Source organism: Gossypium arboreum, chromosome 2, assembly GCF_025698485.1.
Source record: "Gossypium arboreum isolate Shixiya-1 chromosome 2, ASM2569848v2, whole genome shotgun sequence".
Taxonomy (NCBI): Eukaryota; Viridiplantae; Streptophyta; class Magnoliopsida; order Malvales; family Malvaceae; genus Gossypium; species Gossypium arboreum.
This window is the reverse complement of record NC_069071.1, coordinates 63,660,056-63,732,144: the sequence shown is the minus strand read 5'-3', so window position 1 is coordinate 63,732,144 and position 72,089 is coordinate 63,660,056. Positions and strand designations below refer to the sequence as shown.

Below are 72,089 nucleotides of genomic sequence, written 5' to 3'. Positions count from 1 at the left end.
GTTGGTAAAATGGCCGTTTTAGTATCGAGGTAAGTTCATATGTATAATAACCATTAATTTATGCATGTTTCAATGTAAAATTGATATATTTATTATAATTTTCGAGGTGTTGAAAGTATATAAGTTGCTATGGTAATAATACAACAATAATGCCGTAATTTATATTTGAAAGTTAAATTTAGTGAATTAATTGAATTATGTTAAAGTAAATGATTATGGTGCCAAGTTTATGAATTGATTTAAAAATATGTCTATGGTACATGAAGTGCATTGAATTATCATACATAAATGTGATTTATGATTATGGATATTATGGGAAATTGTAAGTTCATATGATTTTTAATAAGGCAATGTGCTATTGCCTTGATATTAAATGAGATGTAAGTTTATATGTAAGTAATACATCAATATTACTTGTATTATAATATTTTATAATAATATTGGAAATATGTTTGTGGATAATTACTTGATTGGTGAAATTGTTGAAAAAGAGAGAGAAATCCCGGTTGAACCTTCGGAAAGATTGGATGATACAGATAGTATGTAGCTAGGTCACATGTATGGTGCTAAGTGCACATCATGTGTACAAGAGAGTTACAAGACATTATGATGTAGCTAGGTCGCATGGGTGATACTATGTGTACACCATGTAGACAAGAGAGCTATGGGATATATGTAGTTAGGTCGCATGCATGGTTCCAGGTGAAGGACACCATGTAGACAAGAGAGGTACGAGATAAATTGGTTAGGTCACATGGGTGATACTGAGTGTTCACCATGTGTACAAGAGAGCCGAACTATATGATGGGTGGAGCTATGAGCTGAAACCACCAAGTATCAAGGATTGATCCGAAGTGTTCTACGGGAGACTCTCTATGTATTACTTTGTGAGTTTTGTGATGAATAAGTGCAGGAACTTGGTTATGAGAATGAAGTGTTCATTAAGTGACCAGGATGTGGTAAGGTTTTAAACAAGTAAGTTATACATGAGGATGATTTTATGGTGATCTTGTGATCATGGGCCTATACTTGTGATGTATGAAATGTGGTGAAAATTATTTGTGATATGTATGTTAAAATGAGGTTATTACAAAGAAAGTGTGAAAGAGTGAATTAGCAATAAAACTGTTTTGGACAGTAGCAGTGATGTAAATTTGAAAAATCACCAAAACTAGTAGAAATTGAATCAGAGACAGAATGAGTATCAAATTAAATATCAATGAGTCTATTTTCATATAAAAGAAACAGAGCAAGAAAAGGAGTTCTATATCTTGAGATATTTATGTTTTCGTGAGACTGGTTCAGAATGATTACGTGATACCCTGTTCTGATTTTGGAAAATCACAAATATTTGGCGAAAAATAATTAGAGGGTCAAAATTATATTTTTAAAATCCTTAATGAGTCTATTTTCAGGATAAATCAACAAGAACATTATCCAAGTTCTGTACTATGATATAATTAATTTTTAGTGAAGAGAGGTCAGAACTGTCAGAAAGTGAAACAGGGGAAATTTTAATGAATAAAATGTACTAATTCGCTAAACCAAAAATTATGAAAATTTTATGGTGGAAAGATATGTGAGTCTAGTTTCAGGGTAAATTTACGGATCTTAATTTGGAGCTCTTTAGCTCAAATTATATAGAAGTAAGTGACTATGAGTCGTGTGGACAGTTTGATGTTAGCATTTATTAGTAAATTGTGACATCGTACTCACAAGAATGCTATATACATTAAGGATGTGGAATGGAGAGGAGGAGGGGGAAAATAAATATATGTGGAATACATGGAAACTATGGTATATGAAATATTGATATAATGAAATAAATGATATGTGTTTATAAGAAAACAGAAAGAGAATGATATGTATCATGACATGTATATATATATATATATATGACTAGTCTCAATGTAATGCTTGTTGGGTATGGAGTTGAATTGAAATGTTTCAGAGCAAACATGTTATTATTCGTGATCTGAATAGTGGTATTTTATAAAGATATGATCTAGTTTTAAATATGAATGCTTGATGATTAAGTGAAGATATTTGGTAAGATAATAATCTTGGTATAAATGTATAAGTGGTACTATAATAAACAAGGTAAAATGAGTATGAGAGACACATGTATGATGACATACAAATGCTATGTTTGTGGTTTAATTGAAAATATTTAATCATTAAATGAATACCATGTTATATGCTTTTGATTTTGTATAAGTGTGTAAGAGATTAAGGTTGACCAAAGCTTGGAAAATAGCCTAGGTATATTCCACACAGGCAGAGCCACAACCATGTGTCTCAGCCGTGTATGGAACACGACTTTGGGACACGAGTCATGAAATTTCCAAGATTTTCGTAAGTTCTCGGTTTAGTCCTGATCCCTGTCTAAAGTATGTTTTGGGCTTCGTAGACTCAAATAAGGGACTATGTGTAAGTAAATGAACGTTTTGAAATATGAATGAAATTTTATGGCCCGTATTTTAGTTTAATGTTTGTATGTTTGTCTGTAATGCCTCGTACCTTATCCTGGCCTCGTGTACCAGTAAGGGGTGTTACATTTAGTGGTATCAGCGCAGGTTTAGTCAATTCTCGAACTAACATAGCAAGTGTGAGAGTTTAGTTATACACGCCACAAATATGTGGTAGTGTGATGTCTCTCGACACTAATGAGGACCATTTTGTTTGAAATGAAGTATTCTCCAACCGAGCTACATCTGACCATTTGATAGTAATATTGAAGTATTTGAATAAATTGTAGCTATGATGTGTTAAACTCGGGATGGTATGAATAAGAATTCGTGATATATGTATATGTGATAATATGTGAGATGAAAGTTTATATAGTGATATATTTATTCATATTTGTTTGGCCTACATATGCTGTTGCATGCTTGACTAAATTAATTAGTAAATGTGATGATTAAAGTTATTCAAAATTCATAGAATGTATGAGTGAGTGCACTTGTTTGAAATGTGATAAATCGAAATTTTATGTAAGACAAATATGAATAATAAATTGTTTGAAGTGGATAGTATGATTATAATGACATATGTGGATAATGAAAAAAATGTGTCATATAGATATATGTCAAAATCGAGTTAGAGACTGTACGACCTCACCCCCTTACCGATGAGGTGTATATAACGGAAATTCGTGAGAATCATGTTGACTAAGTTCCTAAGTGTGGAATCAAAGAGTTCAATGATAAAATAATTATAGATATGACCAGAGACTGAGAATGGTTGACAAGTGAAGGACAGAGTTAGAGAAATATCAGAGTTGACTGAGTTATCTTGGTATTCAAATTGATGACAGAGTGTTTCTGAAAGTATCGTCTTGAAAACAATTAGTTAGTAATGCTGTAATTTATGAGAAAGATACTAAACCTCACTCCGGTGAGCTTTTCAAGGACGAAAATCTCTAAAGGGGGAGAGTTGTAATAGCCCAAAATTGGGTCTAGTTGGAACAGAGGTTTCGAGACCACAAAATCCAAAACAGAAATAATTACTTTATGATTATTTTGAGGTCTATGATATGATTTCATGATTGTGTGAAAATTTCATGAAGACATTCTATGCATAAAGTGCTCAATTTGAAGTTAGGGACTAAATTGAATAAGTTGTAAAGCTTGCATTCTAGAAGTTTCTAGTATGAAATTGCTTTGAAATATTAATTAGTAGGCCTTAAATAGCAATTTGACCAATTTCTAAGTGATGGACAAAAATTGGACATGGATGGAATTTTTGAAAGTTTAGTAAGGAAGGGCATTTTGGTCATTTGGTAATTAAAAGAAATAAAAAGGGAAAATAAAGCCAAAATTGACCCATCTTTTTCATGGAGGCCGAAATTAGCATGGTGAAAGCCATGGCTAGGGTTTTCAAGCTTTCCAAGCTCAATAGTAAGTCCGTTCTAACCCCGTTTTTCAAGTTCTTTACGTTTTTGGAATCCCGGTAATTTGATTAAGCTTATTCTAGCAATAATTTAAGCTAGGGTTCATATTTGGAAATACCCATAAGTGAAATGTGTTTATTTTGACGTTTTATGATATAATATGAGGTTTTAAATTATGTTAGACAACTTGTGCTACTCGGTTTTGTGTGAAAACGAGTAAAAGGGCTTAATCGGTAAAAATACCTAATAGTCATAAGTATATGTTAGAGTAAAAATTTGATGTTGCCATAGAAGAGAAAAGTGATCAGCATGTCATAAAACATAAGAATAAGGGATGAATTTTAATTCCCGAGCCTAGGGTCAAAAGTGTAAATATGCAAAAGTTTAGGGTCAAAATTGTAATTTTTAAAAAGTTTGAATTAACGACTTTTTTGAATATTAAATTAATTAAATAAGTAAAATATGATGTTTTAGATCCTGGAAAATGAGATTTGAACCTAGAATTAGAGAAAAATCGAAAATTGAGAAAGTTGGTAAAATGGCCGTTTTAGTATCGAGGTAAGTTCATATGTATAATAAGCATTAATTTATGCGTGTTTCAATGTAAAATTGATATATTTATTATAATTTTCGAGGTGTTGAAAGTATGTTAGTTGGTATGGTAACTGTAACACCCCAAACCCGGCCTAGACGTTATGACCGGATCTGATGCGCCACATCGAAGCGTTCAAATCATTCCGTATTACTTAGTTTGGAAAAAAATTTAGTTTGGTGTTGTAAAAGACACTTTTAAAAGTAGGTTAAAGTGAACGGAAGCTGTGCACCAGGTAGGAAACCAGGAAGAAAAGGAGGTGAGTCCGTCGGACTGCTTAAGTACCAAGCTCCCTTCGGATCCAATCCTAGACATGCATACCGCCATTGCCACACTCTAACATCTCGTATGTTTTGGAAAAAACCGTTTGGTTGTGTCTCATTTTAAGAAAATGATTAAGGTTGAAAAATGTTTGCTTAAAATATTTATTCTCTTGGAAAACATTTACTTTGCGGAAACTTTGTGCGTCATCGTGATCTTTTAAAAACAAGTAGTTTTTATAAAACGAACCCTAGTGCTAACCAGTTTAATAATCCCCAAAATAAAATTAATAAAAAGAGCGGCCTTATTACAACTTTGAGCACAATAAAAATAATCCAAATTAAATGCTAAACTTATTTAAAATCGGCAATCAAGCTTCATGGCCACTCTGAATCCCTTGACTCCAAGTCTACCAACTAGGGCTCACCGCAAGGATGGAAGAGGAAGGGTGAGTTCGGGAAAACTCAGTGTATCTGAGAAACCCATCCAAAGCCCAAATCAGCTCGAGCCCATTGGACCTAAGCCCTATACAGATAACAGTCCACAGTAGGACAAAGCCCTTTTCAGAATACAGTAGCAAGGCCTTAGCCCTTTTTAACATAACAGTATGGCCCATAGGCCCAGTTCAGTAACATATGTAACAATATCAGTAATGAATGCAAGCCCAACCGGGAGACTACTCAACCCACCAACCGCCACGATCCCGTACCACACCCTACACTCCATGTGGGGAATATCTCAACCCACCCAGCCCTACACTCCACAGTTGCAGCAACGCTGCTCAATTATCAGTCAGTTGAGGCAAAGCCTCTAGTACGTGGATGAACCACATTCAGTACTTCCTCCATCAATACCCCAATCCCATGCAACAGATATTAATAAATGCATATCATGTAAAATACAGTATTAATCAATCATGCAATCTAGCCAATATGAACCCTAGGGGTATTTCGGCAATTATGCTCTTTAGGGGTAATTTCGTACTTACGCAACTATACACGTTATTCCAGTAATTCTTAACAATCTTATACAATTTGATTCTCCCATCTAACTAACATGCTACTTTGCCCATATTTTACCCATATTGGTCCGTAAGCCCATTGGGCCCAGTTTTGGCCCATCGAGGCCTCTTTTTCCGAAATACGCTAAAATGTCACACGAACTTACTTACCACTTTGCGGTGCTAGATCTAACAATTACTCTATGTCTTAAGAGCATTCAGATACTCACAAGCCTATGAAATGCCGAAATTTGACATTTAAACTTTTGCCGAATTGAACTAAGGAAGGGGGTTCGGTACACACACATTCATGACGATCGCTCTTGAGATCTCTTTCGATACCCTACAATTGATTAGCACAGTGTTTATTTACAAACTATAATCACTAAATTCCAAAACTTACTCACCCATGATCGAACCATGTCCCTAAAAGCCTTTGAAACCTTACCTTTTTGCCAAAATCGATAGCTAGCTCCGAATCCGATTGCTCCAATGATTCACGCTTTTGATCCAACGCTTAAGAAGACTCTAATCACTGAGAGAAAACAACCGTTAAAAACCCTTAGAGCCACATGCCCAAATCGACAGCCTCCCTAATTTTAGGGACTTCGGCTTTTCTTAACTTTGCAAAATAAGAACAGATCTGAGATGATAAGTACTTACCCCTTACTCCTACTTAATTTCCACACAATCCGGTGCAGATTTATCTATCAAACGGCGGTAGAACTCGATTCCCAATGTCTTGAAGTTTCGGCTATAAGCCCCCAAATCTATGGTTTTTCGGCTTTTGTGTGATGAAGAAGATGATAATGTGGGGCTATAACCTTGAAGTAGAATTGCTGTCAGGTATCTAGGATTAAGATAATTGTAAATTAATAAAAACAAAAGAACATAGGAGAACCTGGCTTTGAAGAAATCGGCACAAGCAGTGATCACAGGATTTCGGCTTTTATGGATTTCGCAAAAGTATTGATGAATAGCAGGTATGATGAATAATTTTGAAGTAGAAAAAATAGAAGAAGAAGAATAGGGGAGGTGGTAGTTTCGGCTAGAGAGGAAAAAGAGAGGAAAAGGAAAACCCTTGGGTGCAAAAGCAGAAGAAAACAGCACCACTCAATACCCTAAGTGCCGAAATACTAACCTCATAACCCCCTGCCGATTTTTCCCTCTTCAATTCCCATAATTCGGCCAACTCTTAGCCTCATCCAAATCCCTTAAATCTCTCCCCTTATCCCTCCTTAATCCAAGCATTTAAACTGATCCAACTCTCCTCTAGCAGAATCCACCTGAAGTCCAACACTTACCCCTCCTGCACTTAAAAAATAAATGCCTCTATTTGCCAACACAGGGAATCTATCCCTTGCCTTCCCAAAGCTCCACACGCCACTTTTCTAGGAGCCTAGTGGCGTCACCCTTGCCACTTAACCAAGGCTCTTTTTGTGATGCAATTTCTCCAACAATATTCTTAAGGCCTACCTACTACACCCAGGGTTTGATCTACCTTAAATTTTTACTAGAGTCCAGGTTTGAACCCAAGACTTCTCCAACACTTCTCAACACACTTACCACTAAAACAAGCCTTCATTAACAAAATTTACATGCACAACAAAATATTAAAAGCTGCCTTCAACCGCTCCCATGCTCAAGGCCCAAAACTTCTAGGCCCAAATCCAGGGTGTTACAGTAACAATACAACAATAATGCTGTAATTTATATTTGAAAGTTAAATTTAGTGAATTAATTGAATTATGTTAAAGTAAATGATTATGGTGCCAAGTTTATGAATTGATTTAAAAATATGTCTATGGTACATGAAGTGCATTGAATTATCATACATGAATGTGATTTCTATGATTATGGATATTATAGGAAATTGTAAGTTCATATGATTTTTAATAAGGCAATGTGCTATTGCCTTGATATTAAATGAGATGTAAGTTTATATGTAAGTAATACATCAATATTACTTGTATTATAATATTTTATAATAATATTGGAAATATGTTTGTGGATAATTACTTGATTGGTGAAATTGTTGGAAAAGAGAGAGAAATCCCGGTTGAACCTTCGGAAAGATTGGATGATGCAGATAGTATGTAGCTAGGTCACATGTATGGTGCTAAGTGCACATCATGTGTACAAGAGAGTTACAAGACATTATGATGTAGCTAGGTCGCATGGGTGATACTATGTGTACACCATGTAGACAAGAGAGCTATGGGATATATATAGCTAGGTCGCATGCGTGGTTCCAGGTGAAGGACACCATGTAGACAAGAGAGCTACGAGATAAATTGGCTAGGTCACATGGGTGGTACTGGGTGTTCACCATGTGTACAAGAGAGCCGAACTATATGATGGGTGGAGCTATGAGCTGAAACCACCAAGTATCGAGGATTGATCCGAAGTGTTCTACGGGAGACTCTCTATGTACTCCTTTGTGAGTTTTGTGATGAATAAGTGCAGGAACTTGGTTATGAGAATGAAGTGTTCATTAAGTGACCAGGATGTGGTAAGGTTTTAAACAAGTAAGTTATACATGAGGATGATTTTATGGTGATCTTATGATCATGGTCCTATACTTGTGATGTATGAAATGCGGTGAAAATGATTTGTGATATGTATGTTAAAATGAGGTTATTACAAAGAAAGTGTGAAAGAGTGAATTAGCAATAAAATTGTTTTTGACAGTAGCAATGACGTAAATTTGAAAAATCACCAAAACTAGTAGAAATTGAATCAGAGACTGAATAAGAGATCAAATTAAATATTAATGAGTCTATTTTCATATAAAAGAAACAAAGCAAGAAAAGGAGTTCTATATTTTGAGATATTTATGTTTTCGTGAGACTGGTTCAGAATGATTATGTGATCCCCTATTCTGACTTTGGAAAATCACAAACATTTGGAGAAAAATAATTAGAGGCTCAAACTTATATTTTTAAAATCCTTAATGAGTCTATTTTCAGGATAAATCAACAAGAACATTATCCAAGTTCTGTACTATGATATAATTAATTTTTAGTGAAGAGATGTCAGAACTGTTAGAAAGTGAAACAGAGGAAATTTTAATGAATAAACTGAACTAATTGGCTAAACCAAAAATTATGAAAATTTTATGGTGGAGGTAAATTTACAGATCTTAATTTGGAGCTCTGTAGCTCGAATTATAAATAAGTAAGTGACTATGAGTCGTGTGGACAGTTTGATGTTCGCATTTATTAGTAAATTGTGAAATCGTACTCACAAGAATGCTATATACATTAAGGATGTGGAATGGAGAGGAGGAGGAGGAAAATAAATATATGTGGAATACATGGAAACTATGGTATATGAAATATTGATATAATGAAATAAATGATATGTGTTTATAAGAAAACAGAAAGAGAATGATATGTATCATGACATGTATATATATATATATATATATATATATATGACTAGTCTCAATGTAATGCTTGTTGGGTATGGAGTTGAATTGAAATTGTTTCAGGCAAACATGTTATTTTTCGCATCTGAGTAGTTGTATTTTATAAAGATATGATCTAGTTTTAAATATGAATGCTTGATGATTAAGCTGAAGATATTTGGTAAGATAATAATCTTGGTATAAATGTATAAGTGGTACTATAATAAACAAGGTAAAATGAGTATGAGAGACACATGTATGATGATATACAAATGCTATGTTTGTGTTTTAATTGAGAATATTTAATCATTAAATGAATACCATGTTATATGCTTTTGATTTTTGCATAAGTGTGTAAGAGATTAAGGTTGACCAAAGCTTGGAAAATAGCCTAGGTATATTCCACACAGGCAGAAACACGACCATGTGTCTCAGCCGTGTATGGAACACGACTTTGGGACACGGGTCATGAAATTTCCAAGATTTTCGTAAGTTCTCGGTTTAGTCCCGAACCCTTTCTAAAGTATGTTTTGGGCTTCGTAGACTCAAATAAGGGACTATGTGTAAGTAAATGAACGTTTTGAAATATGAATGAAATTTAATGGCCCATATTTTTGTTTAATGTTTGTATGTTTGTCCGTAACGCCTCGTACCTTATCTCGGCCTCGGGTACGGGTATGGGGTGTTACATTTATTAGTATCAGAGCAGGTTTAGTCGATTCTCGGACTAACATAGCAAGTGTGAGAGTTTAGTTATACATGCTGCAAATATGTGGTAGTGTGATGTCTCCCGACACTAATGAGGACCATTTTGTTTGAAATGAAGTATTCTCCAACCGAGCTACATCTGACCATTTGATAGTAATATTGAAGTATTTGAATAAAGTGTAGCTATGATGTGTTAAACTCGGGATGGTATGAATAAGAATTCGTGATATATGTATATGTGATAATATGTGAGATGAAAGTTTATATAGTGATATATTTATTCATATTTGTTTGGCCTACATATGCTGTTGCATGCTTGACTAAATTAATTAGTAAATGTGATGACTAAAGTTATTCAAAATTCATAGAATGTATGAGTGAGTGCACTTGTTTGAAATGTGATAAATCAAAATTTTATGTAAGACAGATATGAATAATAAATTGTTTGAAGTGGATAGTATGATTATAATGACATATGTGGATAATGAAAAAAATGTGTCATATAGATATATGTCAGAATCGAGTTAGACTGACGACCTCACCCCTTTACCGATGAAGTGTATATAACGGAAATTCATGAGAATCATCTTGACTAAGTTCTTAAGTGTGGAATCAAAGAGTTCAGTGATAAAATAATTATAGATATGACCAGAGACTGAGAATGGTTGACAAGTGAAGGACAGAGTTAGAGAAATATCAGAGTTGACTGAGTTATCTTGGTATTCAAATTGATGACAGAGTGTTTCTGAAAGTATCGTCTTGAAAACAATTAGTTAGTAATGTTGTAAATTATGAGAAAGATACTAAACCTCACTCCGGTAAGATTTTCGAGGACGAAAATCTCTAAAGGGGGGAGAGTTGTAATAGCCCAAAATTGGGTCTAGTTGGAACAGAGGTTTCGAGACCACAAAATCCAAGACAGAAATAATTACTTTATGATTATTTTGAGGTCTATGATATGATTTCATGATTGTGTGAAAATTTCATGAAGACATTCTATGCATAAAGTGCTCAATTTGAAGTTAGGGACTAAATTGAATAAGTTGCAAAACTTGCATTCTAGAAGTTTCTAGTATGAAATTGCTTTGAAATATTAATTAGGAGGTCTTAAATAGCAATTTGACCAATTTCTAAGTGATGGACAAATATTGGACAAGGATGGAATTTTTGAATGTTTAGTAAGGAAGGGCATTTTGGTCATTTGGTAATTAAAAGAAATAAAAAGGGAAAATAAAGCCGAAATTGACTCATCTTTTTCATGGAGGCCGAAATTAGCATGGTGAAACCATGGCTAGGGTTTTCAAGCTTTCCAAGCTTTCCAAGCTCAATAGTAAGTCCGTTCTAACCCCGTTTTTCAAGTTCTTTACGTTTTTGGAATCCCGGTAATTTGATTAAGCTTATTCTAGCAATAATTTAAGCTAGGGTTCATATTTGGAAAAATAAGCATAGGTGAAATGTGTTTATTTTGATGTTTTATGATAGAATATGAGGTTTTAAATTATGTTAGACAACTTGTGCTACTCGGTTTTGTGTGAAAACGAGTAAAAGGGCTTAATCGGTAAAAATACCTAATAGTCATAAGTATATGTTAGAGTGAAAATTTGATGTTGCCATAGAAGAGAAAAGTGATCAGCATGTCATAAAACATAAGAATAAGGGATGAATTTTAATTCCCGAGCCTAGGGTCAAAAGTGAAATATGCAAAAGTTTAGGGGCAAAATTATAATTTTGAAAAAGTTTGAATTAAGGACTTTTTTGAATATTAAATTAATTAAATAAGTAAAATATGATGTTTTAGATCCCGGAAAACGAGATTTGAACCTAGAATGAGGGAAAATCGAAAATTGAGAAAGTTGGTAAAATGGCCGTTTTAGTATCGAGGTAAGTTCATAAAATGGCCGTTTTAGTATCGAGGTAAGTTCATATGTATAATAAGCATTAATTTATGCATGTTTCAATGTAAAATTGATATATTTATTATAATTTCTGAGGTGTTGAAAGTATGTTAGTTGGTATGGTAACAATACAACAATAATGCTGTAATTTATATTTGAAAGTTAAATTTAGTGAATTAATTGAATTATGTTAAAGTAAATGATTATGGTGCCAAGTTTATGAATTGATTTAAAAATATGTCTATGGTACATGAAGTGCATTGAATTATCATACATAAATGTGATTTCTATGATTATGGATATTATGGGAAATTGTAAGTTCATATGATTTTTAATAAGGCAATGTGCTATTGCCTTGATATTAAATGAGATGTAAGTTTATATGTAAGTAATACATCAATATTACTTGTATTATAATATTTTATAATAATATTGGAAATATGTTTGTGGATAATTACTTGATTGGTGAAATTGTTGGAAAGAGAGAAAATCCGGTTGAACCTTGGAAAGATTGGATGATATGAGATAGTATGTAGCTAGGTCACATGTATGGTGCTAAGTGCACATCATGTGTACAAGAGAGTTACAAGACATTATGATGTAGCTAGGTCGCATGGGTGATACTATGTGTACACCATGTAGACAAGAGAGCTATGGGATATATGTAGCTAGGTCGCATGCGTGGTTCCAGGTGAAGGACACCATGTAGACAAGAGAGCTACGAGATAAATTGGTTAGGTCACATGGGTGGTACTGAGTGTTCACCATGTGTACAAGAGAGTCGAACTATATGATGGGTGGATGTAACACCCCGAACCCGAGACCATCGCCGGTGTCGGACACGAGGGGTTAACAAGCCAAGTTCACATATTTTGCCCCCCAATTTGACATTTCCAGTCAGGCTGGAAAACTGCATCACCGTCGCCTTAAAAATCATATCTCGAGTTTCAAAACTCGGAAACTGGTTTTGTAAATTTTCCCTGAATTTAGACTCATATATACATCCTTTGATTTATTTCTAGAATTTTTGGTCGGGCCAATTGGTACAGTTTATTAGTTAAAGTCACCCATGTTACAGGGATCGACTGCTCTGACCTTAGCGCGTTATAACTTGAATATCTCTCTGTACAGGGCTTTAATACTGGTGCCGTTTGTTTCTAATGAAACTAGACTCAAAATGGAATCTGTACATATAAGGCATGACTCCTAATTCTTTCTGGATAATTTATAGTAAATTTTTAAAGTTACGACAGGGGACCCAGAAACCGTTCTGGCCCTGTCTCACAATAGCTTTAATATCTCTTAACATGTAACTCCTATGACCATTTCGTTTCTTCCATATGAAAATAGACTCATCAAGGTTCATTTACATAGCTTATTCACTATTTAATACCATTCCTAAAAATTTTGGTGATTTTTCACATTCACGTCACTGCAGCTGGCAGCATCTGTTTTAAGGTAGGTCTTACCTATTTTGTAGTCTCCATGAACCAACTAGTCTTGCCATACATAGGTTCATATATGATCATTTTAACCATACCAATGGCTGATCATGTGACCAACATTCCCATCTCCAATCCATAATCACATCATGACACCATATATATATATACAAACCGCAAATAGTCTAAGTTCAGACTTCACTTTTACGAGCCATTTTCGCATGGCCGTACACATATACATCACAGCATATTTAAACCAACAAGGGTAGTCCTATACATGCCATTTCAAAGTTCAACCAAAATTTATACCAAAATAGAGGCGTTGATAGTGTGGATGACTTGACTTTAATGATCCCGAATCCGATTGCTATCGAGCGTAATCTATATAACGAGAGCCAAAGCAACGGGTAAGCATTTTTATGCTTAGTAAGTCTCAAGGAATAAAATCAGCTTTAATTTAAGCAATACATTCACATAACCAAATGCATCATTTCATTAATACACATTCTCATAATCATTCTTACTTCACACTTCATCATTATATACTTTCACAAAGTATCAACCATTCCAATAGCTGAAATTGTTAGTCGATTGAGCGAATGTTGCTCAAATATGTCGACTTTCCAATGCACATATAAACGCATACCTTATTCTTTGGGCTTTTCGAGCGTACTAATTGAATTTATTACAGCAACCAACACTCACCTCCAGCCCAAGCTTCTTGAATACAACCGGATATAACCACGTGCACGAATGCCTTCGGTCTTAGCCGGATAGAATGACTCGCACGAATGCCTTGGTCTTAGCCGGATGTAGCCACTAGCACAATTGCCTTGGTCTTAACCGGATATAATTTCAGCATAATTGTCTTGGGGCTTAGCCCGGTATCATTCAATTTCTCATGCACACATACATCAATAATCATTGGACATACATATTTCATTTTCGTTACTAAGGCTCAAACACAATTATAATCACTAGCATAATCGCCGGGACTTAGCCCGGTATCATTCGAATACTCATACACACATAAATCAATAATCAATACATCCATATTTCATTCCACATAATTCAATTAAGGTCACTTCTTGAGGACTTACCTCGGATGTTGTCGAACGGCTTTTACGGCTATTCGATCACTTTTTCCTTCCCCTTGTCCAATTGTGGCCCTCTAAGCTCTTGAGCTAATTCAAACAAATTCAATTTATTAAAACCTCATTGTGCTAGCTTATGGCGAATATGACAAGGAGTTTAAATGGTCAAATGGCCACCCTTTAGCTTGAATACACAATGGTCATGCACATTTTATACTACATCAAGCAATTCAATACAATTCATTCGGGCATCAAGGAAAAGCTAAGGCCTTCAATAGGCTACCTAAGGCCGAATATACATGTCCATGTTGAGGCCAATTATGCACTTAATACCACACAAAACAGCATGCATTTTACTAGTTAATGCTTTGCATGTTGTAGCTCAAAACTTATAATATAGCATCAAGCACTCATATGTGTGCTAGGTAGAATGTGCTTGCAATTTCACAAGCATTCTTCAACATCTTCTTCTTTAAACAAACATATTCATCACTTACTTCATAGCCAAAACATCATGTGCAAACATATATATACATATATGAGCATGGCCGAATTTCAAGGTGTCCATAGCCATCTAAAACACAAATTTTAACTAACATGCAAGAAGCATGAACCATGCTCATGAATGCATCATGGCCGAATACATCATAATCATGCCCTTTATCTTCAATCATGGTTAAAAAAAGAAAACTCAAAGTCTTACTCAAGATGGCTACAAAGAAATTTCAAGAGTAGACAATCCATCATTGCATGCATCATCATCAAGCTTCACACTTAACATGCAATGGCTTTATCACAATACCAACCTTGACCAAATACCACTTCCATGGCATAACAAGGATTTGAACCATGGCTAACATGAACATCAAGTTGGCAACTAAAACATGCATGAATCTCATGACACAACCTCGTACATACCTCAATCTTGATGCAAGTTTAGCCAAATATCCTTCTAGATCTCTTCTAAACAAAGGAAATGAAGCAAAATCTCTTCTTCCTCTTAGTATTTTTGGCCAAAAGGAGAGAACAAGGATGAACAATTTTTTGTTTTTTCTTCTTGGTTGCACTACAATGGGGAATGCTACTCTCTCACACATTTTTTTTCATTCTTTTCTTACCCATGCTTATTTGTTTATTATTTCTTCCTAATGCCCAACAAAACATGTTTCATGACATGTTTAGCCCATATCTCTTTGTTATGGCCGGCCATCACTTGTAAAAAGGGGAATTTGACATGCAAGTCCATTATTTTGCATGCATGCTTTAATTAGTCATCACACATTTCCCTATCGTACTTTCAAAGTTCACTACTAAGTCCTTTCTTGTGGAATTCACCTTTATAACACTAAATCAATCATCATAAAATGTCATACATGAGCACACACATATTATAGGCATCAAAATAAATTTTTAATTATTTTTATGCCTCGGTTTTGTGGTCCCGAAACCACATTCCGACTAGGGTCAATTTTGGGCTGTCACAGTGGAGCTATGAGCTGAGACCACCAGGTATCGAGGATTGATCCGAAATGTTCAACGGGAGACTCTCTATGTATTGCTTTGTGAGTTTTGTGATGAATAAGTGCAGGAACTTGGTTATGTGAATGATGTGTTCATTAAGTGACCAGGATGTGGTAAGGTTTTAAACAAGTAAGCTATACATGAGGATGATTTTATGGTGATCTTGTGATCATGGGCCTATACTTGTGATGTATGAAATGCGATGAAAATGATTTGTAATATGTATGTTAAAATGAGGTTATTACAAAGAAAGTGTGAAAGAGTGAATTAGCAATAAAACTGTTTTGGATAGTAGCAGTGACGTAAATTTGAAAAATCACCAAAACTAGTAGAAATTGAATCATAGACTGAATGAGATACCAAGTTAAAGATTAATGAGTCTATTTTCATATAAATGAAACAGAGCAAGAAAGGGAGTTGTATATTTTGTGATATTTATGTTTTCGTGAGACTGGTTCAGAATGATTACGTGATACCCTGTTCTGACTTTGGAAAATCACAAAAATTTGGAGAAAAATAATTAGAGGCTCAAAATTATATTTTTAAAATCCTTAATGAGTCTATTTTCAAGATAAATCAACAAGAACATTATCCAAGTTTTTTACTATGATATAATTAATTTTTAGTGAAGAGAGGTCAGAACTGTCAGAAAGTGAAACAGGGGAAATTTTAATGAATAAAATGTACTAATTGGCTAAACCAAAAATTATGAAAATTTTATGGTGGAAAGATATGTGAGTCTATTTTTAGGGTAAATTCACAAATCTTAATTTAGAGCTCTGTAGCTCGAATTATAAATAAGTAAGTGACTATGAGTCGTGTGGACAGTTTGATGTTAGCATTTATTAGTAAATTGTGAAATCGTACTCACAAGAATGCTATATACATTAAGGATGTGGAATGGAGAGGAGGAGGGGGAAAATAAATATATGTGGAATACATGGAAACTATGGTATATGAAATATTGATATAATGAAATAAAATGATATGTGTTTATAAGAAAACAAAAAGAGAATGATATGTATCATGACATGTATATATATCTATATATATATGACTAGTCTCAATGTAATGCTTGTTGGGTATGGAGTTGAATTGAAATGTTTCAGGCAAACATGTTATTTTTCACATCTGAATAGTGGTATTTTATAAAGATATGATCTAGTTTTAAATATGAATGCTTGATGATTAAGCTGAAGATATTTGGTAAGATAATAATCTTGGTATAAATGTATAAGTGGTACTATAATAAACAAGGTAAAATGAGTATGAGAGACACATGTATGATGACATACAAATGCTATGTTTGTGGTTTAATTGAAAATATTTAATCATTAAATGAATACCATGTTATATGCTTTTGATTTTGTATAAGTGTGTAAGAGATTAAGGTTGACCAAAGCTTGGAAAATAGCCTAGGTATATTCCACACAGGCAGAGACACGACCATGTGTCTCAGCCATGTATGGAACACGACTTTGGGACACGGGCATGTGGAGCCTTAAAGCATGAAATTTCCAAGATTTTCGTAAGTTCTCGGTTTAGTCCCGAACCCTTTCTAAAGTATGTTTTGGGCTTCGTAGACTCAAATAAGGGACTATGTGTAAGTAAATGAACGTTTTGAAATATGATTGAAATTTTATGGCCCGTATTTTGGTTTAATGTTTTTATGTTTGTCCAGTAATGCCTCTTACCTTATCCCGGCCTCGGGTACGAGTATGGGGTGTTACATTTGTCGTCTGACTTGGGTATGGGCTGCCATATATGAAACTCTTTGTTATTTAAACTCTTTTAATGGAAGACTCAGTATACCATTGGGTCATTGATTTAGTAACCAGTAACCATGTTTGTGTTTCTTTGCAAGGGTTCAAGAAAACAAAAGATCTTAAAAATAAGAATCCCTCATTGTGAGTCAGAGAGGCAAGCAATGTGGCAACAAAAATAGTGGGAGAAGTACAAATTTTTTTTTATAATTTTAGGAAGGTTATTTTGAATGACATTTTCTATGTACCAAACTTAAGAGAAATTTAATATTTGTTGCATGTTTATTTAAAGACAGTTTTACTGTAACTTTCAATAATAGTATTGCAATTTATATAAATTAGCCTCTTGTCTAGTAAAGGATGGATGCGAAATAATCTCTATTTTATCAAACCAAATATGTACTCACTTCTACTAAACTCGTGAAAAAGAAACTTCAAACATCAAACTTGAATAAGGCGTACCTATTGCATTTAAGGCTTAGTCATATTTACTAAGATTAATCACTAGGCTTGTGAAAGATGACATCTTAAGTTCACTTAAGCAAGTACATCTTCCATAATGTGAATCTTGCTTGGAAGGTAAAATAACCAAGTGATCTTTTAATTCTAAAGGTACAAAGGTCATTCAATCTTTATAACCGATAAAAGTTAGTGCATGAAGCAATTAAGATTATTGCGTAATCTTTATAGATTACTATTTCAGATATGGGTAAGTATATCTAATGCACCACAAGAGTGAAAAGTCTGATAAATTTCAAGAGTTTTGATAAATTTCAAGAGTTTCGTGCAAAAGTGGAGAAACAATTAAGTTTACCCATAAAAACTCTTTGGTTCGACCAAGATGGGAAATATTTATCAGATGAGTTCTTAGGATACCTCATAGAGAATGAGATATTATCCGACTTAACAACATCAAGTACTCCACAATACAATGACTTAGTAGAGAGAAGGAAAAGAACCTTGCTAGACATGGTTAGTTTAATGTTGAGTTATTACACTTGCTGATATCCTTTTAGGGATTTGAATTTTATACCAACTAAGGCCACCCCAAAAACTCCACACAAACTATGGCATGGTAAGAAGCCAAGCCTAAATCATTTTATAATTTCGGGTTGCCCAACCCACGTATTGGATAAAGATGCAAAGAAGTTGGATTCATAGATGAAATTGTGTATTTTTTGGCTATCCAAATGGAACGAAAGGTAGATTCTTTTATAACCCAAAACATCAAACCATTATGGTGTCGACACATGATACTTTCCTATAAGAAAGCTATATGAACGATTTTAAACCTTGAATAGAATGTTACTAGAGGAAATTTTAGAAACGAAAGACAAAACACTCTAATTTCAATTTTAGATTCGATTCCGAACAATAGACTTGCAAACAATCAACAACATAGGGAGCATCGTCACAGTAGGAGGGTCTCCAAAAGGCCTAATTTCTTCCTGTCTAGGAAAATTATTTTTAACACTGAGTTTGTTGAGTAAGAAGATGATGACCCACTTACATTTGACGAAGATATGCAGAGTGCTAATGCCAAGCTTTAGGAAGTAGCTATTAATGTTGAGATAGATTCTATGAAATCCAACTTAGTGTGGGAACTTGTATACTTACTGGATGAGATAAAACAAATTAAGGTGTAATAACCCTCACTTGTCTCGACATATGGTACAAGTGGGAGAGCTATTAGAGCACTTTTAGACTTGGGCTAAATTTTTTATTTTATAAAAGTATCAATTTCACAATGTGCTAGTGTTCTTAAAATCAAATTAATAAAGTTTAGAAGATTTGAAATTGATCAAAAGCATTTCAAATTATTGGATCCTTATGGGGCACATTAAATTCATAAAATAAAATTTCAAAGCTCATCGGCTTAGATTGAAGTCACTTGGAGTGAGAAAAGTAGAAGTTTTATCATAATTTAGAACTTTAAAAAATTTAAATAAAATTAATATAAAAACATTTTGAAGGATTTATAATCGATTTTAGAACCATTTAGAAACATTTTTCAACTGATCAAAGGTGCCTGGGATCAAGTACATGCCTCAAAAGACTCAAAATGGTTGGAGTGACCTTGTCTAGGGGCCAAGGTATCGGTACTTAAGGACTAGGTATTGGTACTTGGTCTTTATACTATAGCATTGTAGCTACTAACTTGTTTTGGACCCATACCTATGGCAAGGGTGCTAGACCTTGGTCCCATAAAGCTGAAAAGTAGCCTATAAACACTTAAAAATCAAGCCTAAACATGTCCAAACCATTTCATTATGTTCCAAGGCATTTTAAAACAATTTTAAATTTCATTTCAAGTCATGATACAAGCCATAAACCTATTCAAAATAAACCACTGAATAAAGCTTGAGTAAAAGCATATGAATGACATGAATTTCAAATCAATGTTTTACAATTACAATATTGATCGTGATTTTTGTGTGACAGGCTTTAAATATTTATAAAGAATCGTTCTTGAAACTAACTATTATCACAATGTAGGCAAGTGTACCTATCGAACAGTAATATAGTTTTAACAAGACCGAATTGTCGTACCCAAAGGAACTAAAAGTACTAGTAATGACTATCGTTTTATTATCTAGCCTAAGAATAAGCGGGTTTTGTTTTAACTAACTAATTATCTAAACTAAGAATTCGCAGAAAGTAGAATTGGGGGATTACTTTTGGAAAACGATTGACTTAAGACAATACCTAAGGAAAAATCCACCTAGACTTTACTTGTTATTCTAGCTCTGAATCGGACGATTTATTCATTTAACTTGTCCCGTAAAGATCCCTAAGTTATGTTATTATCCCTATTCAGGACTAATAACGTCTAATCCCTAGAATGAATAATTGAGACTTTTCTCTAATTAACACCCTAGGGTTACATTAACTCGTTATATGGATCCCCTTATTAGGTTTCATTCCCCTTAGGTATTTAGGGGATTTAGTTCATAACTAAAAAGGAAAACATCTCAGAAGAATAATGAATACAAAACATAAAGAAAACCTAAAACTCTTGAAGGGAAATTGAGGGGAGATCTTCAGTCTTGATGGTGACTCCGGCTTCTGAGATGGATCAATCGGCTTCCCTTGAGTAGTTCCCTACCCCCTTCTCTCTGTGCCCCCTTTCCTCTCCCTCTAGGTGTATTTATAGGCTTTGGAATGCCTAGGAACCCTCAAAATTAGCCTTTTCCGAATTGGACTCAACTTGGGCTCGGCAGGGTTACGCCCGTGTGACACGCCCGTGTGAGTCGTGCTTCTATTCTTCCAGATTGACACGGCCCTGTGGTAAGCCCGTGTGAGGAAGTCCAGGCCATGTTGATTTCGTACTTTGGCCCATTTTCTCCATTTTTGGCTCGTTTCTCGTTCCTCTCGTTCTCCTCAAGCATCGAATTCACCAATTCTAAGGAAAAATCATCCATAAAATGAGTTAAGCATGGGCTAAAAATATGTATAAATTACGGTTCATCAAATACCCGCACACTTAAGCATTTTCTTGTCCTCAAGCAAAATTCTCAACTCATAATCAAAATAAATTCTTCTCAACCTATAATTTCTATCGATAATATCTCAAAATAATCCACAGGTAATCATACATTGAAAATTCAACTGAAAGAACATCAAAGTTTCAAACATTCCAAGTCGAGTATTTAATCATGCAAAACTTTAGGCATCTCTCCTTATCTAAGTGGTTACCTTGATTAGAAATCTCACAGAGTTTAACATCCTCACTAAAGATTCACTCAAATCATTCAAAGTGTTTAAGGACAATGTAAGTAGCACTCATCAGTTAATATGAAAAGTTATTACCATAGGATTGCATGAAAATCACATCTCCACCACTATAATTTGAGATGATCCATCAATCAAAAGGTCTTTAGAGGGTTGTAACGTTGCTTTGGTTAGGGGGTGTGTTCACAAGCTGAAAGAAACTGTTAGAATCGATATTGAATTGAAAAATCACTTAACTAGAAAAATATTTAATCATCACTTGCGTACAACAGAGCTTCTTCTCAGAATATGGAATTTAAATACTTAAGCTCAAAAACAAAAGATTACTACTAATGTGTATACACAGTTGTTTTTTTTTTAGAACAAGTTAAATAACATAGACTAACTATTAAGAACAAGACATAGCTGAGTAACTATTTCAATTCAAATCTCGACAAAAATAGGGATCAAATTTAATTTAGGGGATTTCAACAATAATGGGTTAAGGGTTAATATTACGGGTAATACAAAAAAAATGGGTTGTTAGGCTCAAAGGGGTTCACTAGGGGTTAATTTTGGAGGTAGGCTTTTCATAGCATGAGTGGGTTAATCCTAAGTGCCTTTATCATTTTGACATATCAAATCGATTGGTGTGGTCTTGACATGCATAATCAAGCAAGTTCTAGAATAACAGTTCAATACTAACGCACTCAAAGCAATAATAAAAGTTAGCATGAAAGAATCAATAGATGCTCAAAAGGCTCAAAAATCTTACAAAATTATGGCTTTTTGATGTTTAAAACTTGTGAATTCCAACTCAAAGTAATACCTAAACTTTGGGGAAACAACCTAAAATTTTAAATTCTTAAAAATCAATTTATCATGCTTGATTCTCTAATGTTTTAAAGTTTAAACAATCAATGCATAAATGCCTATGTTTTAATTCAAGATATATCAATCAAAATCATAAATCAATCAAAATTTATCTTAAATATGATATGAGAGCTTTTTAAGAGAACAAGGCAGTCATTTAGGGATTTTTCTGATAATGAAATGAATATACCCCCACACTTAAAATGTACATTGTCCTCAATGTACAAAGATAGATATTTTAACAAATGTAAGTGTAAGTTCATAAGATAGGGAGAAAAGTGAAACTTCATGGATGAAATTCTTGGATTAGCGAGAGCGATTTGTTGGAAATAATGCTGGAGGACAAACATGATTATGAAGGACAAAAACAGAACTGGGGGAATATTTTGATAGTAATCATAAAGATAAGCCGTGTTTCAAAATAAAAGAATCTTCAAAAATTAATAAAAGAAAAATAAAATAAGATAGATAATCTAATTTTTCAAGTGGCACGGCCAGTTCGCACGCCCGTATGTGTGACATCCCTAAATTGACCCTAGCCGGAAAGTGGTTTCGGGACCACTAAACCGAGTCATAAGAATAATTAACCATCATAATTGATGCTCATTATATGTATACATGCATGTGTGAAAATTTCATGTTTGGATTTTGTTAATTGTAAGTGAATTTTTATCAAATAGGACTTATGTGAGAAAATTTAGAAATGTGCTAGGCAAATGTAAGGTGGCCCATTAATACATGTGGGAAGGTGTTGTCCTTGCATGTCAAATTAGCCAAAATGAAGCAAGATGGCCGGCCATGCTATGGGTGGAAACATGTCTCCAACATGTTAGACTAGTGATGCATGTAGGAAACAATAAAATAAGAAAGTTAGCATTAAAGAAATGGAAAAAGGAAAATGATGATAACAAAAAAAAAAAGAGTGTGGATGCTTTCCCCCCTTGCAGTACATGAGAGAAACAAAAGCAAAGAAAGAAAGAAAAAAAAAAAAAGTTTTGTTGCTCATCCTTGGTGTCTTGGCGAATAGAAGAGGGAAATTGATAAAAGGAAGAAATGAGAAATTTGGTTATGTTTTGTTCTTCTTGTCATGAACTAAAGGAAGAGAAAAGGGGAGAAGAAGCTAGGTATTCGGTCTTCTACTTGTTTGATTGAGGTAAGTTTTAAGTAAATTCTTTGAGATTTCATAAAAATTTAGTTGATGGATAGGTCTTTGATTGAGCCCATGTGTGTATTTAGATCCTTGTGGTGATTTGGCCATTAACTAAGGTAGGAAACTTAGAAGATGATTTCTATTCCTTGTGTTTTGTGAGTAGGGAGCTTAGATTAAAGTTGAATAAGGGAATATGAGTATTGAGGATTTTGGTAATATGGAAATTGGCTATGAGAGTGTGCATGTGGTCACTTGCCGAATGTGGGTGTTAAGGTTAGTAGGTTGGCCTAATTCTTGCATTAGAAACTCATGAACTTGATTTAAATACTTTAAATTTATGGTAGTTAAATGGAATTGAAAGGATCTATTCGACCATAGTAGCTATTGAGGGTTTAAGTTTGTGATTCGTGTTAAATTTGATGATAGGAAGAAAAATTGGCTTGTGTATGTGTAGTTGCGAATGTGAATTTGGGTAACCTTTCTTGTAACATTAGCATTTTAAAAGTGGCTAATAGGGATTTTAATGAAAATTATGCCAAGGCGAATGTATCATGAAATGAATAAAATGCTACATTGTGCTTATATGTATATTCGCCAAGGAAGCATGATATGAAGCTTGATAAGCTTGAAAGACGAATGACCGAATTAGCTATAGGTCATGTAAGGATTAATTTTATGCATACGTGAGTGTGTGGCATTAGTAGTTAATGGTATTCGCATTATTTTAACTAAGAATTGAAAATGAATGTTTGAAAGTTAAATAGGTCACCCAAGTGACCGAATGTGTTAAAAGCAAAATATGGTTGCCGTATGTGTGTGTTTGATTGAGAAGTAAATTTGTTTGATTTAGCTCAAGAACTCAAAGGATCAAAGTTGGACAAGGGAAAGACAAAGTAATTGAATAGCCGTTGAAGACGTGCGATAACATCCGAGGTAAGTCATAAAGCATATATTTGGTATTGATTTAAATGATCATAATATATATGCAATTGTGTTTAATGAATTGATGTGTAAGTGGAAATGTATGTGTATGGAATGATGCCATCGTTGAATGTATAAAGGTAGTAAAATGCATAAAGTATTGGTCTTGGCACTAAGTGTGCGGGTATAAATGGACACGGTAACAAGATTGGCACTAAGTGTCGGGTTTAAAATTTGTACAGCACTAAGTGTGCGAATTTGATTATATAGCACTATGTGTGCGAGCTGATTTTATAGCACTAAGTGTGCGGACTTATTATATGCTTTTGCATCACTATTGGCACTGAGTGTGCGATATTATCGAGTTGATCACGGACAGCGGATCGGGTAAGTACCTCGAGCTCATGACGAATAGAGAATACGTTCATGCTTGGGGTTGAATTCGGTAAGCCTTAAATCTAGGTGATGATTGAAATTGTATGGTTGTGCTGGAAATTGAGTTAATGTGTAAAAATGCTTGATTATCTTGTTGTGTAGAATATGAAATGTGGATGTATGAATTGGTGCGAGATTGGACCGAAAGGTTCGAGGTATTATGGTATAGATTCGATATGGACGAGTACCTAGTTTCATTTGTTGTACATGTAGTAGTAATTTTATCGATGGATTGACGATTGCTTATGACTTACTGAGTTGTAAACTCACTCGGTGTTTTCTTGTCACCCATTTTAGGTCTCGGGACTCGTCTGTTGCGTGCTCGGAACCGTCGTTGAAGTCATCACACCGCTGAAACCTTGTGGTATTGCGTTTTTTTGTTGTTGAAGAACATTTGGCATGTATAGGCTATTATATTTTGTCGATTTGTGGGATTGTAAACTTTAAGCCATGTGAAAATGGCCTATGTGGTCGTCGAGTGGGATGCTAGAACCTATAGCCACGAGTCTTAGAAACTCAAATTTTGTCAAGGTGGCCATAATTTGTGTCATGTATGATGGATGATTAAGGCCAAGGAAAAATTCATGAAATTGGCATAGTCTACTGCAGTAACTGTTGCGGACAGCAGCAGTGAGATGAGATTGAAAAATCACTAAAAATAGTAGAAGTAGAATTAAATAGTGAGTAAATTATGGAACTGAACCTTGATGAATCTATTTTATATGGACGAAACGAAACGACCATATGAGCAGTATACCGGGAATTATTAAAGTTCTCGTGAGACAGGGCCAGAACGATTTCTGGGTCCCCTGTCGCGACTTTGAAAATTTACCATAAATTATCCAGAAAGAATTAGGAGTCATGCCTTATATGTACAGATTCCATTTTGAGTCTAGTTTCATTAGAAACAAACGGCACCAGTATTAAAGCCCTGTACAGAAAGATATTCAAGTTGTAACGCGCGGAGGTCAGAGCAGTCGATCCCTGTAACATGGGTGACTTTAACTAATAAACTGTACCAATTGGCCCAACCAAAAATTCTAAAAATAAATCCATGGATGGATATATGAGTCTAAATTCAGGGAAAATTTACGAAACCAGTTTCCGAGTTATGGAACTCGAGATATGATTTTTAAGGCGACGGTGACGCAGCTTTCCAGCCTGTCCAGAAATGCCAAATTGGTCGGTACTTTTAGAGGATTTGTCTCGTTAACCCCGTGTGTCCGACACGGCGTCGCCACGAGTTAGGGGTGTTACAATTTTATTGGTATCAGAGCCATGGTTTAGTCGGTTCTAGGACTACCATAGCGTGTGAGTCTAGCTATACATGCCAAATTGTTAGCACTTAATAATGTGATGACTTGACGGTTGGAATTTTTGTTTTGATTAGCAATGGAACCCGGTAGAGAGACCCTTGGCGGATGACGTTGAAAGTGTAGCGGCTGCTCCTGCGCAAGGGACACCGCCGTTGAGCCTCGATCATCCGCGAATAATCAAAATGAAGGGCGAAACAAGCCTTCTTCACCATAATGAATGAGTGGGTCGCGAATATGCCCGAACCAACCCGGTGTCCAACCATTCCCGAATTTAAATACTCCACCCAAGAGCCCGCAATGCCTCCGATTCTCGATCCTGTGAGGCTGAGTAAACCACCTGTGGACTTGATTAGGAAGCGTGGGGCGAGGAGTTCAAGGCCATAGTTCTTGATGATGACGAAAAGGCCGAAGTTCGCTCGATAACACCATTAGAGTGTTAGATGAATCGTCATGCACACCCGACGAATGTCTTAAGTGTGCTATATCCTTGTTAAGAGACTCGACTTACTATTGGTGGAGGACTTTAATTTCCATAGTCCCAAATGAACGAGTTACTTGGGATTTCTTCCAATCCAATTTGAAAGAAATACATTAGTCAACGGTTCATCGATCGAAGCGTAAGGAATTCTTGGAACTCAAGCAAGGCGGATGATCAGATCTCGAATCTGAACATGAGTTCGTAAGACTTAGTCGGTATGCTCGGGAGTGTGTGGCTGATGAGGTTGCGATGTGCAAAAGATTTGAAGAAGGATTGAATGAAGAGTTAAAGTTACTAGTGGGAATTTTGGAGATAAAGGAGTTCGTGACACTAGTCGAACGAGCACGCAAGGCGGAAGAACTTGGGAAGGAGAAGAAGAAGGCTGAATTTGAAGCAAGAGATTACCGTAAAAGATCGACGAGTAAAGCTCCGTTCTCGGCTGTAAAGAGGTTCGTGGAGGACACCAATGAAGTCGAGGACGCATCAGCGGAATTTCCATTAGAACCCGACCAGCGACGGACTCGAGCTACTTGAGAGCTAGTGTGGGCAATAATCGTCAAGAGAGACTGAATGCCCCCAATGTGGAAGACGACACCTAGGTGAATGTTGGGGTAAGTCTGTTAATAGGGCTCATTATGGATGCGGTTCAAGGACCACTTCATTAGGGATTGCACGAGCTAGATGAGAAGAATAAGATGCAAGGTGCGAGATCTAGTGGGGCGACAGACTAGAGGTAGACCCCGAGGGTTTCGGGAGGTAGGGGTGGTAATCGAGGGGAGCCACCGACACTGGTGTTCGATCCGAGACCCGAGCTCTGCTAGAGCATATGCCATCCGCGCACGAGAGGAGGCATCCTCCCCGACGTTATCAACGGTACTTTTACTCTCTTTGATACTAGTGTGATTGCATTGATTGACCCGGCTCTACTCATTCATATGTATGTGAAACTTTAGCATCCAAGAAGACTCTACTGTTGAGTCTCTCGAGTTCGTAATTCAGTGTCAAACCCTTTGGGTCAATACGTACTCGTTGATAAAGTGTGCAAGAGATGCCCCTAATAATTCGAGAATCTGTTTTCCTACCGATCGATGCTTTTACCATTTAATGAATTCGATGTTATTCTTGGTATGGATTGGTGACCGTACATGATGCGATGGTGGATCGCAAAGGAAAACCATTGATTTGAGGAGTGCAAATAATGAGGTAGTCCGAGTCGAGTCTCATCGATTTAAAAGGAGCGCCAATGATAATATCTTCTATGACCGCTCGGAGGTATGTGAAAAGGGTGTGAAACATACCTTGCGTATGTGTTTGGAAGTAAAGAGACGGAAAGGAAACTCGAATCGGTACCGAGTGGTTTGTGAGTATTCGGATGTTTTTCCCGAGGAGTTACTGGGATTGCCACCGGTTCGAGAAGTGGAATTCGCATCGAAGTTGTACCGGTACTACGCCGATTTCAATAGCCCGTGTCGTATGGCATTAAAGGAATTAAAGGAATTGAAGGTTCAATTGCAAGAATTGACGGATAGAGGTTTCGCTCGACCGAGTTTTTCTCCATGGGCGCTTTTGTATTGTTTGTGAAGAAGAAGGACGGAACCATGAGGTTGTGCATCGACTATCGTCAACTCAATAAAGTGACGATAAAGAATAAATATCCATTGCCACGAATTGACGATTTGTTTGATCAATTAAAGGGAGCCTCGGTGTTTTCAAAGATAGATTTGAGGTCGGGTACTATCGGTTGAGGTCCGAGAATCGGACATACCAAAACCGCTTTTAGAGCGAGGTATGGTCACTACGAATTCTTGGTGATGCCGTTTGGGCTCACTAATGCCCTACGGTGTTTATGGATTTAATGAATAGAATTTTCAGCCATACTTGGATCGGTTCGTAGTTGTATTTATCGATGACATTTTGGTCTATTCGAGAGATGAAACCGAGCATCTTGAACACCGAGGCTAGTGTTGCAAATCTTACGAGATAAGCGATTATCGCAAAGTTCAAGAATGTGAATTTTGGTTGAAAGAGGTTAGCTTTTTGGGCACGTGGTGTCCGCGATCGGTGTCGTGGTGGACCCGAACAAAATTACAGCCATAGTCGATTGGAAACCACCAAGGAATGTTACCGAAGTTAGGAGCTTTTGGGGCTTGCTTGGTTATTACGACGATTTGTAAAAGGTTTCTCGACGATAGCCACGCCAATGACAAAGCTACTCCAAAAGGATGTTAAGTTTGAATGGACGGAGAAATGTCGAAAAGTTTCGATCAACTGAAAGCTTATTTGATGAAGCCCCAATTCTAGTGCAACCCGAATCGGGCAAAGAGTTTGTCATTTATAGTGACGCATCCCTACTTGGGTTGGGTTGCGTATTGATGCAAGAAGGGCGAGTTGTGGCCTATCGTCGAGGCAACTAAAGCCACATGAGAAAAATTATCCGACCCATGATCTCGAATTGGTCGCCATCGTATTCGCCTTAAAGATATGGCGACATTACTTATTTGGTGAGAAGTGCCATGTGTATTCGGATCACAAAAGTCTCAAATATTTGATGACCCAAAGAGACTTAAACTGCGACAAAGGCGATGGCTCGAGTTGTTAAAGGATTATGAGCTCGTCATTGATTATCACCGGGAAGGGCTAATGTGGTTGCGGATGCCTTAAGCGAAAATCACTATTTGCTTTATGAAGCGATGAATGTACACTTGTCTATCCTACCCGACAATGTGTTAGTAGTGAATTGAAAGCCAAACCATTATTGATCGTCAAATTCGTGAAGCTCGTAAAGTCGACGATGAGTTGGTTGCAAAACGGGATGAGTGTGTTCCGAACAAGGACTCGGAATTTCAAATCGATGATGACGATTGTTTGAGGTTCAAGGGTCGTTCGTGTGTCCCAAAGAATTCGGAACTTATTCCAATAATTTTGAACGAAGCCCATTGTAGCCGAATGGCAATCCACCCGGGGAGTACGAAGATGTACAATGACCTGAAACGCCAATTTTGGTGGCCCGGTATGAAACGAGACATTTCTGAATTTGTTTCAAGGTGTCTGATATGTCAACAAGTGAAAGCGGAACATCAAGTGCCATCGGGATTACTTCAGCCGATCATGATACCCGAATGGAAATGGGATCGAGTAACAATGGACTTTGTGTCTGGGTTACCATTGACGCAGAATAAGAAAGACTCGGTTTGGGTCATTGTTGATAGACTGACCAAGTCTGCTCATTTTATCCCTGTCCGCACGGATTTTACGCTCGATAAGTTGGCAGAATTATACGTCTCCCAAATTGTTCGATTGCATGGGGTACCTATTTCTATCGTGTCGGATAGAGACCCAAGATTTACGTCGCGGTTTTGGAAGAAATTGCAAGAAGCTTTGGGTACCAAACTACATTTTAGCCTTTTCACCCCAAACCGATGGTCAATCCGAGCGGATAATTCAAATACTCGAGGATATGTTAAGATGTTGCATCCTTGAGTTTAGCGGTTCATGGAACGGTATCGCCTTTGATTGAATTCGCACAACAATAGCTTTCAATCAAGTATTAAGATGGCGCCTTCGAGGCTTTATACGATCGTAGATGCCGTACCCCATTATTCGGACCGAACTTAGTGAAGGAAAAATCTTGAGGTTGATTTGGTTAAGGATGCCGAGCAAAAGTTCGAGTAATTCGTGAAAGTTTGAAAGTCGCCGGATCGCCAAAAGTCGTATGCGGATTTGAAAAGAAAAGATATTGAATATCAGGTTGGAGACAAGGTATTTCTCAAAGTCTCACCCTGGAAGAAAGTGCTTAGATTTGGCCGTAAGGGCAAATTGAGTCCGAGGTTCATCGGTCCATATGAGATATCCGAACGAGTCGGTCCAGTCGCGTATCGTTTGATTTTGCCCCCTGAGCTCGAAAAGATTCACAATGTTTTCATGTCTCAATGCTTGACGATATAGGTCGATCCATCGCACGTAATTGCTCCATCCGAGATTGAAATTCAGCCTAATTTGAGCTATGAAGAGGAACCGGTTCGCATTATGATGCGTGAAGTAAAAGAGTTACGCAATAAGAAAATCCCGTTAGTGAAGGTGTTGTGGCATAAACACGGAATTGAAGAAGCCACTTGGGAACTTGAGGACTCTATGAAAGAGCGATACCGAGCCTATTTACTGTAAGATTTTCGGGGACGAAAATTTCTTAAGTGGGGAGAGTTGTGACATCCCTAAATTGACCCTAGCCGGAAAGTGGTTTGGGACCACTAAACCGAGTCATAAGAATAATTAACCATCATAATTGATGCTCATTATATGTATACATGCATGTGTGAAAATTTCATGTTTGGATTTTGTTAATTGTAAGTGAATTTTTATCAAATAGGACTTATGTGAGAAAATTTAGAAATGTGCTAGGCAAATGTAAGGTGGCCCATTAATACATGTGGGAAGGTGTTGTCCTTGCATGTCAAATTAGCCAAAATGAAGCAAGATGGCCGGCCATGCTATGGGTGGAAACATGTCTCCAACATGTTAGACTAGTGATGCATGTAGGAAACAATAAAATAAGAAAGTTAGCATTAAAGAAATGGAAAAAGGAAAATGATGATAACAAAAAAAAAAAGAGTGTGGATGCTTTCCCCCCCTTGCAGTACATGAGAGAAACAAAAGCAAAGAAAGAAAGAAAAAAAAAAAAGTTTTGTTGCTCATCCTTGGTGTCTTGGCGAATAGAAGAGGGAAATTGATAAAAGGAAGAAAGGAGAAATTTGGTTATGTTTTGTTCTTCTTGTCATGAACTAAAGGAAGAGAAAAAGGGGGGAGAAGAAGCTAGGTATTCGGTCTTCTACTTGTTTGATTGAGGTAAGTTTTAAGTAAATTCTTTGAGATTTCATAAAAATTTAGTTGATGGATAGGTCTTTGATTGAGCCCATGTGTGTATTTAGATCCTTGTGGTGATTTGGCCATTCGACTAAGGTAGGAAACTTAGAAGATGATTTCTATTCCTTGTGTTTTGTGAGTAGGGAGCTTAGATTAAAGTTGAATAAGGGAATATGAGTATTGAGGATTTTGGTAATATGGAAATTGGCTATGAGAGTGTGCATGTGGTCACTTGCCGAATGTGGGTGTTAAGGTTAGTAGGTTGGCCTAATTCTTGCATTAGAAACTCATGAACTTGATTTAAATACTTTAAATTTATGGTAGTTAAATGGAATTGAAAGGATCTATTCGACCATAGTAGCTATTGAGGGTTTAAGTTTGTGATTCGTGTTAAATTTGATGATAGGAAGAAAAATTGGCTTGTGTATGTGTAGTTGCCGAATGTGAATTTGGGTAACCTTTCTTGTAACATTAGCATTTTAAAAGTGGCTAATAGGGATTTTTAATGAAAATTATGCCAAGGCCGAATGTATCATGAAATGAATAAAAATGCTACATTGTGCTTATATGTATATTCGGCCAAGGAAGCATGATATGAAGCTTGATAAGCTTGAAAGACGAATGACCGAATTAGCTATAGGTCATGTAAGGATTAATTTTATGCATACGTGAGTGTGTGGCATTAGTAGTTAATGGTATTCGGCATTATTTTAACTAAGAATTGAAAATGAATGTTTGAAAGTTAAATAGGTCACCCAAGTGACCGAATGTGTTAAAAGCAAAATATGGTTGCCGTATGTGTGTGTTTGATTGAGAAGTAAATTTGTTTGATTTAGCTCAAGAACTCAAAGGATCAAAGTTGGACAAGGGAAAGACAAAGTAATTGAATAGCCGTTGAAGGCGATGCGATAACATCCGAGGTAAGTCATAAAGCATATATTTGGTATTGATTTAAATGATCATAATATATATGCAATTGTGTTTAATGAATTGATGTGTAAGTGGAAATGTATGTGTATGGAATGATGCCATCGTTGAATGTATAAAGGTAGTAAAATGCATAAAGTATTGGTCTTGGCACTAAGTGTGCGGGTATAAATGGACACGGTAACAAGATTGGCACTAAGTGTGCGGGTTTAAAATTTGTACAGCACTAAGTGTGCGAATTTGATTATATAGCACTATGTGTGCGAGCTGATTTTATAGCACTAAGTGTGCGGACTTATTATATGCTTTTGCATCACTATTGGCACTGAGTGTGCGATATTATCGAGTTGATCACGGACAGCGGATCGGGTAAGTACCTCGAGCTCATGACGAATAGAGAATACGTTCATGCTTGGGGTTGAATTCGTAAGCCTTAAATCTAGGTGATGATTGAAATTGTATGGTTGTGCTGGAAATTGAGTTAATGTGTAAAATGCTTGATTATCTTGTTGTGTAGAATATGAAATGTGGATGTATGAATTGGTACGAGATTGGACCGAAAGGTTCGAGGTATTATGGTATAGATTCGATATGGACGAGTACCTAGTTTCATTTGTTGTACATGTAGTAGTAATTTTATCGATGGATTGACGATTGCTTATGACTTACTGAGTTGTAAACTCACTCGGTGTTTTCTTGTCACCCATTTTAGGTCTCTGGGACTCGTCTTGTTGCGTGCTCGGAACCGTCGTTGAAGTCATCACACCGCTGAAACCTTGTGGTATTGCGTTTTTTTTTGTTGTTGAAGAACATTTGGCATGTATAGGCTATTATATTTTGTCGATTTGTGGGATTGTAAACTTTAAGCCATGTGAAAATGGCCTATGTGGTCGTCGAGTGGGATGCTAGAACCTATAGCCACGAGTCTTAGAAACTCAAATTTTGTCAAGGTGGCCATAATTTGTGTCATGTATGATGGATGATTAAGGCCAAGGAAAAATTCATGAAATTGGCATAGTCTACTGCAGTAACTGTTGCGGACAGCAGCAGTGAGATGAGATTGAAAAATCACTAAAAATAGTAGAAGTAGAATTAAATAGTGAGTAAATTATGGAACTGAACCTTGATGAATCTATTTTATATGGACGAAACGAAACGACCATATGAGCAGTATACCGGGAATTATTAAAGTTCTCGTGAGACAGGGCCAGAACGATTTCTGGGTCCCCTGTCGCGACTTTGAAAATTTACCATAAATTATCCAGAAAGAATTAGGAGTCATGCCTTATATGTACAGATTCCATTTTGAGTCTAGTTTCATTAGAAACAAACGGCACCAGTATTAAAGCCCTGTACAGAAAGATATTCAAGTTGTAACGCGCGGAGGTCAGAGCAGTCGATCCCTGTAACATGGGTGACTTTAACTAATAAACTGTACCAATTGGCCCAACCAAAAATTCTAAAAATAAATCCATGGATGGATATATGAGTCTAAATTCAGGGAAAATTTACGAAACCAGTTTCCGAGTTATGGAACTCGAGATATGATTTTTAAGGCGACGGTGACGCAGCTTTCCAGCCTGTCCAGAAATGCCAAATTGGTCGGTACTTTTAGAGGATTTGTCTCGTTAACCCTCGTGTCCGACACGGCGTCGCCACGAGTTAGGGTGTTACAATTTTATTGGTATCAGAGCCATGGTTTAGTCGGTTCTAGGACTACCATAGCGCGTGAGTCTAGCTATACATGCCAAATTGTTAGCACTTAATAATGTGATGACTTCGACGGTTGGAATTTTTGTTTTGATTAGCAATGGAACCCGGTAGAGAGACCCTTGGCGGATGACGTTGAAAGTGTAGCGGCTGCTCCTGCGCAAGGGACACCGCCTGTTGAGCCTCATCATCCGCGAATAATCAAAATGAAGGGCGAAACAAGCCTTCTTCACCATAATGAATGAGTGGGTCGCGAATATGCCCGAACCAACCCGGCTGTCCAACCATTCCCGAATTTAAATACTCCACCCCAAGAGCCCGCAATGCCTCCGATTCGATCCCGTGAGGCTGAGTAAACCACCGTGGACTTGATTAGGAAGCGTGGGGCGAGGAGTTCAAGGCCATAGTTCTCGATGATGACGAAAAGGCCGAGTTCGCTCGATAACACCATTAGAGTGTTAGATGAATATCATGCACACCGACGAATGTCTTAAGTGTGCTATATCCTTGTTAAGAGACTCACTTACTATTGGTGGAGGACTTTAATTTCCATAGTCCCAAATGAACGAGTTACTTGGGATTTCTTCCAATCCAATTTCGAAAGAAATACATTAGTCAACAGTTCATCGATCGAAGCGTAAGGAATTCTTGGAACTCAAGCAAGGCCGGATGATCAGATTCGAATCTGAACATGAGTTCGTAAGACTTAGTCGGTATGCTCGGGAGTGTGTGGCTGATGAGGTTGCGATGTGCAAAAGATTTGAAGAAGGATTGAATGAAGAGTTAAAGTTACTAGTGGGAATTTTGGAGATAAAGGAGTTCGTGACACTAGTCGAACGAGCACGCAAGGCGGAAGAACTTGGGAAGGAGAAGAAGAAGGCTGAATTTGAAGCAAGAGATTACCGTAAAAGATCGACGAGTAAAGCTCCGTTCTCGGTATCTGTAAAGAGGTTCGGGAGGACACCAAGAAGTCGAGGACGATGCGGGAATTTCCATTAGAACCCGACCAGCGACGGACTCGAGCTACTTCAGTAGCTAGTGTGGGCAATAATCGTCAAGAGAGACCTGAATGCCCCCAATGTGGAAGACGACACCTAGGTGAATGTTGGGGTAAGTCTGTTAATAGGGCCTGTTATGGATGCGGTTCGAAGGACCACTTCATTAGGGATTGCACGAGCTAGATGAGAAGAATAAGATGCAAGGTCACGAGATCTAGTGGGGCGACAGCTAGAGGTAGACCCCAGGGTTTCAGGAGGTAGGGGTGGTAATCGAGGGGAGCCACCGATCACGTACTGTTCGATCCGAGACCCGAGCTCCTGCTAGAGCATATGCCATCCGCGCACGAGAGGAGGCATCCTCCCCTGACGTTATCACTGGTACTTTTACTCTCTTTGATACTAGTGTGATTGCATTGATTGACCCGGCTCTACTCATTCATATGTATGTGAAACTTTAGCATCCAAGAAGACTCTACCTGTTGAGTCTCTTGAGTTCGTAATTCAGTGTCAAACCCTTTGGGTCAATACGCATTGTTGATAAAGTGTGCAAGAGATGCCCCTAATAATTCGAGAATCTGCTTTCCTACCGATCCGATGCTTTTACCATTTAATGAATTCGATGTTATTCTTGGTATGGATTGGTGACCGTACATGATGCAAAGGTGGACTGCAAAAGGAAAACCATTGATTTGAGGAGTGCAAATAATGAGGTAGTCCGAGTCGAGTCTCTCGATTTAAAAGGAGCGCCACGATAATATCTTCTATGACCGCCGGAGGTATGTGAAAAAGGGTGTGAAACATACCTTGCGTATGTGTTTGGAAGTAAAGAGACGGAAAGGAAACTCGAATCGGTACCGATGGTTTGTGAGTATTCGGATGTTTTTCCCGAGGAGTTACCGGATTGCCACCGGTTCGAGAAGTGGAATTCGCATCGAAGTTGTACGGTACTACGCCGATTTCAATAGCCCCGTCGTATGGCATTAAAGGAATTAAAGGAATTGAAGGTTCAATTGCAAGAATTGACGGATAGAGGTTTCGCTCGACCGAGTTTTTCTCCATGGGGCGCTTTGTATTGTTTGTGAAGAAGAAGGACGGAACCATGAGGTTGTGCATCGACTATCGTCAACTCAATAAAGTGACGATAAAGAATAAATATCCATTGCCACGAATTGACGATTTGTTTGATCAATTAAAGGGAGCCTCGGTGTTTTCAAAGATAGATTTGAGGTCGGGTACTATCGGTTGAGGGTCCGAGAATCGGACATACCCAAAACCGCTTTTAGAACGAGGTATGGTCACTACGAATTCTTGGTGATGCCGTTTGGGCTCACTAATGCCCTAAGGTGTTTATGGATTTAATGAATAGAATTTTCAGGCCATACTTGGATCGGTTCGTAGTTGTATTTATCGATGACATTTTGGTCTATTCGAGAGATGAAACCGAGCATCTTGAACACCGAGGCTAGTGTTGCAAATCTTACGAGATAAGCGATTATATAAAGTTCAAGAAATGTGAATTTTGGTTGAAAGAGGTTAGCTTTTGGGGCACGTGGTGTCCGCATCGGTGTCGAGGTGGACCCAACAAAATTACGCCATAGTCGATTGGAAACCACCAAGGAATGTTACCGGTTAGGAGCTTTTGGGGCTTGCGGTTATTACGCACGATTTGTAAAAGGTTTCTCGACGATAGCCACGCCAATGACAAAGCTACTCCAAAAGGATGTTAAGTTTGAATGGACGGAGAAATGTCGAAAAAGTTTCGATCAATGAAAGCTTATTTGATGAAGCCCCAATTCTAGTGCAACCCGAATCGGGCAAAGAGTTTGTCATTTATAGTGACGCATCCCTACTTGGGTTGGGTTGCGTATTGATGCAAGAAGGGCGAGTTGTGGCCTATGCGTCGAGGCAACTAAAGCCACATGAGAAAAATTATCCGACCCATGATCTCGAATTGGCTGCCATCGTATTCGCCTTAAAGATATGGCGACATTACTTATTTGGTGAGAAGTGCCATGTGTATTCGGATCACAAAAGTCTCAAATATTTGATGACCCAAAGAGACTTAAACCTGCGACAAAGGCGATGGCTCGAGTTGTTAAAGGATTATGAGCTCGTCATTGATTATCACCCGGAAGGGCTAATGTGGTTGCGGATGCCTTAAGCGAAAATCACTATTTGCTTTATGACGATGAATGTACACTTGTCTATCCTACCCGACAATGTGTTAGTAGTGAATTGAAAGCCAAACCATTATTGATACGTCAAATTCGTGAAGCTCGAAAAGTCGACGATGAGTTGGTTGCAAAGCGGGATGAGTGTGTTCCGAACAAGGACTCGGAATTTCAAATCGATGATGACGATTGTTTGAGGTTCAAGGGTCGTTCGTGTGTCCCAAAGAATTCGGAACTTATTCCAATAATTTTGAACGAAGCCCATTGTAGCCGAATGGCAATCCACCCGGGGAGTACGAAGATGTACAATGACCTGAAACGCCAATTTTGGTGGCCCGGTATGAAACGAGACATTTCTGAATTTGTTTCAAGGTGTCGATATGTCAACAAGTGAAAGCGGAACATCAAGTGCCATCGGGATTACTTCAGCCGATCATGATACCCGAATGGAAATGGGATCGAGTAACAATGGACTTTGTGTCTGGGTTACCATTGACGCAGAATAAGAAAGACTCGGTTTGGGTCATTGTTGATAGACTGACCAAGTCTGCTCATTTTATCCCTGTCCGCACGGATTTTACGCTCGATAAGTTGGCAGAATTATACGTCTCCCAAATTGTTCGATTGCATGGGGTACCTATTTCTATCGTGTCGGATAGAGACCCAAGATTTACGTCGCGGTTTTGGAAGAAATTGCAAGAAGCTTTGGGTACCAAACTACATTTTAGCACTGCTTTTCACCCCCAAACCGATGGTCAATCCGAACGGATAATTCAAATACTCGAGGATATGTTAAGATGTTGCATCCTTGAGTTTAGCGGTTCATGGGAACGGTATCTGCCTTTGATTGAATTCGCTTACAACAATAGCTTTCAATCAAGTATTAAGATGGCGCCTTTCGAGGCTTTATACGGTCGTAGATGCCGTACCCCATTATTCTGGACCGAACTTAGTGAAGGAAAAATCTTCGGGGTTGATTTGGTTAAGGATGCCGAGCAAAAAGTTCGAGTAATTCGTGAAAGTTTGAAAGTCGCCGGATCGCCAAAAGTCGTATGCGGATTTGAAAAGAAAAGATATTGAATATCAGGTTGGAGACAAGGTATTTCTCAAAGTCTCACCCTGGAAGAAAGTGCTTAGATTTGGCCGTAAGGGCAAATTGAGTCCGAGGTTCATCGGTCCATATGAGATATCCGAACGAGTCGGTCCAGTCACGTATCGTTTGATTTTGCCCCCTGAGCTCGAAAAGATTCACAATGTTTTTCATGTCTCAATGCTTCGACGATATAGGTCTGATCCATCGCACGTAATTGCTCCATCCGAGATTGAAATTCAGCCTAATTTGAGCTATGAAGAGGAACCGGTTCGCATTATGATGCGTGAAGTAAAAGAGTTACGCAATAAGAAAATCCCGTTAGTGAAGGTGTTGTGGCATAAACACGGAATTGAAGAAGCCACTTGGGAACTTGAGGACTCTATGAAAGAGCGATACCCGAGCCTATTTACCGGTAAGATTTTCGGGGACGAAAATTTCTTAAGTGGGGGAGAGTTGTGACATCCCTAAATTGACCCTAGCCGGAAAGTGGTTTCGGGACCACTAAACCGAGTCATAAGAATAATTAACCATCATAATTGATGCTCATTATATGTATACATGCATGTGTGAAAATTTCATGTTTGGATTTTGTTAATTGTAAGTGAATTTTTATCAAATAGGACTTATGTGAGAAAATTTAGAAATGTGCTAGGCAAATGTAAGGTGGCCCATTAATACATGTGGGAAGGTGTTGTCCTTGCATGTCAAATTAGCCAAAATGAAGCAAGATGGCCGGCCATGCTATGGGTGGAAACATGTCTCCAACATGTTAGACTAGTGATGCATGTAGGAAACAATAAAATAAGAAAGTTAGCATTAAAGAAATGGAAAAAGGAAAATGATGATAACAAAAAAAAAAGTGTGGATGCTTTCCCCCTTGCAGTACATGAGAGAAACAAAAGCAAAGAAAGAAAGAAAAAAAAAAGTTTTGTTGCTCATCCTTGGTGTCTTGGCCGAATAGAAGAGGGGAAATTGATAAAAGGAAGAAAGGAGAAATTTGGTTATGTTTTGTTCTTCTTGTCATGAACTAAAGGAAGAGAAAAAGGGGGGAGAAGAAGCTAGGTATTCGGTCTTCTACTTGTTTGATTGAGGTAAGTTTTAAGTAAATTCTTTGAGATTTCATAAAAATTTAGTTGATGGATAGGTCTTTGATTGAGCCCATGTGTGTATTTAGATCCTTGTGGTGATTTGGCCATTCGACTAAGGTAGGAAACTTAGAAGATGATTTCTATTCCTTGTGTTTTGTGAGTAGGGAGCTTAGATTAAAGTTGAATAAGGGGAATATGAGTATTGAGGATTTTGGTAATATGGAAATTCGGCTATGAGAGTGTGCATGTGGTCACTTGCCGAATGTGGGTGTTAAGGTTAGTAGGTTGGCCTAATTCTTGCATTAGAAACTCATGAACTTGATTTAAATACTTTAAATTTATGGTAGTTAAATGGAATTGAAAGGATCTATTCGACCATAGTAGCTATTGAGGGTTTAAGTTTGTGATTCGTGTTAAATTTGATGATAGGAAGAAAAATTGGCTTGTGTATGTGTAGTTGCCGAATGTGAATTTGGGTAACCTTTCTTGTAACATTAGCATTTTAAAAGTGGCTAATAGGATTTTAATGAAAATTATGCCAAGGCCGAATGTATCATGAAATGAATAAAATGCTACATTGTGCTTATATGTATATTCGCCAAGGAAGCATGATATGAAGCTTGATAAGCTTGAAAGACGAATGACCGAATTAGCTATAGGTCATGTAAGGATTAATTTTATGCATACGTGAGTGTGTGGCATTAGTAGTTAATGGTATTCGCATTATTTTAACTAAGAATTGAAAATGAATGTTTGAAAGTTAAATAGGTCACCCAAGTGACCGAATGTGTTAAAAGCAAAATATGGTTGCCGTATGTGTGTGTTTGATTGAGAAGTAAATTTGTTTGATTTAGCTCAAGAACTCAAAGGATCAAAGTTGGACAAGGGAAAGACAAAGTAATTGAATAGCCGTTGAAGACGTGCGATAACATCCGAGGTAAGTCATAAAGCATATATTTGGTATTGATTTAAATGATCATAATATATATGCAATTGTGTTTAATGAATTGATGTGTAAGTGGAAATGTATGTGTATGGAATGATGCCATCGTTGAATGTATAAAGGTAGTAAAATGCATAAAGTATTGGTCTTGGCACTAAGTGTGCGGGTATAAATGGACACGGTAACAAGATTGGCACTAAGTGTGCGGGTTTAAAATTTGTACAGCACTAAGTGTGCGAATTTGATTATATAGCACTATGTGTGCGAGCTGATTTTATAGCACTAAGTGTGCGGACTTATTATATGCTTTTGCATCACTATTGGCACTGAGTGTGCGATATTATCGAGTTGATCACGGACAGCGGATCGGGTAAGTACCTCGAGCTCATGACGAATAGAGAATACGTTCATGCTTGGGGTTGAATTCGGTAAGCCTTAAATCTAGGTGATGATTGAAATTGTATGGTTGTGCTGGAAATTGAGTTAATGTGTAAAAATGCTTCGATTATCTTGTTGTGTAGAATATGAAATGTGGATGTATGAATTGGTACGAGATTGGACCGAAAGGTTCGAGGTATTATGGTATAGATTCGATATGGACGAGTACCTAGTTTCATTTGTTGTACATGTAGTAGTAATTTTATCAGTGGATTGACGATTGCTTATGACTTACTGAGTTGTAAACTCACTCGGTGTTTTCTTGTCACCCATTTTAGGTCTCTGGGACTCGTACTGTTGCGTGCTCGGAACCGTCGTTGAAGTCATCACACCGGCTGAAACCTTGTGGTATTGCGTTTTTTTTTGTTGTTGAAGAACATTTGGCATGTATAGGCTATTATATTTTGTCGATTTGTGGGATTGTAAACTTTAAGCCATGTGAAAATGGCCTATGTGGTCGTCGAGTGGGATGCTAGAACCTATAGCCACGAGTCTTAGAAACTCAAATTTTGTCAAGGTGGCCATAATTTGTGTCATGTATGATGGATGATTAAGGCCAAGGAAAAATTCATGAAATTGGCATAGTCTACTGCAGTAACTGTTGCGGACAGCAGCAGTGAGATGAGATTGAAAAATCACTAAAAATAGTAGAAGTAGAATTAAATAGTGAGTAAATTATGGAACTGAACCTTGATGAATCTATTTTATATGGACGAAACGAAACGACCATATGAGCAGTATACCGGGAATTATTAAAGTTCTCGTGAGACAGGGCCAGAACGATTTCTGGGTCCCCTGTCGCGACTTTGAAAATTTACCATAAATTATCCAGAAAGAATTAGGAGTCATGCCTTATATGTACAGATTCCATTTTGAGTCTAGTTTCATTAGAAACAAACGGCACCAGTATTAAAGCCCTGTACAGAAAGATATTCAAGTTGTAACGCGCGGAGGTCAGAGCAGTCGATCCCTGTAACATGGGTGACTTTAACTAATAAACTGTACCAATTGGCCCAACCAAAAATTCTAAAAATAAATCCATGGATGGATATATGAGTCTAAATTCAGGGAAAATTTACGAAACCAGTTTCCGAGTTATGGAACTCGAGATATGATTTTTAAGGCGACGGTGACGCAGCTTTCCAGCCTGTCCAGAAATGCCAAATTGGTCGGTACTTTTAGAGGATTTGTCTCAGAACCCCTCGTGTCCGACACCGGCGTCGGCCACGAGTTAGGGGTGTTACAATTTTATTGGTATCAGAGCCATGGTTTAGTCGGTTCTAGGACTACCATAGCGCGTGTGAGTCTAGCTATACATGCCAAATTGTTAGCACTTAATAATGTGATGACTTCTGACGGTTGGAATTTTTGTTTTGATTAGCAATGGAACCCGGGGTAGAGAGACCCTTGGCGGATGACGTTGAAAGTGTAGCGGCTGCTCCTGCGCAAGGGACACCGCCCGTTGAGCCTCAGTCATCCGCGAATAATCAAAATGAAGGGGCGAAACAAGCCTTCTTCACCATGATGAATGAGTGGGTCGCGCAATATGCCCGAACCAACCCGGCTGTCCAACCATTCCCGAATTTAAATACTCCACCCCAAGAGCCCGCAATGCCTCCAGTTACTGATCCTGTGAGGCTGAGTAAACCACCGTGGACTTGATTAGGAAGCGTGGGGCGAGGAGTTCAAGGCCATAGTTACTGATGATGACGAAAAGGCCGAGTTCTGGCTCGATAACACCATTAGAGTGTTAGATGAACTGTCATGCACACCCGACGAATGTCTTAAGTGTGCTATATCCTTGTTGCGAGACTCAGCTTACTATTGGTGGAGGACTTTAATTTCCATAGTCCCAAATGAACGAGTTACTTGGGATTTCTTCCAATCCGAATTTCGAAAGAAATACATTAGTCAACGGTTCATCGATCGAAGCGTAAGGAATTCTTGGAACTCAAGCAAGGCCGGATGATCAGATCTCAATCTGAACATGAGTTCGTAAGACTTAGTCGGTATGCTCTGGAGTGTGTGGCTGATGAGGTTGCGATGTGCAAAAGATTTGAAGAAGGATTGAATGAAGAGTTAAAGTTACTAGTGGGAATTTTGGAGATAAAGGAGTTCGTGACACTAGTCGAACGAGCCTGCAAGGCGGAAGAACTTGGGAAGGAGAAGAAGAAGGCTGAATTTGAAGCAAGAGATTACCGTAAAAGATCGACGAGTAAAGCTCCGTTCTCGGCTGTAAAGAGGTTCAGGGAGGACACCAGTAAGTCGAGGACGATCGGGAATTTCCATTAGAACCCGACCACTGACGGACTCCCGAGCTACTTCAGTAGCTAGTGTGGGCAATAATCGTCAAGAGAGACCTGAATGCCCCAATGTGGAAGACGACACCTAGGTGAATGTTGGGGTAAGTCTGTTAATAGGGCCTGTTATGGATGCGGTTCGAAGGACCACTTCATTAGGGATTGCACGAGCTAGATGAGAAGAATAAGATGCAAGGTCACGAGATCTAGTGGGGCGACAGCTAGAGGTAGACCCCCGAGGGTTTCAGGAGGTAGGGGTGGTAATCAGAGGGGAGCCACTTCATTTGGTTTATCATGTGTTCTCGGTTTATGCGTCTGCCATTCATCTAGCTCCTCGATTTGTAGCCTTCGATCTTCATGAATAGGTCCTCTGCTACTGCTTGAGAATGACTCATGTGCTTCCTTCAGACTTATTTCCTACAAAGTAGGTTGTACCATATTGTCAATTTTAGTAGAATGGTTTAGACGATCACCTTCAATTTCCGATGTGGCGCCAGAATTGCGAGCTTGAAAGGTGATTGTTTCGTCTCCCACACGGAGTGTGAGTTCACTTGTGCCAACATCAATAATCATTTTAGTAGTTGCTAAAAAGGGCCGTCCAAAAATCAAAGGAGTGTTGCTATCCTTCTCTATGTCTAGAACAATAAAGTCAACGGGAAATATAAATTTATCAACTTTAACTAGTACATCTTCAATAACACCCCTAGGGAATCTTATAGTTTTATCTGCTAATTGAATGCTCATCCTAGTCTGTTTGGGTTTCCCAAGACCTAATTGTTTGAACATTTTTTAGGGCATGATGTTAATACTAGCCCCTAAACCAACTAATGCATTATTAACATCTAAACTCCCAATTAAGCAAGGAATCGTAAAACTCCCTGGATCTTTTAGTTTGTTGGGTAGTTCTGTAGAATAGCTGAGCAAACTGCGTTTAACTCCACATGCGAAGCCTCATCCAACTTCCGTTTATTTACTAAAAGCTATTCTAAAAATTTCATTGCGTTTGGCATCTGCGATAGAGCTTCAATAAACGGTAAGTTAATATGTAATTTTTTTAAGAGTATAAGGAATTTACCAAATTGTTCATCTGAACGGTCTTTCCTTGTCGCGTTGGGGTATGGCACACGAGGTTTATATTCGACATTCACTGATTTGTTTTTATTATGACCTACCTCATCTTGACCTTTGCTTACCACAATTTCTTGCTTCGGTCTTGGCTTAGGCTTAACAAATCCTTCTTCATCTTGAACATTAATCGCGTTGAGCTGTTCCCTTGGGCTGGGTTTAGTATTATTTGGCAAGCTACCTTGTGGTCGTTCGGAGATTAGTTTGGAAAGCTGGCCGATTTGAGTGTCGAGCCCTTGGATCGACGCTTGTTGATTTTTAAGTGTTGTCTCGGTGTTCTGGAAACAAGTTTCTGACACCGAGATAAATTTACACAGCATCTCTTCAAGGTTCAGTTTCTTTTCCTGTTGATAGGGTGGTTGTTGAAAACCTGGAAGATGTTGTGGTATTTGATTTCCTTGACTGCCCCACGAGAAATTGGGATGGTTCCTCCAACCTTCTTTATAAGTGTTACTATATGGGTTATTTTGGGATTTAAAGTTATTGTTACCTATATATTGAACTTGTTCCTCCTCGATGCTAGGGTTGAAGGGCTGATACTCTGTGCATGCTCCTCCTCCATTCTTCTTGCACCTCATTACTGGATGTACCTGAGTAGAACCAAGTAAACCATCAATCTTTTTATTTAGAAGTTTTACCTAGTTTGACAGCATAGTAATTGAATCGACATTATAAATGCCTGCTGTTTTAGTTGGCTTGGTCCTCATGACTTTCCATTGATAGTTATTCAGTGACATCTCTTCAATAAACTCATAAGCATTTTCAGGTGTTTTATTATTTATGGTTCTACCAGAAGCTACATCAACCATTTGTCGAGTCGAAGGATTCAGGCCATTATCGAATGTTTGAACCTGTAGCCAAAGCGGTAACCCATGATGAGGGCACTTTCTCAGTAAGTCCTTGTATCTCTCCCATGCATCGTAAAGAGTTTTTAAGTCCATTTGCACAAATGAAGAGATATCATTACGTAATTTGGCCATTTTAGCCGGCGAAAAATATTTTAATAGAAATTTTTTGGTCATTTGTTCCCAAGTAGTGATTGACCCTCATGGTAACAAGTTCAACCACTATTTAGCTTTGTTTCTCAATGAAAAAGGGAATAACTGAAGACGAATAGCATCGTCAGAAACGCCATTAATTTTAAATGTATCGCAGAATTCCAGGAAATTTGCCAAGTGAGTGTTCGTATCCTCATCCTGTAAACCATCAAACTGAACAAATTGCTGTATCATTTGAATAGTGTTAGGTTTTAGTTCAAAATTATTTGCAGCAATAGCAGGCCTAACTATACTTGACTCAGTTCTTGTTAAAGTAGGTTTAGCATAATCATACATAGTACGAGGAGCAGGATTCTGATTTCCTAGTTCAATGTGTATCGCAGGAGATAGCTGATTGTCTTGGTTTTCAGCCATCTCTTCGGTTGGGGTTTGAGTATCGTCCTTTTGCTCGTTCTTTGTATATCTTAAGCTTCGCCTTATTTCTCTTTGGTTTCTGCGAACTGTGCGATTGATTTCTTCGTCAAAAAGTAGTGGTCTTGACGGTTTTGTTTTAGTCATAAACTATAAAAACCTGCCAAGAGAAAGAAAAAGTAAATTAATAAATAATAATAAAAATTAAATTAAAATTAAATTTCAAGAAAAATAAATGGCTAAAGTAATAAAAAGTAAGCGTTCCTAATATCTTAGTTCCCCGACAATGGCGCCAAAAACTTGATCGCGATTTTCGTGTGACAGGTTTTAAATATTTATAAAGAGTCGTTCTTGAAACTAACTATTATCACGATGTAGGCAAGTGTACCTATCGAACAGTAGTATAGTTTTAGCAAGACCGGATTGTTGAACCTAAAGGAACTAAAAGTACTGGTAATGACTATCTTTTTATTATCTAGCCTAAGAATAAGGGGGTTTTATTTTAACTAACTAATTATCTAAACTAAGAATTCGCAGAAAGTAAAATTGGGGGATTACTTTTGGAAAACGATTGAATTAAGATAATATCTAAGGAAAAATCCACCTAGACTTTACTTGTTAATCTGGCTCCGAATCGGACGATTTATTCATTTAACTTGTCCCATAGAGATCCCTAAGTTATGTTATTATCCCTATTCAGGACTAATAACGTCTAATCCCTAGATTGAATAATTGAGACTTTTCTCTAATTAACACCCTAGGGTTGCATTAACTCGATCTATGGATCCCCTTATTAGGTTTTAGCCTAATCCGGCAAAATCTTGTCACCCTAGGTCTAGGCGCGCAATGAACTCCGCTTAATTATGACAAATGTACTCTTAGACAGGGTCTATTCCTCCTCTGAATAAGAGCTTATCTTGAATCAGTATCCTGGGATATCAAAACAAGAATTAAGAACACATAATTAAGAACAAGTTAAATATTTATCATACAATTCGGAAAATAATAACAAGATTCATCTTAGGTTTCATTCCCCTTAAGTATTTAGGGGATTTAGTTCATTACTAAAAAGGAAAACATCTTAGAAGAGCAATGAATACAAAACATAAAGAAAACCCAAAACTCTTGAAGGGAAATTGAGGGAAGATCTTCAGTCTTGATGGTGACTCCGGCTTCTGAGATGGATCAATCAGCTTCCCTTAAGCAGTTCCCTGCCCCCTTCTCTCTGTGCCCCCTTTCCTCTTCCTCTAGGGTGTATTTATAGGCTTTGGAATGCCTAGGAACCCTCAAAACTAGCCTTTTCTGAATTGGACTCAACTTGGGCTCGATAGGGATACACCCATGTGACACGTCCGTGTGAGTCGTGCTTCGATTCTGCCAGATTGACAAAGTGTGGTATGCCCGTGTGAAGAAGTCCAGGCCGTGTTGATTTCGTACTTTGGTCCATTTTCTCCGTTTTTGGCTCGTTTCTCGTTCCTTTCGCTCTCCTATGCTCACTTAAGTATAAAACATGAAATTAAGGCATTAGAAGCATCGAATTCACCAATTCTAAGGAAAAATCATCCATAAAATACGTTCAGCATGGGGTAAAAATATGTATAAATTACGGTTTATCAAATATCCAAATTAAGTCTTTCTGTGCATGTCAATTCCTAATATCATAAACATCCAAACTAATGATGTACAACCTCAAGATGATTGATGTTGTAAAGCTCCTAAGCTCAAACCTTATACTTCTCGTTGAATCCAATCCAATGCATTTTAAACCACTAATATGTGAGCTCCATGAATTCAGTAAATAACCATGAATACTTATCCTATATATTATTAATATTGAGCCCATCTTAAACATGTCATTGTTAAATTAATTTTAAAAATATAAAATTATTTTAAAATTTATTTTTTTGATAAAAATACATAAAAAAAATATTACATCATGTTTTAATAGTCTAAGTGACTATTATAGTTTAATTTATTTTTGTTGTATTATGTTTTGTCGGCTTTTATTTATATTTTATGTAATTAATAAAAATAACATTTAATCTTTAAATTTATTTAACTAAAAATTTATTACATCGATATGAAAATCTCGTTGAAAATTTTAATCTAATTAGAGTAAAATGTGTCTCATGTATTCACTAACATGTGCACCATTTCCTCCACTTCGAGATCATACAATTGAGCCGCGTAGCCGTAATGTATGTGAAGAAACTACGTAACATACAGCCGCGGTTCAATCCATTACCCCATTAACTTTTGCGTTTTATCCATGTTTGCTGTAATAAAAACACTCTTCCCAAATTGCAAACAGTGCTTTCTTTCCCGACCAACGTTTCAGATATTGCAATCACGCTGTTCCTAAACCGACCATATCGTAAATTTTTAAATTAAAATAATATCAAATGGAACTCTTGAAGACGTGCTTCGTAGAAAATATGCCTTATTGCCTCTTTTCTCTGCGTAGTTTGACCTGAAAATCAACTGCTATATAAGCCTTACCCAAATTCAAGTCACAGAACTTCTCGGTAGTAAGTTCCCTAGTCTTTTATCTGCCTAACCCTTTCTAACTTTTGCAATTTAAGTGATTTTACTTTTTCTTCTAAAACTGAAGGACATATATTGACATTTATGTCTCTAGTTAAGCATAGACTTCAACTTAGTCTCCAGCTTACTCTTCCAGAAGTCAAGAATTGTAAGCCGATAATGAACGCAAGCCAAGAAGTAGCTGATCTTCTTCAGTTGGAAAAGCTTTGTGTTTTAGGCCATGGTAACTATGGCACCGTTTACAAGGTGCGCCACAGGCAAACTTCAGCAATCTATGCTCTGAAAATTATACGTGGCGGGGACCCTTCCCATGAAATCAAAATCATGCATTCGACGGACTCTCCTTTCATCATCGAATGCCTTGGAACCTATGAATCAGTCTCAGGTGAAAAAGCAATTGTGATGAAGTATATGGATGCGGGAACACTTGATACACTTGTTAAAGCAAATGGTCCTTTCTCCGAATCCTCAATTTCCCACATCGCCTATCAAGTCCTTAGTGGCCTCAATTACCTTCATGCCTTCAATATTGTTCATTTGGATATTAAGCCTTCGAATCTGTTGGTGGACCAAAGCATGAATGTGAAAATCTGTGATTTTGGTGTAAGCAAGATAATAAGAGAGAATGAATCACCGGAGTTTTGGGATATCTATGTGGGTACCTATGCTTATATGAGTCCGGAAAGATTGGACTCCAATGGTTACAATTCTAGGTATGTGTTGGCTTCTGATATTTGGAGCTTGGGTGTAACTTTATTGGAGTTTTATGTAGGCCATTTCCCATTTCTCCCAACAGGAGAAAAGCCCAACTGGATGCAGCTAGTGCTGCTTATGCGCTTTGGAGATGCTCCAAGCTTGCCCAAAGAAGCATCGGAGGATTTCAGGAGCTTTATCAATTGCTGCTTGCAAAAGGAACCTAGCAAGAGATGGACCGCTTCGCAACTTCTTTCACATCCTTTCGTTTGCATGAATTCCAGATTCCAGGAGTAATAATGCATAACTATACCATATATATTATATATAAAAGTCATCCTATGATATAATCGCTAAAGGTTATTTTTATTCTTCGTATTATTTTATGAGAAAGGATTATATGAAATAGTGTGTCATGTAATCATGTATCCTTTTTTAATTATTTAACAGTGTTTTAACAATCTTTTTCATATTATTGATACATAATTTTGGTAATTCTTTTAACCTGAACCCTAAATCCTAAACCTCAAATCTCGAACCTCAAACCCGAATCTAAAATTTGATGTCATAATTTCTAAACCTTAAATCCTAAACCTTAAACCTAATCATTAAACCTCAAACTCTAAACCTAATCTTTGAATCCTAAATCCTAAACCTTAAACTTGGCCTTTTGGTTTAGGGTTTGAAATTGATGTTCAGGTTCAGGGTTTGAGATTTAAAATTCAGGTTAAAAAAATTACTAAAATTATGTATCAATGAAATAGATAAAATTATTGAATAGTTGTTAGATAACTGAAAAGGGATACAAGATAATGTGGCATCCCTATTACATACAATCCTTTCTTTTTGTTTTATTATTTACGTTCAAGATTCACGATTTTTCTTCTAAGAATATTATCTCTAAAGTTTAAACATGTATCTTATTTAAAAGTGCAATGTTATAATTAGGCGTATCAAATTTTAGGTTTGATACTTGAACATTTCCACTAATTGTATAATATATATACGGTAGTGAATTGGATAATCTATCTCTTTAAAGTTTTAAAAATAAATACAAGTTACAAAAATTTACATAAAAAATTATTTAGGTTTTGAACCTTTCATTTTCAAAACATTGGGTTCCTCTTCCGAATTCTAATAATTTTAAATTTTAAATTACAATAATTTTTTCATTACTCTTTTATCATGATTTTAATTCAATAGTAAAGAACATTTCTTTTCATTTAGCACCTCCGATTGTGACAAATACGATTTTTAATATGAAAAAATGAAAAAACATCAATTTTAATGAGAATATTGACTCAGGAAATAGTAAGTACGAAAGTTTAAAGCTTTCTTTAAGAAATAGTTAAATAAATAAAATTATACCATTATCATTATATAACTAAAATTATTGAGTATCATTCGACAAATTGTAATAGAAAATTAAAGCTAAATTTCCCAAATACCTTTGTTTTTTTTATTTATTAGAGACTATTCACTTGTGGAATAGGGTTACACGGCCACCAAACATTTCAGAGAAATTTGGCCACAAACAATTGAAATGAACAAGGCCACGCCCGAGAGGATTCAAACGTCTTAATCAATCGACTCTAGATAACCAAGAAAAAGAGACCACAAAAGGTTCAAATGGTCTACAACAAACGAAAAAAGACAATTACAAATAGAATTAAGTTCAACAAGGTCGCAACATTGACTCAAGCAAAATAAAACCAAAACATCACCAAGAGCCAACAAGAAAGAGGATGAAACCCATTTAAAATCGAAGGCCAATGGAGGTGGCTGAAAACCATCCAACCATAATGACCATCAAGTAGAGTTAGATGTCCTAGAACTGCTCCATGAATTTTGAGAACAATGAGTTTGTAATCCCAATCAAAGTTGAATTTTCTTAAATCAAGATCATTAAATTGAGAATATTTATGAGTAAATTATGAAATTTGTAATTGAAATTATAAAGTTATTTATTGGAATGATTAAAGAAAATAAAATAGGAACTAAATCGCTTAATTACCAAAAGTAGTGAGAATTCATTAAGAATTTTTTTTTGATAAATGATTGACTGGGTATTTATTGAAATTAAACTAAAGACTGCTAAGAGTTCAGGCTTGTTAAGATAAGCCCAAAACTCAAAACGGTCTGCCTCAGTTCTTAAAATCAAAACATTAAAAAAACAACAAAAGAAAAATAGTAATAAAATGAAACGGCAGAAATAAAAGTGCACTGAAAAAGGAAACCTAATCCACCCTTAGTCAATCTTCCAATGGCTGGAAACCATTAATCTCTCTTGACATTTCTTATCAACTGTCCCATCCGTTTTACTCTTTTGACAATAGCACTGCCGAATATTTCATTCTTTGCTTTCTGCTTTTAGAAACAAGTTCTCTCCCAATCTTCTTAGTCCGGGTTTCTTGCCTATTGTTCTTCTGCTCTCATATCATAGTGAATCGGTTCCTCATTCTCCAGGTAATTTCTCTCGCTATTCTATAATGCCTCCTTTAAGGTATTATGGGCTTTTGTGTTCTTTGTTTTCTGTATGTGCTTGAACTCGATCTTCTGGAAATATGGTTTTTCTTGCTCTAGATATCTCTGATAATTGTTCCAATAACTGAGTAATCAGTTGCAGTTGAATGACATTTCTTGATTACTGTTAGCGAATCGCCCATTATTTGTATTTCCTGTAAACCCATTTTGATGCCTAACTTGACTAGTTCTAACCCTGCAAATGCTTCCGCAGCAAACTGAGACGCAACATTGCGATGAATAATCGATTTCGAAGCCAAAACCTATTTCATCAGACCCCTGACTACCAACCCCGACGCTAATCTGAACTTTTTGTTGTTGAACACAGCATCAACTGGATCTTCACGATCGGTAAGTCTTCCACATTTCTTTGATTTCGCACCGTATGTGATAAAGTCGTATTAACTTTAATCCCTTTGTATTCTGCCATGTGGTTTTGAATTTTCCGTGCGAGGTTTCTGCCCGTTGTGTGTACCCGTTCATGCAAAAGTTGATTCCTTGAATGCCAAAGTATCCATAAGCCATAACAAAAATATCTGCATTGTTCATTTGTTCCTTGTTTGAAAAACATAGAGAGCCACTCCCAGAAATTTTGATGCACGAAAGTTGTGACCCAAGAAAGGTTTAATAGCTGCCAGACCTCTATGCTTGTGGAACATTGCTTGAAAATATGATGACAATCTTCATCTTCATAACCGCACCTAGGGCATTTGGCATTTGTCACTAATCTTCTATGTCGGAGATTGCCCAAAGTAGGAATGTAATTCCATGACATGCGCCAGATTATGATTGTAATCTTAGACGGTAGTTGTAGTTTCCATAGTTTTCTGAAAAATTCCTTGGTTTCGGTCTGTAACAAATAATGACTAGGATTCAGATTAGCAATTTGTAATAGTTTATAGGCACTACGGACTGAGTATTCCTCTGTTGGTTCGCCCTTCCAACTTGGAAGTCCTCGTGCACTGATTCCGATAGTGGGATCTGTAGGATTGTGCGAGCAACCTCCGGGTGAAAGGTATTGTTGATCAGCTCTTCCTTCCATTTCCTAGTCATACTATCAATAAGATCCAAAACAAATTCTAGTTGCATACTATCTGACCTGTTGTGCCTTTCTAGTGATTCCATTTCTTGGACTCGTCGATCATTCCAGATGGATACTTTGTTCCCTTTACTGATTTGCCAGCTTAGGCCTTGTTGAAGGAGCCCCTTAGCTGCCCAAATGCTCTTCCAGGTAAGTGAAGGTAAAGTTCCTAACTGAGCCTCTAAGAAAGTCGAATATGGATAATATTTTGCTTTTAAAACCCTGGCTAGTAATGAATTAGGATAATGAATCAAATTCCATCCTTGTTTAGCAAGTAACGCAACATTAAATTGACTCAAATTTCGAAAGCCTAGGCCGCCATTCTCTTTTAAAAAGCAAAGATTTTTCCAAGTACACCAATGAATTCCCCTTTTCCCATGTCCCTTCTGCCACCAATACTTAGCTATAATATTTTCAAGATCATCACAAAGGGAATTAGGTAATAGACAACATGCCATTGTGTAAGTCAGAATTGCTTGAAGAATTGCTTTAATAAAGACTTCTTTACCTCCTTGCGATAAAAACCTAGTACTACAATTATCAATACGTTTTTTATGGCGGCCTTTCAAAGTCTGAAAAGCTTCTTTCTTTCTCCTTCCCACCATATTCAGCAATCCCAGATAGCGTTCTGGCTAGTTTCAACTTCGAACACCCAGTAAATTGACAACCATTTTCTTTTCTTCTTCTAAAATGTTTTTGCTGAAAAATACCGTTGATTTATCAAAATTCACACATTGCCCCGAACAAAGTCCGTATTCTTCCAATATATTTTTGAATAGATGGGCCCTTCTTCTTGTGGCTTCTCCAAATAAGATATAGTCGTTGGTAAATAAAAGGTGTGAAATCGGTAGACCATTCCTGCTAACCTTCACTCCTCTTAGAAGTCCCTCCCATTCTGCGAGCCACAATAGACTGGATAATCCCTCACCACATAAAAGAAATAAAAATGGGCTTAATGGATCACCTTGACAAAGTCATCTGGTCTGTTGAAATTTCTCTCCTCGATGTCCGTTCATGACCACTAAATAAGAAACAGTGGTAACACATTGCATAATGGCCTCTACCCATCTATTTGCAAAACCCAGTTGAATCATTAGCTGCTTTATAAATTCCCATTTGAACCTATCATAAGCTTTGCTCATATCGAGTTTAACTGCCATTAAATCTTTCTTCCCCATTCTTTTCTGCTTCAATGTATTCAGGATTTCATAGGCTAACAGCACGTTGTTAGATATTAGTCTTTCTGGCACAAAAGTGCCTTACGTAGCATCTATACATTTTTCGATCACTCTTCGAAATTGGTTCACAAGAGTCTTTGCCAAGATTTTATAAAGAACATTACAAAGACTAATTGGACAAAAGTGCATCATATTAGAAGGACTAGAATTCTTTGGGATTAGTACAATATTTGTAAAGTTAAGTGATCTAACCTCCATATCACCGTTTAAAAGATTTAAGCAGAAATTGGTAACTTCATCTCTAATAAAGTGCCAACATTTCTGATAAAATAGTCCTTGAAATCCATCTTCTCCTAGAGCCTTCGTAGAACCCATGTCGAGCACTGCCATTTGAATTTCTTCTTTTGAATAATTTTCTGTTAATTGTTTATTATCCTCCTCATGTATGCACCAGCCAATGCCTGATAACAAATGTTCGTAAGGACCCTTTTGTTCTGTCAAAAATAATTATTGAAAATAAGAACGAGCGATTTCCTCCATTTCCTGTAAGGTCTCCGTTTCCCTGCCATCCTCAATTTGCAACTTACGAATACAATTTTTCTTCTTGCGTTGTGTTGCTTGGCTCTGAAAGAATGTTGTATTTTTATCCTCGAATTTCAACCAATTCAGTCTGGCCCTCTGTTCCCAATACCGTTCATGTGACAGCCTTAAATTGACCCTAGTCGGAAAGTGGTTTCGGGACCACGAAATCGAGTCTTATAAATAATTAAAGGTTATATTCTGTGTTTATGATGTGCGTAAATGCTTGTGTGATAGTTCTATACTTTAATTTGGTCAGTGTATGTGAAATTTATTAGTAGGGACTTATGTGAGACAATTTAGAAATATGTTAGGCAAGTGTTAAAGTGGCCTATTAATATATGTGGGAAAGTGCTTGTCCTTGCATGTCAAATTAGCCAAATTAAAGCATAGTGGCTTACCATGCTATGGGTGGAAACATGTCACAAACATGTTATGTTAGTGATGTATGTTAGGAAAAATAAAATAAGGAGCATGGTAATAAAATAATGAAAGGGAATATGATGAAAACAAAGAAAAAAAAAAGTGTCCATCCTTTTTCATTTCTTTTGGTCGAAAGTTCTAAGGAAGAAGGAAGGAGCTCTTGCTTCATGTTTGGCTTGGAAGAGGATTAGGAGGAGGTTCGGCTATACTTGTGTCTAGGATAAGGTATGTTTGATGTTGTGCCATGAGACTCATGCATGTTTTTAGTTGTTAGCTTGAGTTCTAACTAGCCCATGGTTCAAATGTTTGCTATGTCATGAAGATGATATTCGGCTAAGGTGGATTGGTGTTGATGTCATTTTCATGCTAAAAGTGAAGCTTTGTAATAATGCATATGATGGTGGATTGATGACTCTTGAATATTCTTTTTAGCATTTTTGAGTGAGACATTAAGTTTTTTGTTTAATCATGACCAAAATTGAAATGGTATGGTGTTGTGATGCATTCGGACATGGTAGGAAGTAGAAGAGAAATGTGGTTGTTGTTCATGTTATTTAGATGAGAAATGGTAGTAAGGTGAAGTGCCAATGTTAGTGCTTGATTTACTAGTGTGTATATGTGTATTAGCCGAGTTTTGAATTTGAAACAAAATGGTATGTAGTCAATACAAGTAACCATATTTGTAGGAAGTATTAAGCATATACTCGGCCTCAACCTAGACATGTATATTCGGCCACATGAGATAGGTTGGTGTTGCATGTGTTCGGTTAGAGGCAAGCATATTGATGCTTTTATCTTGGCTTAGATAATCGGCTAAAAGAGAGTGGGCTAAAATGCTGAGTTTGATTCATGATTTCCATATATATATGTGACTTTAATGCCTAATGTATATATGGGCTAAGTACCTTGAGGTTCTCTTTTGATGTTCAAATGAATTGTGTTAAATTGCTTAATGTGATTAAAAATGCGCATGATCATTGTGTATTTGAGCTAAAAGGTGGCCATATAACCTATCAAGCTCCTTGTCATATTCGGCCATAATCTAGCATAATGAGACTTTAATAAGTTAAATTTGTTTGAATTAGCTCAAGAGCTTAGAGGACCACAGTTAGATAGGGGAAAGGAAAAAGTTATCGAATAGTCGCCGAAAACGTTCAACCACATCCGAGGTAAGTTTTCGAGTAATGGAACTTAGATTATGATTTGATTAGATCATGTTTTGAGCAAATCAAAATCATACTCTTTGTATGTGGCTATTGAGCCGAAAATGATTATGCTCGATAAGTGACTTGTGATTGAATCCTAGTTATGAAAATGAAATATAGATGTGTCATGATTTATTGATATGTGTATGGATATTCGGATGATAACCGGGCTAAGTCCCGAAGGTATTTGTGCGAGTTACTAATTCCGGGCTAAGTCCCGAAGGCATTTGTGCGAGTTACTAATTTCGGGCTAAGTCCCGAAGGCATTTGTGTGAGTTACCAAATTCGGGCTAAGTCCCGAAGGCATTGGTGCGAGTTACTATAATCGGACTATGTCCCGAAGGCATTTGAGCGAGTAGCTATATCCGGTTAAATTTTGAAGGTACGTGATTTGGGAATGAGCGATCTTGCTATAATAATTTCAATTAATACGCTCGTAAAATCCCAACAATAGGTATGTTTCGTATGTGCATTAGAATAATTGATTTCTTTCGAATATTATTCGCTCAGTCGAGTAATGAGCTTCCGGTCTTTGACTAAGATGATCCCTTATGTATGAATATAGGGGTTGGAATGTGAAGTAGGAATGATTTGAGAATATGTATATATGGAATTATCCGTTTAGTTATATGAATGCCATACTTCAATTGTGTTTAATTTCATTGCTCAAAATTTACTAAGCATTAAATGCTTACTCTGCTTCTATGAATTTCGCTTTATAGATTTTGGTTCGTCACCATCGGACTCGGGATTATTGAAGTCAAGTCTCCCACACTATCAAAGCCCTTTTGGTACACTTTTGGTTGAACTTTGAAATGACATGTATAGGACTACCCTTTTTGTTATTGGTCATGAACCCTTTGGTTTTGTATAAATTTGGATGGCCATGCAAAAATGGCTTATATACACTTTGAGCTTAATATTATAATCGTCTTGTATGATGTTCATTAAGAGGTATGGAAATGTTTGGGAACGATTAGCCATTGGAATGGTTAATCATGATCACATTTTGTGCTATATATGCTAAAGGGCTAGTTGAATCATGGAAACTATGTAATAGGTAAAGTTTACCCTAAAGGTCGATCTTCGGCAAAGAAGATGATGTGGATGTGAAAAATCACTAAAACTAGTAGGAATGGAATTAAATAGTGAATAAATTATGTAATCGAACCCCGATGAATCTATTTTCATAGGAAAGTAACGAAATGGTCATATGAACAAGACATTATGAGATGTTAAAGTTTTCGTGAAACAGGTCGAACGGTTTCGGATTCCCTGTTCGATTTTGGAAATTCATTATAAATTAACCGAGATAATTAGAAGTCATGCCTTATATTTATAAATTCCTTGTTGAGTCTAGTTTCATTAGAAACAAACGGTATCGATATTGAAGCCTGTAAAGGGAGATATCGAAGTCATAATGCGCAAAGGTCATTAGTAGTCGAACCTCAAACAGGGGACTTTAACTAATAAACCGTACTAATTGGCTTGAAAAAATTCTAGAAAAAATTTGTAGATGAACATATGAGTCTAGTTTCAGGAAAAATTTACTGGCCCGGTTTTCGAGTTTTGAAACTCAAGATATGATTTTAAAGCAACAGTGACGCAAAGAATCAAATTGTTTGGAAAATATTCAAATGGATTGTGAAAATAAATGTATTATGTCCATTAGCACCTCGTGTTAGACTCCCAAGAACGGTCTTGGGTACGGGTGTTACAATTAAATTGGTATCAGAGCTACGGTTTAGTCGATTCTAGGACTACCGTACTACGTTTGGGTCTAGCTATACATGCCATTATGTGATTATTTGATAGTGGTGATTTCTGACAATTGCAAACGTGTGTATTTATAGTAATGGATCCCGATCCCGACCGAAATAGAATGATGATCTTGAGAGTGTAGCACTGCTCCCGCACAAGGGACACTCCATGACTCTCAACCTATTGCTAGTAATCCGAATGATGAAGCTAGACAAGCTTTCTATAGTGTGATGAATGATTGGTTCAACCAATACATTCGAACTAATACGGCTGTTCCACAACCTCCATTCCCGACTAATGCCACCCCCGCACCTACAATACCTCCGTGAATCGACCAAATAAGGTCAAATAAGCCCCAGCTGATGTAATCCGAAAACACGGGCTATCAATTTAAAGCTACGGACGGGGATGATGCCGAGCAAGTGAATTTTGGTTGGACAACACTATCCCGGTACTCGATGAGCTATCTTGCACACCGATGAGTGCCTAAAGTGTACTATCTCCTTGCTACGTGATTCGCCTACTATTGGTGGAATACGTTGACTTCACAGCCCCAGAGAGCAAGTAACTTGGGAGTTCTTCCAAACCGAGTTTCGAAAGAAGTATATCAATCAGAGATTCATCGACAAAAAACGAAAGGAATTTCTTGAACTCAAACAAGGTTCCATGTCGGTTACCGACTATGAACGAAAATTTGTGAGGCTTAGCCGGTACGCGCGAGAATGCATTTCTTCAGAAGCTTTGATGTGCAAACGTTTCGAAGATGGACTGAATGATGATATAAAGTTGTATGTTGGCATTTTAGAAATTCGAGAATTTGTGGTACTCGTCGAGCGAGCTTGCAAAGTCGAGAAGCTCAATATGGAGAAAAGAAAAGCTGATATGGGAGCAAAGGAGTTTCAGAAGAGGTCTTCGGGAGGCCCTTTCAATACATCGAAGAAATTTAGAGATGATTTAGGCCGATCTAGAAACACTTCGGGCTTTTCTAGACGAGATCGCGATCGACCCCAATGAGTGCACGAGTCACTTGATCGCCAGTTGTTGAACCGATCGTCGAGACAGAGCGGAGTGCCGTGATTGTGGTAAATGGCATTCGGGGAGTTGCAGATTCCATGACCGCTCCTGTTACAAGTGCGGGTCAGTTGACCACTTTATTAAAGATTGGCCGAGGTTGTCTAAACAGAATGTAAATCAGAGTGAGAAACCGGGTGCTACCACTGTTCGAGGTAGACCATCTAGAAATACGGGCAATGCTAGTGGTGGTCAGAGAGGATCTAGAGATGCAACGACCAGATCTGAGGCTCGTGCTCCTGCTAGGGCCTATGCTATACCCGCACGCGAGGATGCTTCCTCGCCAGATGTTATTACCAGTACTTTTACTCTCTTTGATACTAATGTGATTGCTTTGATTGACCCTGGTTCTACTCATTCTTATATATGTGAAACCTTAGCATCCAGTAAGACTTTACCTATTGAGTCTACTGAGTTCGTAATTCGGGTGTCAAATGTAACACCCCTAACTCGTGACTGACGCCGGTGTCGGACACGAGGGGTTAACGAGACAAATCCTCTTAAAGTACCGACCAATTTGGCATTTCTGGACAGGCTGGAAAACTGCGTCACCATCGCCTTAAAAATCATATCTTGAGTTTCAAAACTCAAAAACTGGTTTCGTAAATTTTTCCTGAATTTGGACTCATATACCCATCCATGGATTTATTTTTAGAATTTTTGGTTGGGCCAATTGGTACAGTTTATTAGTTAAAGTCACTCATGTTACAGGGATCGACTGCTCTGACCTCCGCGCGTTACAACTTGAATATCTTTCTGTACAGGGCTTTAATACTGGTGCCGTTTGTTTCTAACGAAACTAGACTCAAAATGGAATCTGTACATATAAGGCATGACTCCTAATTCTTTCTGGATAATTTATGGTAAATTTTCAAAGTCGCGACAGGGGACCCAGAAACCGTTCTGGCCCTGTCTCACGAGAACTTTAATATTTCCCAGTATACTGCTCATATGGTCGTTTCGTTTCGTCCATATAAAAATAGATTCATCAAGGTTCAGTTCCATAATTTACTCACTATTTAATTCTACTTCTACTATTTTTAGTGATTTTTCAATCTCATCTCACTGCTGCTGTCCGCAACAGTTACTGCAGAGACTATGCCAATTTCATGAATTTTTCCTTGGCCTTAATCATCCATCATACATGACACAAATTATGGCCACCTTAACAAAATTTGAGTTTCTAAGACTCGTGGCTATAGGTTCTAGCATCCCACTCGACGACCACATAGGCCATTTTCACATGGCTTAAAGTTTACAACCCACAATTCGACAAAATATAATAGCCTATACATGCCAAATGTTCTTCAACAACAAAAACAATACCACAAGATTTCAGCCGGTGTGATGACTTCAACGACGGTTCCGAGCACGCAACAATACGAGTCCAAGAGACCTAAAATGGGTGACAAGAAAACACCGAGTGAGTTTACAACTCAGAAGTCATAAGCATTCGTCAATCCACCGATAAAGTTACTACTACATGTACAACAAATGAGGCTAGGTACTCGTCCATATCGAATCTATACCATAATACCTCGGACCTTTCGGTCCAATCTCGCACCAATTCATACATCCACATTTCATATTCTACACAACAAGATAATCAAGCATTTTTACACATTAACTCATTTTCCAGCACAACCATACAATTTCAATCATCACATAGATTTAAGGCTTACCAAATTCAACCCCAAGCATGAACGTATTACCTATTCGTCATGAGCTCAAGGTACTTACCCGATCCGCTGTCCATACTCAACTCGATGGAGACACACCCTCCATATAATTGTTCGATCGGAGATATTTATATATATATATATAGAGTACGCACACACAAGGCTTAATACTCGATTTCGCACACTTAGTGCCATGCGATTTAAGCCCGCACACATAGTGCCATGCCCTTCGAGCTCGCACACTTAGTGCCATATATTTCCAGCATGCACACTTAGTGCCATATATTTCCAGCACGCACACTTAGTGCCAATCTCGCCACCGTACACACGTATTGCCAAGACACTTAGTGCCGAAAGCAAACTTTCTACACGTTTCACTATTTCTTTTACATTCAACAATTGTCATCACTCCATACACATACATTTTCATTTATATATATATATCATCCCATTAAACACAATTGCATAAATTTTACAATCATTTAAGCAATATCAAATACGTGCTTAATGACTTACCTCGTGTTGGGTTAAATAGTTCCAAGTCGGCTACTCGATGACCTTCGCCTTTCCCTTGCTTGATTCTCCTTCTTTAACTCCTTGAGCTTAATCAATAAATCACTAGTTTAACCATCTTGCTAAACATTCATAATTCAACTACACATGCATATGTATGCTTGTATATTCGGCAACCATTCTTACTAATCGCCCATTTGGTCGATTATACACCTAACCGAATATGCACCAAAAACTTGATTCAACATTACCTACATACTCACTTTAATGGCGAATATATATATATATGTACAATGTCAACTAACATCTTTTAATCACCTAATTTCATCTCATGAACATTTAATCAAAATTTCCCAATCTAGCATATATTTTCACATCCATTTGTAACATCATGTACAAACACATATACACATATATCAAAACACAAATTTTACCTATCATGCAACAAGCATAAATCGCACTTATGAGCATGCCATGGCCGAATACATCCCACACCATCCCCTTTCAATTTTTGGTCATGGTTAAACAAAGAAAACTCCATGTCTTACTCAAGAATGCTAAAAGAAATTTCAAGAGTAGTCAATCCATCATTACATGTATCATCAACAAGCTTCACATTTAGCATGCAATGGCTTTAACACAATATCAACCTTGGCCAAATACCATTTCCATGGCATAACAAGGATTTGAACCATGGGCTAACATGAACATCAAGTTAGCAACTAAAACATGCATGAATCTCATGACACAACCTCAAACATACCTTAATCTTGACACAAGTATGACCAAATCTCCTTCTAGTTCTCTTCTAAACCAAGCATGAAGCAAAAATCCTTCCTTTTCCCTTAGTATTTTCAGCCAAGATTTGAGAATGGATGAACAAATTTTTTCCTTTCTTTTCCTCTACTCACGGCAACAAAGGGTGGGGCATCCATGCTCATTTTTTTTCATTTCTTTATTTTTTCTACATAATCCACTAACTAAACATGTTGGAAACATGTTCCTTGCCCATATTCTTGTCATGGCCGGCCACTCACCTTAGGAAGTGGGTTATTTGACATGCAAGGACAACTATTTTCCCACATGTATTAATAGGCCACCTTACAATTGCCTAGCACATTTCTAAATTTTCTCACATAAGTCCTATTTGATAAAAATTCACTTACTATTAACAAAATCCAAACACGAAATTTTCACACATGCATATATACATATAATGAGCATCAATTATGATGGTTAATTATTATTATGACTCGGTTTGGTGGTCCCAAACCACTTTCCGACTATGGTCGATTTAGGGATGTCACAACTCTCCCCACTTAGAAATTTTCGTCCCCGAAAATCTTACCAGTAAATAGGCTCTGTATCGCTCTTTCATAGAGTCCTCAAGTTCCCAAGTGGCTTCTTCCATTCCGTGTTTATGCCACAACACCTTCACTAACGGGATTTTCCTATTGCGCAACTCTTTTACTTCACGCCTCATAATGCGAACCGGTTCCTCTTCATAGCTCAAATTAGGTGAATCTCAATCTCGATGGAGCAATTACGTGCAATGGATCGACCTATATCGTCAAGCATCGAGACATGAAAACGCTAGAATCCTTTCGAGCTTAGGGTGCAAAATTAATCGATATGCGATCGCCCAACTCGTTCGGATACTTCATATGGCCCGATAAACCTCGGACTCAATTTGCCCTTACGACCAAATCTAAGCACCTTCTTCCAAGGTGAAACTTTGAGAAAGACCTTGTCTCCAACCCGATATTTAATATCTTTTCTTTTCAAATCCGCATACGACTTTTGGCGATCCGGCGCGACTTTCAAACTTTCACGAATTACTCGAACTTTTGCTCGGCATCCTTAACCAAATCAACCTCAAGAATTTACCTTCACTAAGTTCACCCGAAATAATGGGGTACGGCATTTACGAATCGTATAAAGCCTCGTAAGGCGCCATCTTAATACTTGATTGAAAGCTATTGTTGTGGCGAATTCAATCAAAGGCGATACTGCTCCCATGAACCACTAAACTCAAGGATGCAACATCTCAACATATCCTCGAGTATTTGAATTATCCGTTCGGATTGACCATCGGTTTGGGGGTGAAAGCAGTGCTAAAATGCGCTTGGTACCCAAAGCCTCTTGCAATTTCTTCCAAAACCGCGATGTAAATCTTGGGTCTCTATCCGACACGATAGAAATAGGTACCCCATGCAATCGAACAATTTGGGAGACGATAATTCGCCAACTTATCGAGCGTAAAATCCGTGCGACAGGATAAAATGAGCGAGACTTGGTCATCTATCAACAATGACCCAAACCGAGTCTTTCTTATTCGAGTCAATGGTAACCTGGACACAAAGTCCATTGTTACTCGATCCCATTTCCATTCGGGTATCATGATCGATCAAGTAATCCCGATGGCACTTGATGTTCCGCTTTCACTTGTTGACATATCGACACCTTGAAACAAATTCGAAATGTCTCGTTTCATACCGGCCACCAAAATTGGCGCGTTTGTCATTGTACATTTTAGTACTACCCGTGGATTGACATTCGACTACAATGGGCTTCATTTAGAATTATCGAAATAAGTTCCAAATTCTTTGGAACACACAGACGACTTCTGAACCTCAAACAATCGTCATCATCAATTTGAAACTCTGATTCCTTGTTCAGAACACACTCAGCCCGTTTTGCAAGCAACTCATCGTCGACTTTCCGAGCTTCACGAATTTGACGTATCAATAATGGTTTGCCTTTCAATTCAGCTACTAACACATTGTCGGGTAGGATAGACAAGTGTACATTCATCGTCATAAAGCAAACAAAGATTTCGCTTAAGGCATCCGCAACCACATTAGCCCTTCCCGGTGATAATCAATGACGAGCTCATAATCTTTTAACAACTCGAGCCATCGCCTTTGTCGCAGATTTAAGTCTCTTTGGGTCATCAAATATTTGAGACTTTTGTGATCCGAATACACATGGCACTTCTCACCAAATAAGTAATGTCGCCATATCTTTAAGGCGAATACGATGGCGACCAATTCGAGATCATGGGTCGGATAATTTTTCTCATGTGGCTTTAATTGCCTCGACGATAGGCCACAACTCGCCTTCTTGCATCAATACGCAACCCAATCCAAGTAGGGATGCGTCACTATAAATGACAAACTCTTTGCCCGATTCGGGTTGCACTAGAATTGGGGCTTCACCAAATAAGCTTTCAGTTGATCGAAACTTTTCGACATTTCTCCGTCCATTCAACTTAACATCCTTTTGGAGTAGCCGTCATTGGCGTGGCTATCGTCGAAAAACCTTTTACAAATCGTCGGTAATAACCGCAAGCCCCAAAAGCTCCTAACTTCGTAACATTCCTTGGTGGTTTCCAATCGACTATGGCTGAATTTTGTTCGGTCCATCCTCGACACCGATGCGGACACTACGTGCCCCAAAAAGCTAACCTCTTTCAACCAAAATTCACATTTATCGAACTTTGCGATAACCGCTATCTCGTAAGATTTGCAACACTAGCCTCGGTGTTCAGCATGTTCGGGCCATCTCCGAATAGACCAAAATGTCGCCGATAAATACAACTACGAACCGATCCAAGTATGGCCTGAAAATTCTATTCATTAAATCCATAAACACCGCAGGGCATTAGTGAGCCCAAACGGCATCACCAAGAATTCGTAGTGACCGTACCTCGTTCTAAAAGCGCTTTGGGTATGTCCGATTCTCTGGACCCTCAACCGATAGTACCCGACCTCAAATCTATCTTTGAAAACACCGAGGCTCCCTTTAATTGATCAAACAAATCGTCAATTCGTGGCAATGGATATTTATTCTTTATCGTCACTTTATTGAGTTGACGATAGTCGATGCACAACCTCATGGTTCCGCCCTTCTTCTTCACAAACAATACAGTGCACCCCATGGAGAAAAACTCGGTCGAGCGAAACCTCTATCCGTCAATTCTTGCAATTGAACCTTCAATTCCTTTAATTCATTAATGCCATACGACACGGGCTATTGAAATCGGCGTAGTACCCAGTACAACTTCGATGTCGAATTCCACTTCTCGAACCGGTGGCAATCCCAGAACTCCTCGAAAAACATCTGAATACTCACAAACCATCGGTACCGATTCGAAGTTTCCTTTCCGTCTCTTTACTTCCAAACACATACGCAAGGTATGTTTCACACCCTTTTTCACATATCTCCGAGCGGTCATAGAAGATATTATCGTTGGCGCTCCTTTAAATCAAGAGACTCGACTCGGACTACCTCATTATTTGCACTCCTCAAATTAATGGTTTTCCTTTGCACCCACCAACGCATCATGTACGGTCACCAATCCATACCAAGAATAACATCGAATTCATGAAATGGTAGAAGCATCGATCGGCCGGAAAACAGGATTCTCGAATTATTAGGGGCATCTCTTGCACACTTTATCAACAAGCACGATTGACCCAAAGGGTTTGACACTCGAATTACGAACTCGAGAGACTCAACAGTAGAGTCTTATCGGATGCTAAGGTTTCACATACATATGAGTGAGTAGAGCCGGGGTCAATCAATGCAATCACAATAGTATCAAAGAGAGTAAAAGTACCAGTGATAACGTCAGGGGAGGATGCCTCCTCTCGTGCGCGGATGGCATATGCTCTAGCAGAGCACGGGTCTCGGATCGGACGGCCAGATTAGAGGCTCCTCTCGATTACCACCCCTACCTCCAGAGATTCTCGGGGGCCTACCTCCAGCCGTCGTTCCACTAGGTCTTGCACCTTGCGTCTTATTCCTCTCATCTAGCTCCGTGCAATCTCTAATGAAGTGGTCCTTCGAACCGCATCCATAACAGCCCTATTAATGACTTACCCCAACATTCACCTAGGTGTCGCTTTCCACATTGGGGGCATTCAGTCTCTCTTGACGATTATTGCCCACACTAGCTATCAAGTAGCTCGGAGTCTGTCAATGGTCTGGCTCTAATGGAAATTCCCGCAATCGTCCTCGACTTCATCGGTGTCCTCCCGAACCTCTTTACAGCCGAGAACGGAGCTTTACTCACGATCTTTTACGGTAATCTCTTGCTTCAAATTCAGCCTTCTTCTTCTCCTTCCCAAGTTCTTCCGCCTTGCAGTGCTCGTTCGACTAGTGTCACGAACTCCTTTATCTCCAAAATTCCCACTAGTAACTTTAACTCTTCATTCAATCCTTCTTCAAATCTTTTGCACATCGCAACCTCATCAGCCACACTCCCGAGCATACCGACTAAGTCTTACGAACTCATGTTCGTATTCGACACTGATCATCCGCCTTGCTTGAGTTCCAAAATTCCTTACGCTTCGATCGATGAACTGTTGACTAATGTATTTCTTTCAAATTGGATTGAAAGAAATCCCAAGTAACTCGCTCATTTGGGACTATGGAAATTAAAGTCCTCCACAAATAGTAAGTCGAGTCTCGTAACAAGGATATAGCACACTTAAGACATTCATCGGTGTGCATGATACTCATCTAACACTCTAATGGTGTTATCGAGCGTAACTCGGCCTTTTCAAGATCATCAAGAATTATGGCCTTGAACTCCTCGGCCCCACGCTTCCTAATCAAGTCCACAGTGGTTTACTCAGCCTCACAGATCAAGAATCGGAGGCATCGCGGGCTCTTGGGTGGATTATTTAAATTCGGAATGGTTGGACAGCCGGGTTGGTTCGGGCATATTACGCGACCCACTCATTCATCATGGTGAAGAAGGCTTGTTTCGCCTTCATTTTGATTATTCGCGGATGATCGAGGCTCAACGGGCGGTGTCCCTTGCGCAGGAGCAGCCGCTACACTTTCAACGCCATCCGCCAAGGGTCTCTACCCCGGGTTCCATTGCTAATCAAAACAAAAATTCCAACCGTCGAAGTCATCACATTATTAAGTGCTAACAATTTGGCATGTATAGTTAGATTCACACGCGCTATGGTAGTCCTAGAACCGACTAAACCATAGCTCGATACCAATAAAATTGTAACACCCTAACTCGTGACCGACGCCGGTGTCGGACACGAGGGGTTAACGAGACAAATCCTCTTAAAGTACCGACCAATTTGGCATTTCTGGACAGGCTGGAAAACTGCGTCACCGTCACCTTAAAAATCATATCTCGAGTTTCAAAACTCAGAAACTGGTTTCGTAAATTTTCCCTGAATTTGGACTCATATACCCATCCATGGATTTATTTTTAGAATTTTTGGTTGGGCCAATTGGTACAGTTTATTAGTTAAAGTCACCCATGTTACAGGGATCGACTGCTCTGACCTCCGCGCGTTACAACTTGAATATCTTTCTGTACAGGGCTTTAATACTGGTGCCGTTTATTTCTAATGAAACTAGACTCAAAATGGAATCTGTACATATAAGTCATGACTCCTAATTCTTTCTGGATAATTTACGGTAAATTTTCAAAGTCGCGACAGGGGACCCAGAAACCGTTCTGGCCCTGTCTCACGAGAACTTTAATATTTCCCAGTATACTGCTCATATGGTCGTTTCGTTTCATCCATATAAAAATAGATTCATCAAGGTTCAGTTCCATAATTTACTCGCTATTTAATTCTACTTCTACTATTTTTAGTGATTTTTCAATCTCATCTCACTGCTGCTGTCCGCAACAGTTACTGCAGTAGACTATGCCAATTTCATGAATTTTTCCTTGGCCTTAATCATCCATCATACATGACACAAATTATGGCCACCTTAACAAAATTTGAGTTTCTAAGACTCGTGGCTATAGGTTCTAGCATCCCACTCGACGACCACATAGGCCATTTTCACATGGCTTAAAGTTTACAACCCACAATTCGACAAAATATAATAGCCTATACATGCCAAATGTTCTTCAACAACAAAAAACAATACCACAAGATTTCAGCCGTGTGATGACTTCAACGACGGTTCCGAGCACGCAACAATACGAGTCCAAGAGACCTAAAATGGGTGACAAGAAAACACCGAGTGAGTTTACAACTCAGTAAGTCATAAGCATTCGTCAATCCATCGATAAAGTTACTACTACATGTACAACAAATGAGGCTAGGTACTCGTCCATATCGAATCTATACCATAATACCTCGGACCTTTCGGTCCAATCTCGCACTAATTCATACATCCACATTTCATATTCTACACAACAAGATAATCAAGCATTTTTACACATTAACTCATTTTCCAGCACAACCATACAATTTCAATCATCACATAGATTTAAGGCTTACCAAATTCAACCCCAAGCATGAACGTATTACCTATTCGTCATGAGCTCAAGGTACTTACCCGATCCGCTGTCCATACTCAACTCGATGGAGACACACCTCCATATAATTGTTCGATCGGAGATATTTATATATATATATAGAGTACGCACACACAAGGCTTAATACTCGATTTCGCACACTTAGTGCCATGCGATTTAAGCCCGCACACATAGTGCCATGCCCTTCGAGCTCGCACACTTAGTGCCATATATTTCCAGCATGCACACTTAGTGCCATATATTTCCAGCACGCACACTTAGTGCCAATCTCATCACCGTACACACGTATTGCCCAAGACACTTAGTGCCGAAAGCAAACTTTCTACACGTTTCACTATTTCTTTTACATTCAACAATTGTCATCACTCCATACACATACATTTTCATTTATATATATATATCATCCCATTAAACACAATTGCATAAATTTTACAATCATTTAAGCAAATCAAATACGTGCTTAATGACTTACCTCGTGTTGGGTAAAATAGTTCCAAGTCGGCTACTCGATGACCTTCGTCTTTCCCTTGCTTGATTCTCCTTCTTTAACTCCTTGAGCTTAATCAATAAATCACTAGTTTAACCATCTTGCTAAACATTCATAATTCAACTACACATGCATATGTATGCTTGTATATTCGCAACCATTCTTACTAATCGCCCATTTGGTCGATTATACACCTAACCGAATATGCACCAAAACTTGATTCAACATTACCTACATACTCACTTTAATGGCCGAATATATATATATATGTACAATGTCAACTAACATCTTTTAATCACCTAATTTCATCTCATGAACATTTAATCAAATTTTCCCAATCTAGCATATATTTTCACATCCATTTGTAACATCATGTACAAACACATATACACATATATCAAAACACAAATTTTTACCTATCATGCAACAAGCATAAATCGCACTTATGAGCATGCCATGGCCGAATACATCCCACACCATCCCCCTTTCAATTTTTGGTCATGGTTAAACAAAGAAAACTCCATGTCTTACTCAAGAATGCTAAAAGAAATTTCAAGAGTAGTCAATCCATCATTACATGTATCATCAACAAGCTTCACATTTAGCATGCAATGGCTTTAACACAATATCAACCTTGGCCAAATACCATTTCCATGGCATAACAAGGATTTGAACCATGGGCTAACATGAACATCAAGTTAGCAACTAAAACATGCATGAATCTCATGACACAACCTCAAACATACCTTAATCTTGACACAAGTATGACCAAATCTCCTTCTAGTTCTCTTCTAAACCAAGCATGAAGCAAAAATCCTTCCTTTTTCCCTTAGTATTTTCAGCCAAGATTTGAGAATGGATGAACAAATTTTTTCCTTTCTTTTCCTCTACTCACAAAGAACAAAGGGGGCATCCATGCTCATTTTTTTTCATTTCTTTATTTTTTCTACATAATCCACTAACTAAACATGTTGGAAACATGTTCCTTGCCCATATTCTTGTCATGGCCGCCACTCACCTTAGGAAGTGGGTTATTTGACATGCAAGGACAACTATTTTCCCACATGTATTAATAGGCCACCTTACAATTGCCTAGCACATTTCTAAATTTTCTCACATAAGTCCTATTTGATAAAAATTCACTTACTATTAACAAAATCCAAACACGAAATTTTCACACATGCATATATACATATAATGAGCATCAATTATGATGGTTAATTATTATTATGACTCGGTTTGGTGGTCCCGAAACCACTTTCCGACTATGGTCGATTTAGGGATGTCACAACTCTCCCCACTTAGAAATTTTCGTCCCCGAAAATCTTACCGTAAATAGGCTCGTATCGCTTCTTTCATAGAGTCCTCAAGTTCCCAAGTGGCTTCTTCCATTCCGTGTTTATGCCACAACACCTTCACTAACGGGATTTTCCTATTGCGCAACTCTTTACTTCACGCCTCATAATGCGAACCTGCCTCTTCATAGCTCAAATTAGGTTTGAATCTCAATCTCGATGGAGCAATTACGTGCGATGGATCGACCTATATCGTCAAGCATCGAGACATGAAAACGCTAGAATCCTTTCGAGCTCGGGGGCAAAATTAATCGATATGCGATCGCCCAACTCGTTCGGATACTTCATATGGCCCGATAAACCTCGGACTCAATTTGCCCTTACGACCAAATCTAAGCACCTTCTTCCAAGGTGAAACTTTGAGAAAGACCTTGTCTCCAACCCGATATTTAATATCTTTTCTTTTCAAATCCGCATACGACTTTTGGCGATCCGAGCGACTTTCAAACTTTCACGAATTACTCGAACTTTTGCTCGGCATCCTTAACCAAATCAACCTCAAGAATTTACCTTCACTAAGTTCAGTCCGAAATAATGGGGTACGGCATTTACGACCGTATAAAGCCTCGTAAGGCGCCATCTTAATACTTGATTGAAAGCTATTGTTGTGTTTAATTCAATCAAAGGCGATACTGCTCCCATGAACCACTAAACTCAAGGATGCAACATCTCAACATATCCTCGAGTATTTGAATTATCCGCTCGGATTGACCATCGGTTTGGGGTGAAAAGCGGTGCTAAAATGCGCTTTGGTACCCAAAGCCTCTTGCAATTTCTTCCAAAACCGCGATGTAAATCTTGGGTCTCTATCCGACACGATAGAAATAGGTACCCCATGCAATCGAACAATTTGGGAGACGATAATTCGCCAACTTATCGAGCGAAAATCCGTGCGGACGTGGATAAAATGAGCGACTTGGTCAGTCTATCAACAATGACCCAAACCGAAGTCTTTCTTATTCGAGTCAATGGTAACCTGCATACAAAGTCCATTGTTACTCGATCCCATTTCCATTCGGGTATCATGATCGATCAAGTAATCCCGATGGCACTTGATGTTCCGCTTTCACTTGTTGACATATCGACACCTTGAAACAAATTCGAAATGTCTCGTTTCATACCGGCCACCAAAATTGGCGTTTGGTCATTGTACATTTTAGTACTACCCGTGGATTGACATTCGACTACAATGGGCTTCATTTAGAATTATCGAAATAAGTTCCAAATTCTTTGGAACACACGACGACTTCGAACCTCAAACAATCGTCATCATCAATTTGAAACTCGATTCCTTGTTCGTAACACACTCAAATTTCGCTTTTGCAAGCAACTCATCGTCGACTTTCCGAGCTTCACGAATTTGACGTATCAATAATGGTTTGCCTTTCAATTCAGCTACTAACACATTGTCGGGTAGGATAGACAAGTGTACATTCATCGCTAGCAAAGCAAACAAAGATTTCCGCTTAAGGCATCCGCAACCACATTAGCCCTTCCCGGTGATAATCAATGACGAGCTCATAATCTTTTAACAACTCGAGCCATCGCTTTGTCGCAGATTTAAGTCTCTTTGGGTCATCAAATATTTGAGACTTTTGTGATCCGAATACACATGGCACTTCTCACCAAATAAGTAATGTCGCCATATCTTTAAGGCGAATACGATGGCGACCAATTCGAGATCATGGGTCGATAATTTTTCTCATGTGGCTTTAATTGCCTCGACGATAGGCCACAACTCGCCTTTTCTTGCATCAATACGCAACCCAATCCAAGTAGGGATGCGCCACTATAAATGACAAACTCTTTGCCCGATTCGGGTTGCACTAGAATTGGGGCTTCACCAAATAAGCTTTCATTGATCGAAACTTTTCTCGACATTTCTCCGTCCATTCAACTTAACATCCTTTTGGAGTAGCTTCGTCATTGGCGTGGCTATCGTCGAAAAACCTTTACAAATCGTCGGTAATAACCGCAAGCCCCAAAAGCTCCTAACTTCGGTAACATTCCTTGGTGGTTTCCAATCGACTATGGCTGAATTTTGTTCGGTCCATCCTCGACATTCGATCGCGGACACTACGTGCCCCAAAAGCTAACCTCTTTCAACCAAAATTCACATTTATCAACTTTATGTGATAACTCGCTTATCTCGTAAGATTTGC

The 72,089-nt window shown here is 37.8% G+C and overlaps 1 protein-coding gene, 1 long non-coding RNA gene and 1 other non-coding gene across 4 annotated transcripts; all 3 read left to right on the top strand.

Moving 5' to 3' along the window:
- The first annotated feature begins 44,981 nt into the window (after positions 1–44,981).
- Positions 44,982–45,088, top strand: LOC128289911 (small nucleolar RNA R71). The gene has a single exon (XR_008279552.1). It is a non-coding gene; the product is annotated as a small nucleolar RNA R71 (small nucleolar RNA).
- Positions 45,089–48,151: 3,063 nt separating this feature from the next.
- On the top strand, positions 48,152–49,057 carry LOC108466159 (mitogen-activated protein kinase kinase 9-like). Its single transcript, XM_017766516.2, has one exon. The coding sequence runs from the start codon at positions 48,152–48,154 to the stop codon at positions 49,055–49,057; it is 906 nt and encodes a 301-aa protein (XP_017622005.2).
- Positions 49,058–50,945: 1,888 nt separating this feature from the next.
- Positions 50,946–53,997, top strand: LOC108463622 (uncharacterized). Of its 2 annotated transcripts, XR_008278725.1 has the most exons (4): positions 50,946–51,226; positions 51,498–51,634; positions 51,738–52,298; positions 52,400–53,997. It is a non-coding gene; the product is annotated as an uncharacterized LOC108463622 (long non-coding RNA). The 2 variants fall into 2 exon arrangements; XR_001868103.2 differs by having other exon boundaries at positions 51,498–52,298.
- The last annotated feature ends 18,092 nt before the right edge of the window (positions 53,998–72,089 follow it).

What these genes read in the sequence shown, in the direction of transcription:
- LOC108466159 (XM_017766516.2), top strand. Translation starts at nt 48,152, where the DNA reads ATGTCTCTAGTTAAGCATAGACTTCAACTTAGTCTCCAGCTTACTCTT.